The following is a 72,089-nucleotide window of genomic DNA, read 5'->3' as shown; positions in this document are numbered from 1 at the left end:
TAATGATTTTAGATTTTCAAAATGTACAATTACTCACGGCTAACTTCAAAAAGAAAGAGCCCTGGTTTTAAGCTGGATTATATTTGGATTCTTGTATGATCTTTTTTTGAAAGTCTGTTTTGGCATGAAGGAGGTTTTGAAGGAAATTGCCCCCAATGTGTGTCGTCCTGAGTAAATGTAGAGGGGTCTAATCCTCCTCCTTACAGGAATCCACACCTGCCCCTATAAACCCCCGTCCCATCTGCTGAGGGGTGAGCAGGGGGGCAGGACACATGATCGGAGGAGGGGACTCTTAAAGAGCTTCTTCCTGCACGCTGCTGTTTTACAGACGCAGCTGAGTCCTCTCATAATCTCCATATAAGAGACCCGTCCGCAGGGAGTCCACGGACCTCTGATGTGACATCATCTGCCCACTGATATTTTACACTGAAAAAATTATTTACTTTGGAACCGTTTTCATTTAGAAATCACTCTTAAATTTCTTCAAATAATTAGAAAAACGACACATTGATTTTAAATGTGAAATTTTGAAGTAGAAAACTGAAATAGTATTTTTTTTATAAAACATTTTATTTACGACATCACTCACACTGTACCATAATATATCTAATTTTTTTTCTTTTTCTGATGTATAGTTTACAGTTATACAAACTAAGCATTGTTTAATTAGTTTATAATGTTTCATAGATTTATTATGTAATGAATTGTAAAATCATATACATATTTATATTTAGCTTTTATCATGTGTATATCTATATTTCTATTTGCACTTTATACTTTTTTTTAGATTAATGAAGTGAGGCCAGTTTTAGATTAAAACAAAATCTAACCTTAATAATTTTGTTTATTGTTTAAATATAGTTTAATTATAAATTTACATTTTTCTATTTTACAAGGTTTTTTGCCATTAAATGTAGCTGTTATCTGGTATAATGCTAAAATACAAATCATCAAACACCCATATATAGTTTCCTATAGTTTGATGGAAGGACATTTTTTATTTTTAGTGTTTTTTACTTTTATGTTTTTTAAACGTTTTTTTGCTCATGATTTCAAATGTCCTCTTTATTCAAAGGAGTTCTCTGGCATTGTTATTTTCCATTAATGCCAGTGTGATGTACAGTATTAGCCTGTGCTTTTGTTCCTCTGTGCTGGTCTGTGTTCAGGCCGTGTGTCTGTGGCCATATTGGACCCGTGAGCGCACTTAAAATGGCATTTTATCAGTGTCAGGGGAGCCGAGTTTAAGAGAAGCAGGCCTTACTCAATCACCCTGAAAAACACACCAGTCAGTGACATTTACAAAGATTAGTGCCATATCTTTCTTGTTCGTTGTGAATGAAACACCAGAAGATGAATGAAAATGTCACATGTTAAATGTAAATCTTTTATTAAACCTGGTCTGTCTCTGTCCCACAGTGAGAACGAGGCGCTGTGGAGGGAAGTCGCCACTCTGAGACAGAAACACACTCAACAGCAGAAAGTCGTCAATAAGGTAAACTCAGCTGAACTTTTCCCTGCTTTCAGAGTGACACATGCCTGTGTTGCTCAAAGTGTACTTCAGGGGTGTCCAAATGTTTTTTAAAAGGGGGCCAGATTCGATGTTGTGGACACACCCGGGTTCCTTTTCAGTTTTTTTATATACAGGTCTGATTCTATGATTTATGATTTATTTCACTAATTCCATTCAAAAAGTGAAACTTGTATATTATATTCATTCATTACACACAGACTGATATATTTCAAAGGTTTATTTCTTTTAATTTTGATGATTATAACTGACAACAAAGGAAAATTCCAGATTCAGTATCTCAGAAAATTTGAATATTGTGAAAAGGTTCAATATTGAAGACACCTGCTGCCACACTCTAATCAGCTAATTAACTCAAAACTCCTTTAAATGGTCTCTCAGTCTAGTTATGTAGGCTACACAATCATGGGGAAGACTGCTGACTTGACAGTTGTCCAAAAGACGACCATTGACACCTTGCACAAGGAGGGCAAGACACAAAAGGTCATTGCAGATGAGGCCGGCTGTTCACAGAGCTCTGTGTTCAAGCACATTAATAGAGAGGCGAAGGGAAGGTAAGATGTGGTAGAAAAAAGTGTACAAGCAATAGGGATAACTGCACCCTGGAGAGGAAACAACTGTGAAACAAAACCCATTCAAAAATGTGGGGTAGATTCACAAAGAGTGGACTGCAGCTGGAGTCAGTGCTTCAAGAACCACTACGCACAGACATATGCAAGACTGTTGCATTCCTTGTGTCAAGGCTCTCTTGAACAACAGACAGTGTCAGAAGCGTCTCGCCTGGGCTAAAGACCAAAAGGACTGGACTGCTGCTGAGTGGTCCAAAGTTATGTTCTCTGATGAAAGTAAATTTTGCATTTCCTTTGGAAATCAGGGTCCCAGAGTCTGGAGGAAGAGAGGAGAGGCACACAATCCACGTTGCTTGAGGTCCAGTGTAAAGTTTCCACAGTCAGTGATGGTTTGGGGTGCCATGTCATCTGCTGGTGTTGGTCCACTGTATTTTCTGAGGTCCAAGGTCAATGCAGCCATATACCAGGAAGTTTTAGAGCACTTCATGCTTCCTGCTGCTGACCAACTTTATGGAGATGCAGATTTCATTTTCCAACAGGACTTGGCACCTGCACACAGTAACAAAGCAACCAGTACCTGGTTTAAGGACCGTGGTATCCCTGTTCTTAATTGGCCAGCAAACTCACCTGACCTTAACCCCATAGAAAATCTATGGGGTATTGTGAAGAGGAAGATGCGATATGCCAGACCCAACAATGCAGAAGAGCTGAAGGCCACTATCAGAGCAACCTGGGCTTTCATAACACCTGAGCAGTGCCACAGACCGATCTACTCCATGCCACGCCGCATTGCTGCAGTAATTCAGGCAAAAGGAGCCCCAACTAAGTATTGAGTGCTGTACATGCTCATACTTTTCAGTTGGCCAAGATTTCTAAAAATCCTTTCTTTGTATTGGTCTTAATTTTCTGAGATACTGAATTTGGGATTTTCCTTACTTGTCAGTTATAATCATCAAAATGAAAAGAAATAAACATTTGAAATATATCAGTCTGTGTGGAATGAATGAATATAATACACAAGTTTCACTTTTTGAAACGGAATTAGTGAAATAAATAAACTTTTTGATGATATTCTAATTATATGACCAGCACCTGTGTACACTGAACAAAATTATAAACGCAACGCTTTTGTTTTTGCCCCCATTTTCATGAGCTGAACTCAAAGATCTAAGACTTTTCTCAGGGAGTCCAAAAAAAAGTAAATATCTGGTGCGACCACCATTTACCTCACATCTCCTTCGCATGGAGTTGATCAGATTGTTGATTGTGGCCTGTGGAATGTCGGTCCACTCCTCTTCAATGGCTGTGCGAAGTTGCCGGATATTGGCAGGAACTGGAACACTGGTCGTATAAGCCGATCCAGACCATCCCAAACATGCTCAATGTTATGTTTCCCTGGCCTAAAATCTAGTCCTGCATCTTGTGTTGACATTGTGAGACAGCACGATTTATAAATTATGCCTGGCGGCCCTTAATAATGTATTTTAATAGACAAGCTGCAGGCAGTTTGAAATGTATCCCCGGGTTAGGCTTTGGACACCCCTGATGTACTCGAGCCAGGCAGCCTTTAGCAATTAAACATGAAATGACTTAAGAATCCCGTTTTACTTCCATAATAGAGCTGCTAATTTTTTTTTTAGAGATCACAATTCTCTCACTATTCTGAACAGACTACTAAATAAAATAAATTACAAGAGGATCTGACAAAATATTAATTGCTGCAGTCTATTTAAAAATGTTTAATTAAAATTTGGTTTGAGTGAATGATTCAATGACTCCCTCATAAAGACTTCACTTGTTTGACTACTGGATGAATCCGCATTTCTGAACAAATCTCTTGAATGAATGATTCAGTCACATGCATTTTTATCCTGTGTAATCGAAACAGTCGTTATTTGAAGAATTTGTATCCTATAGTCGTTTATGTACAATATGGAAATATGTAATGTCAGTTGAATACATTTCAAGTTGTAATTCTTTCTTTTTCACAGCTCATTCAGTTCCTGATCACACTTGCACGGTCCAACAGAGTCCTGGGAGTGAAACGAAAGATGCAAGTCAACCTCAGATTAATACACTCAGACTGATCCACTTTATATCTGTCACTGTCGTCCTATTTAAAGAGGACCTGTTATGCTTTTTTACATTTTCAACCTTCTTTAGTGTGTAATGTTGCTGTTTGAACATGAAAAGGGTCTGCAAAGTTACTCCAAAGGTAATTATTATTTATATCAGTGCGCACTGTTTTCCCTCAAACACCTCGATTGTAGTCTTAAGTTTTCATCCAGGAACGAATACGTCACAATATTCCTCATTTAAATAATCCCCACCCAAGGCATATGCAATAATGTGGGAGAGGCCTGGTTGAGTTAGTTAATGTTGAAACATAAGGTTATGGCAAGGGGCGTAACATTTCCAAAGTGCGCTCGAGGTGGTGGACCGATCGCAACGCACTGGTCGGGCAGACCAATCAGAACACGCTGAGCTTTATGGAAGGAGGGCTTCATAGAGACCGGAACTAAACCGAGCGTTACTGATAGACTGGGAAGAGAGGAGCTGCAACAATGTACAATATATGAAAAGTAAGGTGAACAATCAAGCATATTCTAGTAGAGACCAAAAATAAAATCAACACTTTCAAAAAGGGCATAATAGGTCCTCTTTATCTGTAGTATTGCAGTGTGTGAAATTGTGTTATCTGTTATTTGTTGTCTGTTTTAAGGTATTCACCTCTTTCCTCTTGCCTTTTTATTTTTTTGGGGGATTTTTCTCTTTCTCTCTTTCTTTCATTCATTCTGTTCGGTCACAGGCCCCTGATGTTGAACGATGGCAGCTCCACACACTCCATGCCCAAATACTCTCGGCAGTACTCGCTCGAGTCGTCTCCTGCCCTCTCTGTGAGTACTGCATGTTTCGATCTCAAACCGAGAGCTGAATTCACCAATGATTACCAGATTTGTTACGTTTAATATATGTTTTCTTGTGTGCAGCCCTCCAGCACAGCTTTCACAGGAACGGGTGTCTACACCTCAGAATCGCCCGTGAAGACGGGGCCAATCATCTCTGACATCACTGAACTGGCACAGTCCAACCCTGTGGCCACGGAGGAGTGGATTGAAGACAGGCAAGTTTGAGATTCTCTTAAAGGGGCATTGAGTTAATCTCGCAAAGATATATTTATTTCTATTTGTGTGTGTGTGTTTATTTATTTATGACAATTAAGCAAATTTTTTTTTTCAGAATCCTCATTACTGCAATTATTAAATGCAATTTTTATTATTGTGATGTGGAAAAGTATTTACATTATTGAAAAAAAATTAATATTCTTCTTTTTTTTAAATCTGTACTGTATCACGGTACTTTAAAAAAAAAAATATTGCTGCTTTTAATTCTCTTTGAGAATATTTGGATAACTGCTTTTAGTACCATGAATACATTTTTTTTAGCATTGCGACTATTTAGGACATGTTCACACTTGACGTCTTTTTTTGACAAGAAAAAGTTGACAAGAGCACCCTTTCAGTAAAAAAAAAACTGGCAGTGTTTGGTTCCAAATAGCAGCCGAGGGTGTCTTTTGCTAACAACAGCCGCAACAAGACTGCTGTGTGGTGCAGAGATACAAAATGTCTTGATGAGAAACCCTGCGTAATTTAAAAATACTACTGTTAATGTGTGACGAAATGGAGTTTTAAGACTTTTTCAGGCGATAATGTACTATAATTCGTCTTGTGTAGATCTAACGGGCGATCTTTGGTGTCATGGATCTATAATTTTTTCCCTGGCAAATCGTTTAGGCTGAGGGAAAGTGAAGTTTCATTACTTAATATTTTTAGGCTATTTAACTTTACGTTATCGTTGTAGCCTACTAGCGCTGTATGTTTGACTGAATTGTATACTTTATTTCTTGTATAGCTTCTTATACCTTTTACTTCTACTTTTGTAGACTAAAATATACATACAGAGATAACCGGCACCTTCTCCACTTTCAGGTATTGCTACTCGCTTGTCATTGGTCAGCTGTCAAAAAGGGGCTTGACGTTTTTATCAGAAAATTTTAACTTTTTTCAACTCGAAAAGACGCACTGAGCTGCAGAAAAAGACGTCAGCGTTGGCATTTAAAAAAGCGCTCATGACTTTTTTGAAAACTCTTTACTCCATAGGATTATAATGTAAAATAGACGCTGACAGTTTAAAAAAAGACGTCAAGTGTGAACACGCCCTTACATGACAATAAACCACATTTCTCTCATTTTTCTATTATTATCTGAAATGTATTTTAAACATTTTATTTAAAAACGTATCACAGTATTTTTTTTTTAAATCACAGTTGTAAGTAATGGTAATTATGATCATTAAAACTTGTTCAAAAATAATGTCAAAATCCATAAATGTTAATGGGCCTGAAATAGACCTTTTCTTTATGCAAACTATAATTTCAGATGACCTTTTTTGCCTCTGTATCTAAGTCTTATATATGTATGTTTTCTGTTAAGATTATAGATTAATTGAAAGCGCTTTGCTTTGAAAGTCTTATTGCTGTTATTGTAACAGATCTCCTCTCTTTTTCATCACAGAACAAGCCCATTGGTCCACATCAAGGAGGAGCCGTCTAGCCCCGCCCACAGTCCTGAGGTGGAGGAGGTGTGTCCTGTTGAAGTGGAAGTGGGGGCAGGAATGGGTGTACCTGTGGACACGCCCCTTTCCCCCACAACCTTCATCAATTCCATCCTTCAGGAGAACGAGCACGTCAGCGCCCCGACCCCGCCTCCCAACGAGTTGAAGTGTTTGAGCGTGGCCTGCTTCGACAAGTGAGCTTTATCAACATGTTTGCATCTACATAGGAGAAACAAACTACAGCCTCCCTGCCCAGTTTGAGTTCATAGACTTCTGAGTACCTGGTTGTGGTCCATCGATCAGCTGGGATTGACCACTCAAAAATGAAAGTTCTGTCATCATTCGCTCACCATCATGCTGCTAGAATTCGTTTTCTGTGGAGCACAGAGAAGTTGCTGTCTTTAAGTGGATGGTGACCACTTTTTGACACGTTCATAATACATGTGAGAATCAAACGTTTGTTGGCAGTTTCTTCTTTCTTTCCTTCCTTCCTTCTGCAGTGTTGGGGGTGTGTGGCGTTTCTGACTGTATGCAAACAAAAATTCTCGCATTTGTGCACAATGTATAATTGCAAATGAGATTTGAAATCAAAGGCATGGTTTTGTTTATGAATTACAATTATTGGTCTGTTCTCACACAAAATGAGCACATGGCTCCAAAAGCCTTGGAATATATTGAATTAATTGTATGGCCTACATTATGACACTTTATGGGGCTTTTTGGTGGTCACCATCCACTTTCATTGTATGGAAAGGGCATCCTGTGCTTTCTGTCTTAAAGGGTTAGTTTACCCAAAAATGAAAATGATCCCATAATTTACTCCCCCTCAAACCATCTTAGGTGTAGTGTTGCCAAAAGTACCGACCTCGATACCAAGTCGGTACTGAAATTAAAAAAATGTGACGCTTTGAGCGCTGTTGAGCTGGAATCGTAAACACTGGCCATTGTGCTCACGCACTCATCGCATGTGTCCGTGATTGGCTACAATGATCAACGCACGGGGACGTTTGAAAGCACACAAAGTGTTTGAAAGTGTTTTGAAAGCGGGAGCGTTTGAAAGCACAAGCATGCGTCGCCCAGCGGACCGGCAGGCTGATGGGCGCCTGCATTCAAACGCTCCCGTGTGTATCTGTGTATGCTCTCTGTGAAAAGCGTCATTGATGTACATTTACAACATGTTTTTTAAGCGCTGGTCATTGTAGCCAATCACAGACATATTTGATGAGCGTGTGAGCACAATGGGCAATCAGAGCTGTTTACGATTCCGCTCAAAGCGCCACATTTTTTACATTTCAGTACCGACTTGGTATCGCGGCCTGTATTTGTGACAACACTACCTAGGTGTATATGACGTTTTTTTTTCAGCCAGACACAGAGTTGTATTAAAAAAGCTTCCAAGCTTGGGCGTTAATGGTACCTTAAGCCTCGTGCACACTGGGACGTTTATCGCACACGCATATCGCCAGCGTTTGAGACGTTTTCCGACGTCTCTTTTTGTGTTCATACCCAAGCGATTTTCACTAGCGATGCGCAGAATGAACTTGCAAATTCACTCCCTGACAGTAGATGGTGCTTTTTTGATTTGATTGCCGATCAAATAGGATTCGATGGAAACTCCCCATGTAACTTCAGCAGCTCCAGGCATGTGAACAAAAGCGCCAATTTCATTAGTCGGACAGTTTTTAACGCGGCCCGTCAAACAAAAACCCGTATCTGAGGTGTTTTTGAAAAAAAAAAAAAAGTACGCTTTTGCATGTTGGGGTGCACACTCACATTGGTGCCCTTTGACTAGTCACAAGGCGTTAAACAATGCCGATAAGCCCGCGCGATAATCGTCCTGGTGTGAACAAGCCTTTTAGATTTTGAAGAATAAAAAAAGCGCATCTATCATAAAAATGACTCCAGGGCATGAATAAAGGCCTTCTATAGCAAAGCCATGTGTTTTTGTAAGAAAAATATCCATATTTATAACTTTAAAAACTAGAATCACTGGCTTCCAGTAGCAGCCATACGTGAGTCTAGTTCCAGCGGAAAAGTGACCGCTGACCCAACGCATGACGTAGGAGAAGCGTAAGCTTAGGTGAGCGTATTCATAGATATATACATAATAAAGGCTAGATGTCTCGCCTTCGCTGCTGGCCAATGGAGGTCGACATCCGCACCTGGCGGCCATCTTGTCACAGTCAGCTTACTCACTCGTAACATTGTGTTTTAATGTTGCATGTACTTTTTAAATAACCATAACTTGCTCAATTTTCTACCGATTTTCAAACTGTTTGGTTTGTTATAAATGTCAGAGATGTAGTTATGACACTGCATACTTATGAATAATTATTCATAATTTGTTCAAGCATCCAGAATTATAGCCACGTTAATAACGTTTGTAAGAAACCAAACCATTTGTAAATCTGTCAAGATTTCAGAGAGATAAGAGTATTTGTGTTTGTGCAGATCACTTGCCTTACATCAGGTACCACAGAGCCTGCCAGAAAGCTTGCCTGTGACAAGATGGCCGCCAGTGATTACGTTAGAGCAGGGTTATTCAAATCTTGCCCTGGAGGGCCAATGCGCTGCAGAGTTTAGCTCCAACCCTGATCAAACTCACCTACCTGTAATTTTCTAATGAACCTGAAGACATTGATTAGCATGTTCAGGTGTGTTTGGTCAGGGTTGGAGCTAAACTCTGCAGCGCATTGGCCCTCCAGGGCCAGATTTGAATAACCCTGCATTAGAGTATCCGCCATAAGACATCTAGCCTTTATTATGTATATCTATGAGCATATACGCCTCTCGTGGTTCAAACGGGTCTGGCAACAAACTCAAGTTCCTCCCACACTTCTCTTTAAAAGTTCTTGCTTTAGACCTCTAATTCTTCACCGGTGCTTTGTTTTGCTCTATCCTCTGGGCTTCCGCGTTCATCAGTACATCATGCGTCAGGTCAGAGGTCACTAGACTCCGGTACGGAAGCCAGTGATTTCAGTTTCTAAAGTTATAAATATGTATATATTCCTTACAGAAGGCCTTTATTAACCCACTGGAGCCAAATGGATTACTTTTATGGTGGATGGATGCACTTTTTGGGTTTCAAAATCCAAATATTTGTTTAATATAACTCCGATTGTGTTTGGAAGAAGAAAGTCATGTACACCTAGGATGGCTTGAGGGTGAGTAAAGTCTGGGATATTTTTTTGTATTTAAATACAAAAATGGCCATTTTAAATGGCACGGGTGAGTATTTAATGACAGTATTTTCACTTCTAGGTAATCTCTCTTTCCACACCAAAAATGTATTTTTTTTAAATGGGCAAAGTTGAAAAACTAATGAGCGGCTGATTTTTTAAAGGGTCCCGCAGAATCATTGCTCTTAACTAACTGTTCAGCTGGACTTATTTGTGGCATTTGGCTGCCCGGTTTAGTCTGGCAGACTGGCATAGTGACTAATACTAATACTTTTCCAGATATTCATGTGAGCCAGCACATTTTCAAAGGTCAATTCATCGTATGACACAAAATTCGAGGGTCCTTATTTCTTTTATAAGTAATTAAAGTGCAAGCTAATGTGTACTTGATTGTTGTTTTGCAGATGAATGAAACCCATAACGTGAAAGCTCTATCTAGCATGAATGAAATGCAAAGGTCATGCTATTGGGTTCCCTTGAAGTCTAAACCTAAAAGGTTCATACGGCTCCACATGAACTGATTCTGATTTGCTTTAATTTTACTGTACAAATCTAATGTAATCAGTCTATTTTAAGTCATTATTTGAAAATTAGGACTAATATGTGCGTAACTGGTTTTGGCAATGGTACTGGTGGTTCACCTTCACACAGATTGGCTTGAAGATCTAAGACGAGCTATTATTTTTTTCAAAAGAATTTGAGCTTTGTCCAAGAACATTCATTGAGGAAATATTTTTAATAATGCAGTTTTACAACCCTAGCCAACCTGTATAATCATTCGGCAGTGTCTGGTGGCTTCGAAACACCTGGACTCATAAAAACCAAATTCAGCACGATCTGTAATTCATCTCCGCCTATATTGGCTCTAGTTCCCGCTCCACCTAAAACGGCCCCCGTGTTTGACTGTGGCAGAGGCCTGTTGATGTGTGTAGCGCCCCCTGCTGTCTCCAGTACCATGTTGTGCTTCTGTCTTTTCAGTTATCCTCAGATGTCTGAGATCTCTCGCCTTTTCTCCAGCTTCTCCACCTCAGCTCTCCACCTCAGGCCTCCTCCCGGGTCAGCATTACAGTCGGCCGAGCCGTCCCCAGAACGTCTGACGCTGTGCTTGATCAGATAGACGCTAACCGCACTTAGCTTGTATTCTGTGCTATCAGAGCTCTGGTTGCCATAAACATTTGCTCATTTCTGCCCCAGTATACCTGAGAAACACTGAATGCTGATTGGTCGGTTGGTGGGCTCAGGTGTGTTGTGAGGTCATAGAGAGCGTGAATAGGGTGGCTCCTGAGCTTAATTCGAAAAAACGTAACGGCATGAAAGTGTGGAGTGTGGCATGGCATTTGAACGTAGACGTAGCATGTTTTGTGCTCCCATTGAAAGTACCCAATCACCCTTTGACCCCTGTTCCCATCCTACCGCTGATTGGATACTAATGTGATGAGGTCAGCAGCCCTGCCTCTCCCTATGTCATCATCATCATCACAGTTTTGATCTTTCTGGGGACCGGCCTGTCTCCTGTTCTCATAGGAGTGTGTTCAATTGCTTCCTGTTATTGCTGAAATGAAATTGCTGATTTTTTTTAATCGGCTGCTTTTTTAAAAAGTAAACATTAAATGAGATTTGGTTTTTGGCGAGTGGAATTGTCTGCTTTGTTTGCAGCATGTGAGAGATGATTTTCTTTGTTTCCTCTCTTTTTCAGGACAGAACTGAGTGATCATCTAGAGACCATTGACTATGGATTAGAGAACCTTCAGCAGATCCTCAATGCTCAGTCCATTAACTTTGACACCTCGCCTCTCTTTGACGTAAATATTGTTTGAATATAATTTTAAGAATTATCTAAAAGTGTGGGTTCAGTTATATTTCTATATTTTGGTGATGCACGATATATCGGTATGTTCGTTTTTAACGTTATCGGCCCGATAAGAAAATTTGGCCAATATATTAAAGGGTTAGTTCACCCAAAAATGATAATTCTGTCATTAATTACTCACCCTCATGTCGTTCGACACACGTAAGACCTCCGTTCATCTTCGGAACACAAATGAAGATATTTTTGTTGAAAGCTGATGGCTGAGAAAGGCTTCAGATAGGCCTCCATTGGCATTCAGTACATTTACACTCCCAAGACCCATAAAAGGCACTAAAAACGTTGTTACAAAGTCCATCTCACCATAGTGACTCTACAATAATTTTACGAAGCGACGACAATAGTTTTTGTGCGCAAAAAAAAATCAAAATAACGACTTTATTCAACCTCGTCTTGTCTTCCGTGTGTACCTCCACGACGCATGCGCGAGAATATGACGTATATTCATTTGTGTTCCGAAGATGAACGTCTTACGGGTGTCGAACGACATGAGGGTGATTAATTACAGAAGTAATTAATGACAGAATTTTCATTTTTGGGTGAACTAACCCTTTAAAGTCGATAAATAATGGATTATTTCCTTCAGCTGAGACGCTTCAGATGCGCACTGTTCACCATGATGGTTATAAAATGCTTGAAATATGATTGGAAATACAGTTAAGAGCGACCTGTGCAGCGCAAGTCTGTCATATAGGCCAGGGGTTCTCAACCCTGGTCCTCGAGGCCCACAGTCCTGCAGAGTTGAGCTCCAACGCTAATTAAGCTCTTCAGGATTACTAGAAAGCTACAGGCAGGTGAGTTTGATCAAGGTTGGAGCTAAACTCCGTAGGAGAGTGAGCCTCGAGGACCAGGGTTGAGAACCCCTGATATAGGCTTCAAAAAATGATAATGAGAACATCATAATTGTGTGCTTGGGACATGGCTTGCAATGGTAAGACTTGCTTACTTTCAAAAAATGTTGACCCTTATGCATCCCTGGGGACGTTTTCATCCACTATGGGGTGTTTTTGAGTGTTAATTTGGCCATAACTTTCTCCGTGTTTCAGCAAGTGGAATGATTTTTGGTGACCCGTCTTATTTTTACACACATTTTGGGAAAATGCTTTGAAAATGTTTGCGACCTCAAAGATACACTGTGGGTAAATTCGAAGGATGCACAAGGGTTATAAAATTTGCATTTAGATTTATCGCAAATATGAAGGGGAAAAGTACCAAAATTTGAATATACTACGGGGTTTCTACTGATACAAAGCCTAATGCTAAATCACTGAAGTTACCCTTTAAGGAATTAGCAATTAAAGGATTAGTTCACTTCAAAATGAACATTTCCTGATATTTTACTCACCCCCATCTCATTCAAGATGTTCATGTCTTTCTTTCTTCAGTCGAAAGTTTTTTTGAGGAAAATATTACAGGATTTTTCTCCACATTATAGACTTCCATGGCAACCGAAATGTTGAAGATCCAAATCAATGCAGTTTCAAAGGAAGGGCTTCAGAGGCTCTGCACGATCCCAGACGAGGAATGGGGTCTTATCTAGCCAAACCATCGGTCATTTTCAAGAAAAAAGAAACATTTATATACATTTTAACCTAAATTGCTCATCTTGCGCTGCTCTACGACGTGCCAAGGATTGGGTAATCACGTCGGAAAGGTCACGTAGATGTAGGTGGAAGTACCGCCCCAAGCAAACGTGCGAAGACTAATACAAACGGCCTTTACCAAAAAACAGTCCATCTTTTACTTAAATATCGTCCAACATCGCTGTTTCACCTTTTTTTCCTAAAGGTTTTTTCCATGTCTTCACATGTGCACTTTGTAAACATGGGGGCGGTACTTCTGCCTACGTCTAGAGTGACCTTCTGCCTACATCACGTCGCAGAGCAGCGCAAGATGGGCAATTTAGGTTAAAAGTATATTCATTTTTAAAAAAAATTTAAATGACCGATTGTTTCGCTAAGACCCTGTTCCTCGTCTGGGATCGTGCAGAGCCTCTGAAGCCCTTCCTTTGAAATTGCATTGATTTGGACCTTCAACATTTTGGTTACCATTGAAAGTCTACGATGTGGAGAAAAATCCTGGAATGTTTTCCTCAAAAAACGTAATTTCTTTTCGTCTGAAGAAAGACAGACATGAACATCTTGGATGAGATGGGGGCGAGTAAATCATCAGGAAATGTTCATTTTGAAGTGAACTAATCCTTGAATTGTATTAGTTATATATTACTCTATGTCAGCACTGTATTCTTGATGTTGTTCTTCAACACAGTTGTTTGTGTTTCACAGATTTTCACATCAGCATCTTCTGCTGATCTGGATCTGGACAGCCTGGCTAGTGTACGTTTGTTTTTTCTTTCTTTGTTTTTCTGATTGTAAGGAGCACAGCTCAGAATGAACAGAATGTAAAGACTGTGAACAAACCTGTCTGATCTGTTTAACAGAAAATATTTGCTGTGGTTTCAAACAGTAGATGTGTATCAGCTAGCAGTAAAAAAAAATGTCCGGGGTCCATGCAGTTTACTTTCACTTTAGAAAAAATGTATGCTTTGTACTTTGAGAATATAGCATATGCTAATTTGCATCTCAGTTGCCTAGAAAGACTGAGCAACAAACAAAAAAAACCTGCCAACTGCCAACCCTTCATTGCAGAAATCTGAATATTTCTAGTCTTTTAATTATGTGTGGTCTCTATACAGATCCAGGATCTTCTGTCGCCTGAACCAGTGAAAGAACCCGAATCTAGTGTGGACGCTGAAAATTCAGGTATTCTGGATGTATTGCGCTTTAAAGGGGTCATGAGACATCAAATTTGTTACCATTAAAACATCCTCCTCATTATAAACGGAGCATTTATTTAATCAAGCTCCAAAATCATGGGCGAATGCATTTGCATATGCCCGCCTCCAGAGCAAAACATTAATGGATCGTTATACATCATCGCACCATAGGCCCCGCCCACCGGCAGTCAGACGCTTAATGGCTTACATTTGCCTACACTGGATGTGAGCGTCATGTCAAAAGCAAATAGAAGCCATTATAGTGACTGACGCTGTGACAGATGTGCGTTCAGTTCCTGACATGCTCCACGCGCTTGAGTCCGCCGACAACAGGACAAATGGTAGAGTGAATAGATGTTCGCTTTGATGCGTCCAGTTTGCATCTCTGTACAGATTCGGAAACAAGTGGATGGTTTATTTTTAATAGCATTTGAGGATTATATGTGCATTTGACTGCAGATTGTTTTGTAGATGAGGCAGTTCCCAAAGATACTTTGGTTGACAGATGAAGCAGTCAGCTGTATTGAATTAGACAGCAGCTGCATCACAAATCATAAGTAAACAATCATTATGCTCTGTCTGTAAATGACTGTTTTTTACGAATGTTTTCAAAACCCTTTCTCATGTGCAATAGCGAGTGGCCGTTGATACTGTTTCCTATGCAGTGGCATTAACTAATCATTACAGTGGCCGTTTACTGACAAGCCCTAACCTTGAATGAATGTTTCGCCAATCATTAGCGACCCGGATCTATATCTAACACAGATGGATCTCTGCCTGTCACAACAATATAAAACTCCTAATATTAGAGTAACAAATACAGAAGAATAAAATCAAGCATATTTTGTTAGCTTTTGGAGCTTGTAAGGGTTCCGTTTGAGCAGATGTTTTATCCCATCATCACTGTCCTCGTCAGAGCTCATTTCCCAGTACATTTAGCATATTCGCCATCTCATATTCTCAAAACAAGATCATTTTCAACATCTTAAAAATCAATATTTTGATCGCTGACCGCTTCTTCAACAGATCCACCATCAAGTGATAGTGACAGTAATATTTGTTCAGTTCAGTTCTTGCTCTGCAGTAAATCGCTGAGCCATTTCAAGTTTTGCTGATGATTCTTCCTATTTTTAGTTTTCTGCCTGCGGAAACTATGAGTGAAACATCACTTCATCATTGTGTATCAGACAGTGCCACCTTGAGGAATAAAGGTGAAATGCACTTATTCAGTCATCAAAGACTCAATTATTGCTGCGCAGAAAAAATATTCTTACACTGTTACACACCTCGGGTCGTTAGCGACCCTATATGATTTTTACAAAACATGAATGGGAAATGAGGCCTTTTTATAATTGTATTTTTTTCTTGTTGTATTGTTGTTCGTCACGAAAGACCCAAGGTATGCGTTTAACTCTCTCCACCAGCGTTTTTTTTTAAAAAAGTTGACAGCCATCATTTTCACAAAAATGTAATGGCCGATAGAATATTTTGTTGTTTCTGATGTATCTGAGCATGCAATATATCAACAAAAAGAGCAGACCCTCTGCTTTTAAACAAAAAACCTGTTTTATTCTAGCTTAATGCATTCCTTTTTATCAACACTTAAATATGGGTAAGTTTCATTAAAAAAAAAGCAACATTTTGAACAAAAGCTGAGAAAATCATGTTTTTGTCAAAGACTCCATCCAGATCAGATTCAGAGCGATGATCAAACACAGATGGAGTAGATGGAGTCCATCACAGGGTCTAAAAAAGTCTAGAATTTCTTAGGCCTTAAAAAGTTTTAAATTGGCTGAAGGATTCTGTTTTAGGTCTTAAATCATTTTAAACAGGTCTTAACTTTCCTATGTCCATGTAACGCTAATTCTAATGCTCACTGAAATGCGGCACTTTTTTTTGTAGTTCTTTCTTTCGCTAGTCCAAATATCATTTGCTGTGTTACGACTACAAATGAGACCAACATGCAGCTTGTATTGCAGCCAACCAGCTTTCGTGTTATTGGAGTCTCTTTCAGATTGTACCACAGACGCATAAAACAGATTTTATTCTTCAGCTAATAGTCCTCCAGTTTTTCGTGTTCCTGCCATTACTAAATACAACGAAAAACGATGCATTTTTTGAGATCCTGCATTATTACTAAACCAAATTAAACAAGATGTATGTGTTTTGTTTGTTCTATTGTAATGTGTGACTGTTGTGCATCTAACATAATACATAATATGTGGTATCCTAATTATGAAAAAAAATGCAAATGCACATTTCTGCAAATTACCACCACAAATTCAGTCATTTTGATCTCAAAAATCAAAACAAAAAAAAGTCACAAAATCCTGGTGGGATTGAGCTATGAGGAAGTGCAAGTTTATCGATTTGTTCAATTTGAATAAATTAATTTGCAAGTAATTTTGTGACTGCATTTCCTTTTACAGATCTTAAATTTAATTCATAATGGTCTTAAAAAGGTCTCAAAAAGTCTTAAATTTGACCCTGCATCAACACCCCGAATGCTTGCACAGTCCTATAGTTCGTCCTGGGTCCACATTTCATTCAGTAACATTAGGCAGTTTTGATTTATATGATGTTTAATGTTGATGATCACGTTATTTTACATATGGAATCATTTTATCAGGAGATTCTGTACTCTTTCAGAAGATGCGTAATAGCGCCCCCTAGCGTATAACAGTGAAAACATGGAAACATATATATATATATATCTCAAGTGACTCTCAAGGTACATATTAAAATAATTGTTAAAAATCCATATCATGGCCCCTTCAAACACAAAGACAGATATTTTATGGTGTGTAATTTGAGCCACTAGCATGACCAAATGAAATTGTGAAATGTGGTTTCAGGCAAACAGCTGGTCCAGTACACCGCTCAGCCCGTGATTCTTCCCGACGCCGTCAGCACCGAGACCTGCGGCACCGACCTGCCCATCCTTCTGGAGCTGGAGGACGACTCGTATTTCGACTCCGAACCATCCGAAGACCCGACCATCTCCCTTCTTAACTTCCAGTCCCCTGTACCCGAAGACCCCAAACTATCATAGAGAGAGATGCTTTTATAAAGGGATTTATGTCCGTGTGGGTTTTTTAAATTAGATTTTTTTGGTCTCTTATTTAACACGTCAGGGCTAGCCATCTGAATATTACTCTGGTATTTCCCTTAACTTTTAGTCCGGGGGAGAGAAAAAAAACAAAGTCTCTAAAAGCAATAGAGAAAATTCAGTATTCCTTCCGTCACGGAGTCGATGTCGATATCAAAACGAGCTTTTATTTGTCGGCTTGGTAGTTTCCTTGTTATTCCAGCAGCGAGAGAACCTCAAACTAAATGTGTAGTGCTAAATAATAATGTATCGAACACACTTCCTACTTTTAATTGTCCAGATTGGATCGGGTTCGCAACAATACGCAGAGATCTATACGAAGCGACTCTCTTCGCAGTCTGTCGCCACTGCGAGACTTCCAAAAACTTGCAGTTTCCTGCTTTTGTTGCAGTGACCTCAGATTGTTATATTCGATGTCTGGGTCTCATCCCGTGCAGGACGCCAAATTCTTCTTTGCATTTCGTGGATATTGAGAATGTCACACTAGTCGCCCGCCTTCTGTAGCCAGAAAATGCGGTCGATCTAATCAGACAAATGTGCAACAAACATAAAAAAAAATGAATGTTATGTGAACGTGTCCAACATCCCACCAACTGCGTTCAAAGCCATAGCTGTCACTCATCATATAATGTCTGATCTCAGTTAGTGATGATGGGTGTGTATTATGACGATGCCAGTTAAAGGTGTGTTTTTAGTGTCGGAAGAGATTTGAATGAGATGGAAAATCGATCATCTTTTGCTGTTGAAAGTTCTAATTAGACAGCCAATGGTGCTGTATATAGGACGTATGTATGAATATATAAATAGTTTGGATTCTGTATTGATAAGGCGTTTGTTCTGATGAATCAAATGCGTCTCAAACACATTCAACAGGACTGAAGTACACGATAGGTGTATTGTATGATGACAGGTCATTACTTTGCATTGATAACATGTCTGCGCACCCAGTGTACATATTACCTGGGTCGGATGATCTGATTTGAAACATTTGTGCAATAATTCTTAACCAGCTTTGACGGCAACACACTGCTTTCTTTTTTTAATCTTTTTTTTGTTTGTTTGTTTGCTTTGCTAAAGGAAGTAGAGAATATTATAAGAGAATCTTGTGAAAATCTTGTCTGGGCTTATTTCACCTCAAAATCGAAAGGAAAACATTTTGATAGGAAAAGTTTTTGCATGACAATTAAGATCATTTTCTTATTAATTCCGAAAAGTAACGGATCACCGTACAATTCCATTTCATACAGTTAAATTTCAAAAGCTGGCATATAACGTACAATTTTAAGTGTACTTTAACATATAAACCATTAATGGTCCTAAGGAGAAAAAAAAAACTAGGCTTCATTTTATTTATGCAAAATATAAATTAAACAATCAATGAAATATTTTTTTTTTCTTGTGATTTTTGTGTGAAATGTTACCCAGAGCATTTTGTGAGATTCACCGGAAACCAAAATACAGATTTGAAATGGTATTTTTTGGTGTGATTGGTACACATGCTTTGCCCTATAGACTTCTATCGTTCACCACTTGTTTATTTTTGGATGGTCCGCGCAGTGGAAGGAACTGGGAGAGGAATATCAATCGTTGGTGATTCTCATCATTTTCAGTCACATTTTAGTCATTGGATGACTGTAATAGCCAGAGAGACATTGATATTAGGCATAAATTATTTTATTACGCATGTGAACAACACTTTGTGTATTGGTATGTTTCAAATAAAATGTTTTTGAAAGTATTTCAAAGTAGTTTGAGTTTCATTTGCCTTGCTAGGTCCTGCTCTAACCAGCTTTTGATTGTAGCTGGTTTTTCATGGTTTCTTCTAGTTGGTACTTTATGGTCTTTAGTTGGTCTAGATAGTCGATCGGCTATCTACTGGTAGACCACCTTGGTTAACCTGGTTTGGTTGGTAGACCACATTGGTTAACCTGGTTTGGTTGGTAGACCTCCTTGGTTAACTTGGTTTGATTAGGTTGGTAGACCACCTTGGAAAACCTGGTTTGGTTGGTAGACCACCGTTTGGTTGGTAGACCACTTTGGTTAACCTGGTTTGGTTGGTAGACCACCTTGGTTAACCTGGTTTGGTTTGGTTTGGTTGGTAGACCTCCTTGGTTAACTTGGTTTGGTTAGTAGGCCTCCTTGGTTAACCTGGTTTGGTTTGGTTGGTAGACCACCTTGGTTAACCTGGTTTGGTTGGTAGACCTCCTTGGTTAACCTGGTTTGGTTTGATTGGTAGACCACTTTGGTTAACCTTGTTTGATCTGGTTGGTAGACCTCCTTGGTTAACCTGGTTTGGTAAGTAGACCTCCTTGGAAAACCTGGTTTGGTAGATGACCCAGTTTAAATACAAAGCTTAATGCTAAATCACTGAAGTTACCCTTTAGCCTGGTTTGGTTAGTAGCCACCTTGGTCAACCTAGTTTGGTTTGGGTAGTAGACCTCCTTGGTTAACCTGGTTTGGTTTGGTTAGTAAACCACCTTGGTCAACCTGGTTTGGTTAGTAGTCCACCTTGGTCAACCTGGTTTGGTTGGTAGACCACATTGGTTAACCTGGTTTGGTTTGGTTGGTAGACCTCCTTGGTTAACCTGGTTTGATTAGGTTGGTAGACCACCTTGGTTAACCTGGTTTGGTTGGTAACCTGGTTTGGTTGGTAGACCACCTTGGTTAACCTGGTTTGGTTGGTAGACCACCTTGGTTAACCTGGTTTGGTTTGGTTGGAAGACCACATTGGTTAACCTGATTTGGTTTGGTTGGTAGACCACATTGGTTAACCTGGTTTGGTTTGGTTGGTAGACCTCCTTGCATAACCTGGTTTGGTTTGGTTAGTAGGCCTCCTTGGTTAACCTGGTTTAGTTAGTAGACCTCCTTGGTTAACCTGGTTTGGTTTGGTTGGTAGACCACCTTGGTTAACCTAGTTTGGTTGGTAGACCACCTTGGTTAACCTGGTTTGGTTGGTAGACCACATTGGTTAACCTGGTTTGGTTTGGTTGGTAGACCTCCTTGGTTAACCTGGTTTGGTTGGTAGGCCTCCTTAGTTAACCTGGTTTGGTTTGGTTAGTAGGCCTCCTTGGTTAACCTGGTTTGGTTTGGTTAGTAGGCCTCCTTGGCTAACCTGGTTTAGTTAGTAGACCTCCTTGGTTAACCTGGTTTGGCTAGTAGCCACCTTGGTCAACCTAGTTTGGTTTGGTTAGTAGACCTCCTTGGTTAACCTGGTTTGGTTAGTAAACCACCTTGGTCAACCTGGTTTGGTTGGTAGACCGCATTGGTTAACCTGGTTTGGTTTGGTTGGTAGACCACCTTGGTTAACCTGGTTTGGTTTGGTTGGTAGACCACCTTGGTTAACCTGGTTTGGTTGGTAGACCACCTTGGTTAACCTGGTTTGGTTGGTAGACCACCTTGGTTAACCTGATTTGGTTTGGTTGGTAGACAACATTGGTTAACCTGGTTTGGTTTGGTTGGTAGACCTCCTTGGTTAATCTGGTTTGGTTGGTAGACCACCTTGGTTAACCTGGTTTGGTTGGTAGACCACCTTGGTTAACCTGGTTTGGTTGGTAGATAACATTGGTTAACCTGGTTTGGTTGGTAGGCAACATTGGTTAACCTGGTTTGGTTTGGTTAGTAGACCTCCTTGCATAACCTGGTTTGGTTGGTAGGCCTCCTTGGTTAACCTGGTTTGGTTTGGTTAGTAGGCCTCCTTGGTTAACCTGGTTTAGTTAGTAGACCTCCTTGGTTAACCTGGTTTGGTTGGGTTGGTAGACCACCTTGGTTAACCTGGTTTGGTTTGGTTGGTAGACCACCTTGGTTAACCTAGTTTGGTTGGTAGACCACCTTGGTTAACCTGGTTTGGTTGGTAGACCACATTGGTTAACCTGGTTTGGTTTGGTTGGTAGACCTCCTTGGTTAACCTGGTTTGGTTGGTAGGCCTCCTTAGTTAACCTGGTTTGGTTTGGTTAGTAGGCCTCCTTGGTTAACCTGGTTTGGTTTGGTTAGTAGGCCTCCTTGGCTAACCTGGTTTAGTTAGTAGACCTCCTTGGTTAACCTGGTTTGGCTAGTAGCCACCTTGGTCAACCTAGTTTGGTTTGGTTAGTAGACCTCCTTGGTTAACCTGGTTTGGTTAGTAAACCACCTTGGTCAACCTGGTTTGGTTGGTAGACCGCATTGGTTAACCTGGTTTGGTTTGGTTGGTAGACCACCTTGGTTAACCTGGTTTGGTTGGTAGACCACCTTGGTTAACCTGATTTGGTTTGGTTGGTAGACAACATTGGTTAACCTGGTTTGGTTTGGTTGGTAGACCTCCTTGGTTAATCTGGTTTGGTTGGTAGACCACCTTGGTTAACCTGGTTTGGTTGGTAGACCACCTTGGTTAACCTGGTTTGGTTGGTAGATAACATTGGTTAACCTGGTTTGGTTGGTAGACAACATTGGTTAACCTGGTTTGGTTTGGTTAGTAGACCTCCTTGCATAACCTGGTTTGGTTGGTAGGCCTCCTTGGTTAACCTGGTTTGGTTTGGTTAGTAGGCCTCCTTGGTTAACCTGGTTTAGTTAGTAGACCTCCTTGGTTAACCTGGTTTGGTTGGGTTGGTAGACCACCTTGGTTAACCTGGTTTGGTTTGGTTGGTAGACCACCTTGGTTAACCTGGTTTGGTTGGTACACGACCTTGGTTAACCTGGTTTGGTTAGTAGACCACCATGTTTAGCCTGGTTTGGTTGGTAGACCACCTTGGTTAACTTGGTTTGGTTTGTAGACCACATTGGTTAACCTGGTTTGGTTAGTAGACCACCGTGGCAAACTTGGTTTGGTTGGTAGACCACCTTAGTTAACCTGGTTTGGTTAGTAGACCACCTTGGTTAGCCTGGTTTGGTTGGTAGACCACCTTAGTTAACCTGGTTTGGTTAGTAGACCACCTTGGTTAGCCTGGTTTGGTTGGTAGACCACCTTGGACCACCAGCTGTTTCAAACTGCTATGTTCCTGGAGTTCCTCATAAAGTTGTGTTTCTCAGGTAAAATGACAAATATTTGAATTTGATGTTCAAAATAGATGTTCAATTTAATGTAAAGATTATCTTCAAATGACATACATTCAGCAATATACAATTGTGACATTTGTAAAGAATATTGCTCAAACATCTAGGCAAGAAAATACAGTAGTGACTTTATAGGGGGGAAACAACCATTGAATTTACACAGCGCATTTACTCAAATACGTTTTAAATCGTGACTTCTCTCGTTCAAAGTTTGATTTTGTTTCAGCACACCAATGAATAAAATACTTACAGGGCACTTTTATAAACAGGCACAATAAAAAGTTAAGTTACAGTATCCTCTGAATGTTTAAATAGTCCAAAATAAAACAAACGTACAACACACACAAAGGAGACCTAAAGTCTAGCGGGCGGGTTCACGGTTCCTCTGCCAGGCGTACTGGTCCGTACACTGAAATCTGTAGCGCAGAAACCTCACTCGCGGCTTCATGTGGAAGTCAGCAGGTATCTTCCAGTTCCACATTTTCTGCACCTTTCAGAAAGCGCAGAGATCAGTTCAGAGGTCAAGCTAGCAGGACAGACATTTACTAGCTGAAAATTGGGCAGCTTTAGTTTTAAAGGGATAGTTCAGCCACATGTTTTTTTTATTATTAATTACTCACCCTCATGTCGTTTCAAACCCGTAAGACTTTCGTTCATCTTTGAAACACAAATGAAGATCTTTTTGATGAAATCTGAGAGCTCTCTAACCCTCCATTGACAGCTACGCAACTACCACTGACGCTTAGGGTTAAGGTTCATAAAGAGATCTAAAACTAATCCATATGAATTGAGCGGTTTAGTCCACATTTTCTTGATCGCTTTATATGATGAACAGATTGAATTTAGTCTATAAGTCTGAATTTAAGTATAAACATTCATCAACTCACACATCAGTTGTGGTAAATGGAAGCTCAAGCATGTTTGCTTGACGTGCGAGAACCAATGAGCTCCATTCTCATGTTACGCAGAACGTTTGAGCTTCCTCAAGAATCAATGAGGTTCATTCTCGTGTTACGCAGAACGTTTGAGCTTCCGCAAGAACCAATGAGGTTCACTCTCGTGTTACGAAGAACGCTTGAGCTTCCGCAAGAACCAATGAGGTTCACTCTCGTGTTACGCAGAACGCTTGAGCTTCCGCAAGAACCAATGAGGTTCACTCTCGTGTTACGCAGAACGCTTGAGCTTCCGCAAGAACCAATGAGGTTCACTCTCGTGTTACGAAGAACGCTTGAGCTTCCGCAAGAACCAATGAGGTTCACTCTCGTGTTACGCAGAACGCTTGAGCTTCCGCAATAACCAATGAGGTTCATTCTCGTGTTACGCAGCACGCTTGAGCTTCCGCAATAACGAATGAGGTTCATTCTCGTGTTACGCAGCACGCTTGAGCTTCCTCAAGAACCAATGAGGTTCACTCTCGTGTTACGCAGAACGCTTGAGCTTCCTCAAGAACCAATGAGGTTCATTCTCGTGTTACGCAGAACGCTTGAGCTTCCTCAAGAACCAATGAGGTTCACTCTCGTGTTACGCAGAACGCTTGAGCTTCCTCAAGAACCAATGAGGTTCACTCTCGTGTTACGCAGAACGCTTGAGCTTCCTCAAGAACCAATGAGGTTCATTCTCGTGTTACGCAGAACGCTTGAGCTTCCTCAAGAACCAATGAGGTTCACTCTCGTGTTACGCAGAACGCTTGAGCTTCCTCAAGAACCAATGAGGTTCACTCTCGTGTTACGCAGAACGCTTGAGCTTCCTCAAGAACCAATGAGGTTCATTCTCGTGTTACGCAGAACGCTTGAGCTTCCTCAAGAACCAATGAGGTTCACTCTCGTGTTACGCAGAACGCTTGAGCTTCCTCAAGAACCAATGAGGTTCACTCTCGTGTTACGCAGAACGCTTGAGCTTCCTCAAGAACCAATGAGGTTCATTCTCGTGTTACGCAGAACGCTTGAGCTTCCTCAAGAACCAATGAGGTTCACTCTCGTGTTACGCAGAACGCTTGAGCTTCCTCAAGAACCAATGAGGTTCACTCTCGTGTTACGCAGAACGCTTGAGCTTCCTCAAGAACCAATGAGGTTCACTCTCGTGTTACGCAGAACGCTTGAGCTTCCGCAAGAACCAATGAGGTTCACTCTCGTGTTACGCAGAACGCTTGAGCTTCCTCAAGAACCAATGAGGTTCACTCTCGTGTTACGCAGAACGCTTGAGCTTCCTCAAGAACCAATGAGGTTCATTCTCGTGTTACGAAGAACGCTTGAGCTTCCTCAAGAACCAATGAGGTTCACTCTCGTGTTACGAAGAACGCTTGAGCTTCTGCAAGAACCAATGAGGTTCACTCTCGTGTTACGCAGAACGCTTGAGCTTCCTCAAGAACCAATGAGGTTCATTCTCGTGTTACGCAGAACGCTTGAGCTTCCTCAAGAACCAATGAGGTTCACTCTCGTGTTACGCAGAACGCTTGAGCTTCCTCAAGAACCAATGAGGTTCATTCTCGTGTTACGCAGAACGCTTGAGCTTCCGCAATAACCAATGAGGTTCACTCTCGTGTTACGCAGAACGTTTGAGCTTCCTCAAGAACCAATGAGGTTCATTCTCGTGTTACGCAGAACGCTTGAGCTTCCGCAATAACCAATGAGGTTCACTCTCGTGTTACGCAGAACGCTTGAGCTTCCTCAAGAACCAATGAGGTTCATTCTCGTGTTACGAAGAACGCTTGAGCTTCCTCAAGAACCAATGAGGTTCACTCTCGTGTTACGAAGAACGCTTGAGCTTCTGCAAGAACCAATGAGGTTCACTCTCGTGTTACGCAGAACGCTTGAGCTTCCTCAAGAACCAATGAGGTTCATTCTCGTGTTACGCAGAACGCTTGAGCTTCCTCAAGAACCAATGAGGTTCACTCTCGTGTTACGCAGAACGCTTGAGCTTCCTCAAGAACCAATGAGGTTCATTCTCGTGTTACGCAGAACGCTTGAGCTTCCGCAATAACCAATGAGGTTCACTCTCGTGTTACGCAGAACTCTTGAGCTTCCTCAAGAACCAATGAGGTTCTTTCTCGTGTTTCGCAGCACGTTTGAGCTTCCTCAAGAACCAATGAGGTTCATTCTCGTGTTACGCAGCACGTTTGAGCTTCAGCAAGAACCAATGAGGTTCATTCTCGTGTTTCACAGCACGTTTGAGCTTCTTCAAGAACCAATGAGGTTCATTCTCGTGTTTCACAGCACGTTTGAGCTTCTTCAAGAACCAATGAGGTTCATTCTCGTGTTACGCAGCACTCTCAGATTTCATCAAAAAGATTAATTTGTGTTCTGAAGATGAACGAAAGTCTTGCGGGTTTGGAACGACATGAGGGTCAATAATTAATGACAGAACTTTAATTTTTGGGTGAATTATCCCTTTTAAGCTTTTGGTGTGGTGTCCAAACTCATTGAGCATTTTTTATGAAACATAAGGAGAACGGATATCTGTGCAAATCCTCTCTAAACCCGTTCTTGCGTATACTGTGTGCTTTCTGTCCATTATACACCAGTGTTCAAAAGTTGGTAAGATTTTTTTTATGTTTTTGAAAGAAGTATCTTCAGCTCACAAAGGCTGCATTTATGTGATCAAACATGCAGTAAAAACAGTATATTGTGAAATATAACGATTTAAACAGCTTTTTTTACTATTTGAAAATATATTCAAATGTAATTTATTCCTGTGATCAAAGCTGAATTTTCAGCATCATTCCTCCAGTCTTCAGTGTCACATGACCCTTCAGAAATCACTCTAATATTATGATTTGCTGCTTTAGAAACATTTCTGATTATTATTAATGTAGTTGTGCTGCTGAAACTGATACATTTTATTTAGTATTCTTTGATGAGTAGCATTACAAAAATAGCATTTCTTTTAGAAATCGTTTATAAATGCATTTACTTTTACTAAATAAAATAATCAACTTCTTTCAAAAACATTTTACTGAGCCCAAACTTTTGAACAGTAGTGTATCTTAAAACTACTGTATCATTTATGATGAAGGTCCAAACATATGTTTGAGATGATTTGGACCGTTTGTTATGCTTCTGCCGAATACGTGAAGTTCATCAATATATGCGTGGAGAGTTTCAGACCCACCTTCAGGACCCTGACCAGATGTGTGGTACTGTTCACCTGCTGATACTGGACAGAACAAGCAAAACAGAGAAAAGAGAAGAGCTGTTGAGCATCTGTTCATCATCGCAGCAGCTCAATCAGACATTAACATGACTTTTTTCACAGGGTTGTGGACGATAGGTTTCCCTGACAGGTTTGACATGGCAGTGGAGATGAGAGCAAGATACGGAGCATCAGAGAGAATCAGAATTCATGCGACTAAAGTGAACTCCCATGAAGCTTACCAGCTGGCTGTGTCTGTTCCGTAGCGCCAGGTTGGCCTGTTAGAGGAGAACAAACCATGTGATGTGAGATGCTCAGATCAAAACAACTGATTTGATGAATTCACCGTTATACAGTTTAGCAGGTTTTAGAAATGTAGTGATATAAAAACACATTTAACATGAAGAATATACTTTGTGTGGCTTTGTTATTGACCTAAGCAAACAATAACAATGAAATATATATATATATATTTATGGTATATACACTATGTTTACCTTGGTATATGTTTATAAGGGCAGCTTACCTGGATATATACACACACCGATCAGGCATAACATTATGACGGGTGAAGTGAATATCACTGATTATCTCTTCATCACGGCTCCTGTTAGTGGGTGGGATATATTAGACAGCAAGTGAACATTTTGTCCTCAAAGTTGATGTGTTAGAAGCAGGAAAAATGGGCAAGCGTAAGGATTTGAGCGAGTTTGACAAGGGCTAGATTGTGATGGCTAGACGACTGGGTCAGAGCATCTCCAAAACTGCAGCTCTTGTGGGGTGTTCCCGGTCTGCAGTGGTCAGTCTCTATCAAAAGTGCTCCAATGGAGGAACAGTGGAGAACCGGCGACAGGGTCATGGGCGGCCAAGGCTCATTGATGCACGTGGGGAGCGAAGGCTGGCCCGTGTGGTCCGATAGAAAGTTGTCAGAATACACAGAGCATCTCAGTTTGTTGCGTATGGGGCGGCATAGCCGCAGACCAGTCAGGGTGCCCATGCTGACCCCTGGCCACCCCCGAAAGTGCCAACAGTGGCACATGAGCATCAGAACTGGACCACGGAGCAATGGAAGAAGGTGGCCTGGTCTGATGAATCCCATTTCTTTTACATAGAGTGGATGGCTCTTTCAGCAGATAACAAATTCAGGAAAAAAAAAAGTTCAGGAATGGTTTGAGGAACACGAGTTTGAGGTGTTGACTTGGCCTCCAAATTGCCCAGATCTCAATCCAATCGAGCATCTGTGGGATGTGCTGAACAAAAAAGTCCGATCCATGGAGGTCCCACCTCACAACTTACAGGACTTAAATGATCTGCTGCTAACATCTTGGTGTCAGATACCACAGCACACCTTCAGGGGTCTAGTGGAGTCCATGCCTCGACGGGTCAGGGCTGTCTTGGCAGCAGAAGGGGGACCAACACAATATTAGGACATAATGTTATGCCTGATCTGTGTATATTTATATATATCAACAATACAGTAAAAACAGCAATATTGTTTTATTTAATACTGTGATCAAAGCTGAAGTTTCAGCATCATTACTCCAGTCTTCAGTGTCACATGATCCTTCAGAAATCATTCTTTGATTTGCTGCTTGATTATTATTGATTCTCAATTATTAATAATGGTTTTTATTGTTATCATTGTTGAAAACATTTTTGATGCTTAATATTTCTGTGGCAAATTTTTTTTCAGGAATCTTTTATGAATAGAAAGTTCAAACCAACAGCATTAATTTGAAATAAAAATCCTTTGCAACATTCTAAATGTCTTTACTGATTTAAAGCAGCACTTGGTAGGTTTTGCTCTCGGGTCCCCCTACAGTTGGGAAACAGTATTGTCCTCGACTACTGTCGTAAACTCTTGTCATCTTACATCAGTCAGACTGATCTCATGAAATGGCGTATGTATGACACGCCAATTCGTATGCCATTTTGGCGTGCTATCAAGACGCATAATTGGTTTTTAGCGTGTTTATCAACGCCGTTTCATTCTATCCCCCTACACTGCCCCTACCCCTAAACCTACCCATCACACACACACGCACACATACACACACACACTGCCCATTCCCCTAAACCTACCCATCACAAGAAACATTCTGCATTTTTACATTTTCAAAAAAACATAATTTAGTATGTTTATAAATCCTTTTACATTCACGCGGAATCACACGGCGTTGACATACACGCGGATAGCTCAAAATAAGTACAGATAACACGCCATTTGGCTTTAGAAAGTGGCATGTATGTTTACGCAAAGTCATGATGTCATGTTGCATCAGTGGATGCATCGCATGTACATTTGTTGACATGACAACCATGATAGCCCTGAACACTGCAGGAGTTCACATGCAGGTGTTCTGCTTGCGTCGCGTGTGAAATTTCTTCATCCCAGGAACAGTGGCATATGTTTCAGCATGTCATATGAATATAATTTCATTGGTTTTATTTTTTTCAAACGCCAAATGATCGCGATGCTCACGTTTACAAGCCAGCGCCATTATAGTAGCCTAGTCTATTGGTTAACGTTTTACAGAATCTATATGATACTTCAATTCAATGTTTGAGTGGTAGGTAATAACCATATATCGTCAATATTACAATATCAAGCTACCATAGATGAATCTGCAAATTTGAAAAATTGATTTGCATTATAGCTTAAGGCAAGACAAATAAACAAATATCACAGATATGTTAGGTATCCAAAAATATGATTTTGTACGTCTTATGTATTTACTTGCAAGAATGTAGCCCCTCCTCCTTCAGCTCACGCCAACGAGCAAACGCTGACCCAATGTTGATCCTCATCCTGCCTTTAATCCGATCACTTTCTCGTTTACTCTTTTTGCTTTCCTCCGACAAAACCTTTGCTTTCTTATTTTTCTGTGCTGCTTCGGCCATGACTATAACATCCGGCAAACAAACGATAGTTGGGCTCGCACGTCCGAATTTAAGGAAGGGGGGGTGGTGGTGGAAGTGACGTATATGCCGTAAAGCAGTCGCATTTTGTAGTTCTTTTTGTTCTCGGGTTACTACCCGAAACCCGAAGTTTAAAAGTACGATTAAAAACGATACAGACCCCGTCAGGCTATGGCAGACGTGTCATTCAACCTATTGTAAGTCGATGTATCATCACGACAAGAGTCTTGAAAATATATTATGAAGGTTGAAAACCTAGTGCTGCTTTAATGCGCCCTTGTTGAATAAAAAAAGTATAGGCTATTATGAGTGTATATAATATTTAGTTTGCAGATATTATAAACTTCCTTGGACTCCCAAGAGTCCCTTGTGGTTCAGATGTAGCTTAAAAATAAACTGCAAATATATTTGTCCTTATAGTTTGTGTTTTAGTTGTGCGTCACTCACCTGTGCCCATGGCGTCTGTCTGTGAGGAAACCCCTGTGAATGGATCCCCTGTGACTGGAGTTGAGTTTAAGAAAGGCTTGGTTTATTTTGAACTTTTAATAACATTTTTAAAAAATGTCTGCTTTGTAAGCGAACCCTTGCAAAAACCGACCTTGGTAATCATAGTTTCCACCAAAATACCATTGCTATTGTACTGCAAAATCATATGGAATCTCATTCAAACTGGCCTTCAGTGTCTTTCTGTCATTCTCTGCAGAAACTATGTTTACCATGGTATATTTTTTATAAGGGCAGCTTACCTGGATAGTCAGTCCACCTGATGAGACAGATGTTTTCAAACGTAATTTACCTGGTAAGTCTGTCTGAACCATGCTACTATGTGTCTCTGAGGCATCTGAAAATTTGACAAGAACATTAATATGCCAAAAAAATCATACAGAGATTGTTAAATCAGCTCTTTATTACATATAGGCCTGGTTTCACAGACAAGGCTTAGGTTAAGCATAGTTCAATTTAAGTAGCTTATGTATACGTATCTTAGAAAAAACATTACTGGTGTGCATCATGAGACAAAACTATGACACTGACATATTTTAAAGAGCAGTCAGTGTAAGTTGCTTGCAGTTAAAACAGCTCAAACATGGATTTTAGGGCTAGCTTAAGCCTTGTCTTTGAAACTGGGGGAAACACTTTTTAACACACCCTTGTATATATGTAAGGGATAATCCATGGCTAGCTGTGCATTAAATGATTTTAAGGCACAATGTGGAGGCAAAGAACCACCGACGCCAATGGTTTAATGCACAGCTAGCCATGGAGTATCCCTCTTATACCATCATCATTTACCAGCATTGACAAGTTAAAACTGTTATTGATGTTGTTTGCGGCGCAATATTTGACTGGAAGTATGGTTATTTTCGTCAGTTATGGCTCGTCAGATCTCAGACAGCAAAATGTAATTTATTTGAAGGAATAACAGCATTCGTCTGAATTAAATATCCAGTGAGAGATAGGTGTGTGTGTGTGTGTGTGTGTGAAATACCTGCGTCTGTGCAGCGTCTCTCTACTTAAAGTCCCCATGAAATCAAAATGTTTTTTGTCTTTTAGGATGAATATGTTAGCCTTACTGTTATGTATAAGTGAGTTTGCAACAAAACAATGACAAAATTAGCATTTAGAAGATATAAGTATTCAAAACTTCCAGTCTCTCACTTCCGCCAATATGGATAAATGATTTCGATGACATCACTCATCAGATTTTCTGTCCAATCAAATGCTCTCTAGAATCGGAAGCCCCGCCCCCTACATTATAAACAGATGCTGAAGCTGTGGCTGAAATCAGTCACTTGTTCACACATTTACAATTTTATACATGGCACATAGTGCACTATATAGGGGATAGGGAATGATTCAGACAGTGTGAATATGTTTTCCATTGGGGGCAAATTAAGTCTTGTTTCACATTAGTGTCACGTGAACTGCCACAGCTCCAGTCCAGAGACACGACAGCACAGAGCGGATCATGTGATCGAGTCGGTCCAGAGTCACGACAGCACAGAGCAGATCATGTGATCGAGTCGGTCCAGAGTCACGACAGCACAGAGCGGATCATGTGATCGAGTCGGTCCAGAGTCACGACAGCACAGAGCGGATCATGTGATCGAGTCGGTCCAGTGACACGACAGCACAGAGCAGATCATGTGATCGAGTCGGTCCAGAGTCACGACAGCACAGAGCTGATCATGTGATCGAGTCGGTCCAGAGTCACGACAGCACAGAGCGGATCATGTGATCGAGTCGGTCCAGTGACACGACAGCACAGAGCAGATCATGTGATCGAGTCGGTCCAGAGTCACGACAGCACAGAGCGGATCATGTGATCGAGTCGGTCCAGTGACACGACAGCACAGACCGGATCATGTGATCGAGTCGGTCCATTGACACGACAGCACAGAGCGGATCATGTGATCGAGTCGGTCCATTGACACGACAGCACAGAGCAGATCATGTGATCGAGTCGGTCCAGTGACACGACAGCACAGAGCAGATCATGTGATCGAGTCGGTCCAGTGACACGACAGCACAGAGCGGATCATGTGATCGAGTCGGTCCAGTGAGACGACAGCACAGAGCGGATCATGTGATCGAGTCGGTCCAGAGACACGACAGCACAGAGCGGATCATGTGATCGAGTCAGTCCAGAGACATGATAGCACAGAGCGGATCATGTGATCGAGTCGGTCCAGAGACACGACAGCACAGAGCGGATCATGTGATCGAGTCGGTCCAGTGACACGACAGCACAGAGCGGATCATGTGATCGAGTCGGTCCAGAGACACGACAGCACAGAGCGGATCATGTGATCGAGTCGGTCCAGAGTCACGACAGCACAGAGCGGATCATGTGATCGAGTCAGTCCAGAGACACAAGAGCACAGAGCGGATCATGTGATCGAGTCGGTCCAGTGACACGACAGCACAGAGCGGATCATGTGATCGAGTCGGTCCAGAGACACAACAGCACAGAGCGGATCATGTGATCGAGTCGGTCCAGTGACACGACAGCACAGAGCGGATCATGTGATCGAGTCAGTCCAGAGACACGACAGCACAGAGCGGATCATGTGATCGAGTCGGTCCAGTGACACGACAGCACAGAGCTGATCATGTGATCGAGTCGGTCCAGAGACACAAGAGCACAGAGCGGATCATGTGATCGAGTCGGTCCAGTGACACGACAGCACAGAGCGGATCATGTGATCGAGTCGGTCCAGAGACACAACAGCACAGAGCGGATCATGTGATCGAGTCGGTCCAGAGACACAACAGCACAGAGCGGATCATGTGATCGAGTCGGTCCAGTGACACGACAGCACAGAGCTGATCATGTGATCGAGTCGGTCCAGAGACACGACAGCACAGAGCAGATCATGTGATCGAGTCGGTCCAGAGACACGACAGCACAGAGCGGATCATGTGATCGAGTCGGTCCAGTGACACGACAGCACAGAGCTGATCATGTGATCGAGTCGGTCCAGAGACACGACAGCACAGAGCTGATCATGTGATCGAGTCGGTCCAGAGACACGACAGCACAGAGCTGATCATGTGATCGAGTCGGTCCAGAGACACGACAGCACAGAGCGGATCATGTGATCGAGTCGGTCCAGAGTCACGACAGCACAGAGCTGATCATGTGATCGAGTCGGTCCAGAGACACGACAGCACAGAGCGGATCATGTGATCGAGTCGGTCCAGAGTCACGACAGCACAGAGCGGATCATGTGATCGAGTCAGTCCAGAGACACGACAGCACAGAGCGAATCATGTGATCGAGTCAGTCCAGAGACACGACAGCACAGAGCGGATCATGTGATCGAGTCAGTCCAGAGACATGATAGCACAGAGCGGATCATGTGATCGAGTCGGTCCAGAGTCACAACAGCACAGAGCGGATCATGTGATCGAGTCGGTCCAGTGACGCGACAGCAAAGAGCGGATCATGTGATCGAGTCGGTCCAGTGACACGACAGCACAGAGCGGATCATGTGATCGAGTCGGTCCAGTGACACGACAGCACAGAGCGGATCATGTGATCGAGTCGGTCCAGAGACACGAAAGCACAGAGCGGATCATGTGATCGAGTCGGTCCAGTGACACGACAGCACAGAGCTGATCATGTGATCAAGTCGGTCCAGAGACACGACAGCACAGAGCGGATCATGTGATCGAGTCGGTCCAGAGACACGACAGCACAGAGCGGATCATGTGATCGAGTCGGTCCAGTGACACGACAGCACAGAGCGGATCATGTGATCGAGTCGGTCCAGAGACACGACAGCACAGAGCGGATCATGTGATCGAGTCGGTCCAGTGACACGACAGCACAGAGCGGATCATGTGATCGAGTCGGTCCAGAGACACGACAGCACAGAGCGGATCATGTGATCGAGTCGGTCCAGAGACACGACAGCACAGAGCGAATCATGTGATCGAGTCGGTCCAGTGACACGACAGCACAGAGCGGATCATGTGATCGAGTCGGTCCAGAGTCACGACAGCACAGAGCGGATCATGTGATCGAGTCGGTCCAGTGACACGACAGCACAGAGCGGATCATGTGATCGAGTCGGTCCAGTGACACGGCAGCACAGAGCGGATCATGTGATCGAGTCGGTCCAGAGACACGACAGCGCAGAGCGGATCATGTGATCGAGTCGGTCCAGAGACACGACAGCACAGAGCGGATCATGTGATCGAGTCGGTCCAGAGACACGACAGCACAGAGCGGATCATGTGATCGAGTCAGTCCAGAGACACGACAGCACAGAGCGGATCATGTGATCGAGTCGGTCCAGAGACACGACAGCACAGAGCGGATCATGTGATCGAGTCGGTCCAGAGACACGACAGCACAGAGCGGATCATGTGATCGAGTCGGTCCAGAGTCACGACAGCACAGAGCAGATCATGTGATCGAGTCGGTCCAGAGACACAAGAGCACAGAGCGGATCATGTGATCGAGTCGGTCCAGTGACACGACAGCACAGAGCGGATCATGTGATCGAGTCGGTCCAGAGACACGACAGCACAGAGCGGATCATGTGATCGAGTCGGTCCAGAGACACGACAGCACAGAGCGGATCATGTGATCGAGTCGGTCCAGAGACACAACAGCACAGAGCGGATCATGTGATCGAGTCGGTCCAGTGACACGACAGCACAGAGCTGATCATGTGATCGAGTCGGTCCAGTGACACGACAGCACAGAGCTGATCATGTGATCGAGTCGGTCCAGAGACACAACAGCACAGAGCGGATCATGTGATCGAGTCGGTCCAGTGACACAACAGCACAGAGCTGATCATGTGATCGAGTCGGTCCAGAGACACGACAGCACAGAGCTGATCATGTGATCGAGTCGGTCCAGAGACACGACAGCACAGAGCAGATCATGTGATCGAGTCGGTCCAGAGACACGACAGCACAGAGCGGATCATGTGATCGAGTCGGTCCAGTGACACGACAGCACAGAGCTGATCATGTGATCGAGTCGGTCCAGAGACACGACAGCACAGAGCTGATCATGTGATCGAGTCGGTCCAGAGACACGACAGCACAGAGCGGATCATGTGATCGAGTCGGTCCAGAGTCACGGCAGCACAGAGCGGATCATGTGATCGAGTCAGTCCAGAGACACGACAGCACAGAGCGGATCATGTGATCGAGTCAGTCCAGAGACACGACAGCACAGAGCGGATCATGTGATCGAGTCAGTCCAGAGACACGACAGCACAGAGCGGATCATGTGATCGAGTCGGTCCAGAGACACGACAGCAGAGCTGATCATGTGATCGAGTCAGTCCAGTGACACGACAGCACAGAGCGGATCATGTGATCGAGTCAGTCCAGAGACATGATAGCACAGAGCGGATCATGTGATCGAGTCGGTCCAGAGTCACAACAGCACAGAGCGGATCATGTGATCGAGTCGGTCCAGTGACGCGACAGCACAGAGCGGATCATGTGATCGAGTCGGTCCAGTGACACGACAGCACAGAGCGGATCATGTGATCGAGTCGGTCCAGTGACGCGACAGCACAGAGCGGATCATGTGATCGAGTCGGTCCAGAGACACGACAGCAGAGCTGATCATGTGATCGAGTCAGTCCAGTGACACGACAGCACAGAGCGGATCATGTGATCGAGTCAGTCCAGAGACATGATAGCACAGAGCGGATCATGTGATCGAGTCGGTCCAGAGTCACAACAGCACAGAGCGGATCATGTGATCGAGTCGGTCCAGTGACGCGACAGCACAGAGCGGATCATGTGATCGAGTCGGTCCAGTGACACGACAGCACAGAGCGGATCATGTGATCGAGTCGGTCCAGTGACGCGACAGCACAGAGCGGATCATGTGATCGAGTCGGTCCAGTGACACGACAGCACAGAGCGGATCATGTGATCGAGTCGGTCCAGTGACACGACAGCACAGAGCGGATCATGTGATCGAGTCGGTCCAGAGACACGACAGCACAGAGCGGATCATGTGATCGAGTCGGTCCAGTGACACGACAGCACAGAGCTGATCATGTGATCAAGTCGGTCCAGAGACACGACAGCACAGAGCGGATCATGTGATCGAGTCGGTCCAGAGACACGACAGCACAGAGCGGATCATGTGATCGAGTCGGTCCAGTGACACGACAGCACAGAGCGGATCATGTGATCGAGTCGGTCCAGAGACACGACAGCACAGAGCGGATCATGTGATCGAGTCGGTCCAGTGACACGACAGCACAGAGCGGATCATGTGATCGAGTCGGTCCAGAGACACGACAGCACAGAGCGGATCATGTGATCGAGTCGGTCCAGAGACACGACAGCACAGAGCGAATCATGTGATCGAGTCAGTCCAGTGACACGACAGCACAGAGCGGATCATGTGATCGAGTCGGTCCAGAGTCACGACAGCACAGAGCGGATCATGTGATCGAGACGGTCCAGTGACACGACAGCACAGAGCGGATCATGTGATCGAGTCGGTCCAGTGACACGACAGCACAGAGCGGATCATGTGATCGAGTCGGTCCAGAGTCACGACAGCACAGAGCGGATCATGTGATCGAGACGGTCCAGTGACACGACAGCACAGAGCGGATCATGTGATCGAGTCGGTCCAGTGACACGACAGCACAGAGCGGATCATGTGATCAAGTCGGTCCAGAGACACGACAGCACAGAGCGGATCATGTGATCGAGTCGGTCCAGAGACACGACAGCACAGAGCGGATCATGTGATCGAGTCAGTCCAGAGACACGACAGCACAGAGCGGATCATGTGATCGAGTCGGTCCAGAGACACGACAGCAAAGAGCGGATCATGTGATCGAGTCAGTCCAGAGACACGACAGCACAGAGCGGATCATGTGATCGAGTCGGTCCAGAGACACGACAGCACAGAGCGGATCATGTGATCGAGTCGGTCCAGAGACACGACAGCACAGAGCGGATCATGTGATCGAGTCAGTCCAGAGACACGACAGCACAGAGCGGATCATGTGATCGAGTCGGTCCAGAGACACGACAGCACAGAGCGGATCATGTGATGGAGTCGGCGCAGACCAGAAAACGTATTGGACCCATTTGAACTATGCACAGAATGATATTTTAAAGCGATATGGAGGAGATTAGGGGGAGAAACAGTTAGATATTAGGAGGAAACAAGCTCAATGGCTCGGGTCGAGCTGTGATATAAACTAAATGCTATTGGCTATTTTTAAAAGGGGGAGGAGCAGCTTAATATGCCCTGTCCACTCTTCTTGTTTCAGTGGAAATTACGTCAACATATTGAATAATGCTGTGCATTTCGAGGCAATTCAAATGAAGCTGTAAGTTTAATTACTTCAAAAACAGCGACGTTACCCCCCTTGTTGTGCATGTCTGTGTGTGTGCTTCAGTGCATTAAACTGACTGGAACTACCTGTGCATTAAACGGTATTCAGACAGACCATGGTGTGTGTGTGTGTGTGTGTGTGTTAAACTAAAGGTAACTCACCTGTGAATCCAGTCCCAGTCGCATGAACAGAATCTGCTTTTCAGAAACACACACTACACATGAAACCCTGCCCTGAGTGATAGACTGACACGTGTCTCGATGTGCTGAGGAAGCGTGGTTACCTGTGTAATTTGGCATGCCGTCAGTCACAGCTAAGTGTCCCTGCCCTGAACAACAGGAAATAGCATGTTTTAAATATTTACTTCTTAAAGTACTGATTTATGTGATGTGCTGTACTCACCCGTCATGTCTGTTTGAGTCTGTCCTTCAGTCACCGGATCACCCGCCGCACCTGATCACAGAGACAGCACAGACCAATGCTGCTTACAATCACTCATGGTGGATTTCTGGAATATGTTTTGTAAAATTTCAAAGATAATACCTGCCATATCTGTCTGCGCGCTTCCACCGGTGACACCGTCACGTCCTTTGAGATGGCAAGACAACGTTTATTTATATAACATATTTCATACACAATGGTAATTCAAAGTGCTTTACATAAAAATACTTCTAAAAATAATCGTGTGGAAGCCCATTTGTGCCACATAAGATTTTTTTTTTTTTAAATATAATTATGAATAAATCATATAAGATTAAAGTAGTAATTCTGACTTAAATGTCATAATCTGACATCCTAAATTGAAATTCTGACTTAAAAACGAATTATTATGATTAGTCAACTTTTTATATCAAAATTTAATATTTCATTTTGTATGTCATAATTATGCCTTAGTAGTCATAATTTCTATTCATGTCATAATTTTGATATTTTTAATCTCATAATTTATGATTTATTATGTCATAATTTTGATGTCATAATTTTAATTTTTTTTATCTCATAATTATTTAATATGTCAATTTCCATTTGTCATCCTTTAGATGTTTTAATATCATAATGACTGTCATTGAATTTATATCTCATAATTATAGTGTCATAATTTTTACTAAGTCACTCATATAAGAATAAAGTCAAAATTATGACTTTATCCCCCGGTTTCACAGACAATGCTTAAGCTAATCCTAGACTAAAATGCATGTTTGAGCTATTTTAACTGAAAGAATCTTGCACTGACAAATCTTAAAATATGTCAGTGGCATTGTTTTGTCACAAGATGCACACCAGTAATGTTTTTTTCTTGGGCACGTTTATAAAAGTTACTTAAATGTCCTAATTGAACTAAGGCCTAATCCTGGCTTAGTCTAAACCCTGTCTGTGAAACCGGGCCTTTATGTCATAATTTAAACTTTAATCTCATATGATTTATTCATAATTGACTTTTTATGTCATAATGTTGACCTATTCTCAAAATGTATATTTTTTAATCTCATAATTTATGACTTAGTATGTTATTATTTTGATCTGTATATTTTTTAATATCATAATTATTCGTTTTTTTTAATCTCATAATTACATATTTCAATTTAGTCTTTTTTATGTCATAATTTCACATTTTAATCTCATAACACTTGCCATAATTTTCACTTTTATTATGATTTACAAAAGCATGATTTTCTTTCTTTTACGTTGCGGAAATGGGCTTCCATAACATTCATTAGATGCATAAGCAAAACAAATATGGAGAAACAAATGGAGAGACGCGTTAAAATGAAGAAATCAAGTTTAATATTATTTTTCTATATATTTATCATTATTATTTAACCTATTAAACCTAACTGTAACCTATTGTTACGAAGTTTGTTTTCTTACCAGTCGTGTCAGGGTAAGGGCTGAGAGTGTGATCAACTAGATCAAGCGCGCCAACTGAAAATAAGAAAATAGCATTTCTAAAGGTGCTAAATAGATTAATATTTGCAATATATAAGGTGATTATGTGATGCTACTGACCTGCATCTGGATGTGAGCTGACGGCATGAGGGTCTCCTGTGCAGACAAGTAAGTAATTACATTATCTCTGTTAAAAAAAAAAACTAGAGAGCTGCCGACTAGGCTAAATATATTTCGTAAGACGTAAGAAGTTTGGTGTTAGCATGATGCTAAGCTAATGACACAAGCCTAATGACTATAAAACACATAAACATTAGTATGTTTTAATCACATTAAACTATTTTATGAATCAGTATTAATTGAAATAAAGGTATATTTATGGTAAACATATATTTCAACTCCACCATTTTGGAATTATCTTCTCCACAAATACCTTAGAACAATAATTTTAGTAAAAGCATAAAATAATGCTGACTACTTTTTGGAACAGCTCACTAGGTTTAGGAACAATTACTTTAAGGGAAAACACCCGAGGTGAGTATGGTAAACATTTAACTAATAGAGACCACCTTTCCCAGTAGGCTACAATCATATTTAAGACAATTAAGTTTTGTTTTCTGAAATGCTGTGTTTAAATATGCAAATGAGGCTTTATCTAATTAAATATGCACTTATTTCCATACATTTCTAGAAAATAAATCTGAACATGGGATAAAGCCAGTTTTAAAATTCTTGTTTCATTTTGTTGACATATCAACAAAGGCGTATCTAGTTGAAGATTTGTACAGAGAATCTCTCTTTGCATCCCTCCATAAATCAGAAAATACTGTAAACAGGCATACAAATGTCACCATATTCTAGGGATAAAATTTTAATAATAATAATAAAAAAAAATGTCATCAAAGCAAAATCTAAATATTGACCAGTGCATGAAAAACCCCCAATGATTTTTGGTATTTACTTAATTTTTTCAATAACAAAGTGCTATTTGCAGCTTAGTTGTCTATGAAAATATGAAATAGTTTGTTATAAAAATGGTTGCTATTAAATATTGGCTACGTTAAAGACACCATAAAGTGTCGTAGCATATTTTTTTTCTTTTTTAACAGCTAACATGCTTTATTTACATTAGATGATCCATCGTTTTTAAATTTTTGATGTGTATATTTACTAATTTTGTCATATTTTAGGATTAAACTAGCATATAGAGTGTTAAACACTAAAAGCCACAGAAGTTCGATTGGGATTTCATGGCGGCTTTAAACCTGCCTTGAGAAATATTTTCCGTGTTGCGCACAGGCATTTGGTAAACCCGCACAACCCCACTGGTTATAGACAGACTAGCCAAGAGAAGACGCATAAAACATGAATTATGGCTAACAAATCAATTGAGTTTCAGTGAAGTCATGGAGCCGGCTGATATAGTACCAGCTGTGTGATGCATCTCTGTTGCGGCGTCCTGATGGCCTGTTCCGCCTGTTGGGAAAGACGTTTGGGAATATTCACATTGATTCCAGGATATTAATCTGTCAATAACATGATGTTATGATTGTGTGTTGATTAGTTGTGTGTGTTTTATTGCTAGACACATACTGATGTCGAGATGAACGGCTGGAAGGTCACCTGTGAACGAATCCAGACACACGCTGCAGTCCTCTCTCGTGTTTTATATGCTTTAATAGAGATATGAACGTACCTTTTTGTATGTCTACCACAGGTTTGTGTCGACCGTTTCCGTTTCCTGTAATGCAGTAATGAATGACGTGTCAATGAAATATCATGTGATGATATTCCTGCTGGAAAAGCCATCTAAACCAGCTTGAAAAGAAGCATTCATTTTCCAGAAGGGAAAGGTGAGTTGACATGAGCTTACCGTTCGTATCGGGTGAATCTGCACCATTATGATCTGCTCCACCTTCTGAGGAGAACAAGACGACAGATCAATATCATATCTCATATCTAAAGGCTGTAGAAGTATTTCTCATTGGTAGTTTAAGTTTGTTTGCTAATACTTTTTTAAAATCAAACTCAAAGTTGTATCTATTAACATTAGTTAACTAACATGAACCATTGCTTTTTTTAGTAACAAACATTGATAAATGCTGTAATATATTGCTTTTAGCTTGTTTATAGTATGTTAGTTCATGAGACCTTATTGTAAAGTGTTACAAAAGTCGGTGTAGTACCTGAATAGTCTATGTAGGAATGACCCGGATGTGGCATTGTGTCAAAGACTACTGTTGAATCTGTAAAAATCAATCTGAATTAAGATTCAACACACTTTCTGTTTCAGTGTTTCAAGCCGCTCTTCCTCCAGACCATGCTGGATTGTTGGCGAGTGTGTCAGTTTACCTGTTGTGTCGGCCGGTGATTTTGACTGGGCTCCATTATCAGACATGCCTGAAGACACAAGTGATTATTTAAACACATATTATTGAACAGACTCTGTTAACAGGGCCGTCGCTAGCAGGGGAAAAAGTGGTGATGTTTCTAGGGGCCCCAGCTTATTTCAGGCTATTTTAAGGGGCCCGCATACCCCAGCTACGGCCCTGTCTGTTAACATACTCTTTATCTAATGCTAGTTAACAGACAAATGCTTTACTTACTGATTGAGTGTGTATAATCACCATTCCCATTGTCAGCAGACAGGTAATCTGGAGCCAGAGAGTCTGATATACAGAACAAGAGATGGTTAGCGAGATTGGTGATTGGTTTACTAGTAGACATGTTGACTATTTAAGTATAAAGTTGCCTTTATTCACACTATATTGTTTAATGGCATTTTCTGTTAAGTCAAATTATGCAGCTGTCTGTCCACATCCATACACCCACCCATCCATCCATACACCCACCCACCCACCCACCCATCCATCCATCCATACACCCACCCACCCATCCATCCATCCATACACCCACCCACCCATCCATCCATACATACACCCACCCACCCATCCATCCATACATACACCCACCCACCCACTCATCCATACATCCACCCACTTATCCACACAACCACCCACCCACCCATCCATCCACCCATCCATCCATACACCATCCATCCATCCATTCTTCCATACACCCACCCATCCATCCATACACCCACCCACCCACCCATCCATCCATCCATACACCCACCCACCCATCCATCCATACATACACCCACCCACCCATCCATCCATACACCCACCCACCCACCCACCCATCCATCCATCCATACACCCACCCACCCATCCATCCATACATACACCCACCCACCCACCCATCCATCCATACACCCACCCACCCATCCATCCATACATACACCCACCCACCCACCCATCCATCCATCCATACACCCACCCACCCATCCATCCATACATACACCCACCCACCCACTCATCCATACATCCACCCACTTATCCACACAAACACCCACCCACCCATCCATCCACCCATCCATCCATACACCATCCATCCATCCATTCTTCCATACACCCACCCATCCATATACCCATCCATCCATACACCCACCCATCCATCCATCCATTCACCCACCCATCCATTCACCCATCCATCCATCCATTCACCCATCCATCTATTCATCCATCCATACATCCATCCATACACCCACCCATTCATCCATACATTCACCCACCCATCCATCCATCCATTCACCCACCCATCCATTCACCCATCCATCCATCCATACACCCATCCATCTTTTCATCCATCCATACACCCACCCACCCACTCATCCATACACCCACCCACCCACTCATCCATACACCCACCCACCCACTCATCCATACACCCACCCACTCATCCATCCATACACCCACCCATCCATCCATGCACCCATCCATCCATACACCCACCCACCCACCCATTCATCCATACACTCACCCACCCACTCATCCATACACTCACCCACCCACTCATCCATGCACCCACCCACTCATCCATCTATTTATCTATCCATCCATCTATCTATCTATCCTCTGTCTGTATGTCTATCCATCCGTCTATCTATCTATCTATCTATCTATCTATCTATCTATCTATCTATCTATCTATCTATCTATCTATCTATCTATCTATCTATCTATCTATCTATCTATCTATCTATCTATCTATCTATCTATCTATCTATCTATCTATCTATCTATCTATCTATCTATCTATCTATCTATCTATCTATCTATCTATCTATCTATCTATCTATCTATCTATCTATCTATGTAAGTGAGGATAGCTAAATAAAGTAAACTGTGACATATTATACCCAAATATGCACAGTGGTACAGTGGACTACCAGTAAAATTGATAAAAAATGTGTGACCAAAATTATTCAGATACTTTGACCTGACCATGTTTTGCTTAAGTGTTTTTTCTGTAATTGCTAATGCGAACTTTTACACAACAAACTGGACAAAATTAAGCATTGCATGGTAATTGGTTGATTGTAATCCATTACATACCTTTATATCAAGATAAATTTGTTCTGACACAGTTTAGTTCTTGTCATATTTATTACCATTTTCTAAACTATAGAAATAATGTGAGAAAATGTTGAAGGTGTCTCAATACATTTTGGTTTGACTGTATCTAACTATCTGTCTATCAGTCTGCATATCTGTCTGTCTGTCTGTCTGTCTGTCTCTGCCTGCCTGTCTGTCTGTCTGTTTCTGCCTGCCTGCCTGTCTGTCTGTCTACTCTCCTACACTCATTCAGTAAGTTGATTTATGATTTCTGTGATTAGTCTGTGTAATCCATACAGATGCATAAAACCCCAGTGACCTCTCGTGACTCTAAAAATGTCTCTGAAAGTTGTCATTACACCCCCCTTGGAGCCCATGTCAAGACTGTAAGTCTGACAGAGTTTATTAGACGTGTGCTGGGATAATCCCATGGCTATTGGGGTAAAAGCACTCTGAATTTACAGGACCTAAAGGAGAACAGAGCGGCAGCCAGCAGCCATTACCTGGAGGAGCGTCTAGAACCGGGCCGCCACTGGACGGGTGCCCTGGACTCAGGCCAGCGGCTGGAAAGGAGAAGCAGTGAGAGAAAAAAGACAGCTTTGATTCACACCAGTCATCTTTCAATAAATTATGAGGTAGAGAACAGAAACTGGCTGGTTTATTCTGTCAGTGCAGCCCATAATTAGTACAGCGTGACAGCTGGACGGATTGGAGGAAGGCTCTCCGTGCCGTATGTGAGCCGTTTCACAGCATGGGCATAAATGTAAATCAAGTCAATTTAACTAGTGCGGGACGTCCTGTTTGTTACAAGGCCAATGAGATCAGCAGAAAGCAATTCTGGTGTCCGCAGCCCAAAAGCCATAAACATCAAGCCTCTCTGGTTAAGTGAAAAATGGACAACGCGAAGTGGACGCTTACCTGCCGAATCCACCTGATATGCGAGTCCCATGTGATCTGTTGAGACAGCGTCAGTTACTAGGCATGTGGGCGGAACGTCTGGAGGAGTGTCTAAGAGGTCTAAAAGCGTACCTAGACCGTCTGTTTGGGTGTCTGGACCAAAGCTCTCTCCTATTCCACCTAAAGAGGGAGACATTCTGAGTCCAAACTGAGAAAGAGCATTCAATTTTCCTTCCACTAATGAAAGAGAATAAGGTAATGCTCACCCATTAAGCCAACAAGGAAGTCATGGCTTGATTGGTCTATTATGCCTACAATGAAAATTTGCTCACATTATTCACTAACCGATAGATTCATGATAAAATATAATTTGTTTTTGTAGAGCAGAAGAGTTGAACTGATGTTTACCTGTAATTTCCAGATGGGGGCTTGTGCCAAATGAATCAAAACCACCTGACATGGTCACAAAACAAAAGACGCACATGTGAGAACTGAGATCACAACTGAAAACTGAGTAAGTACCTTGGGATGGTTCTTCCATGTTCAAGTTTTAAATCATGTTTTTATACCTGTTCCTTGTATCTGAGATGTGCCTGGCATGAAATGATCCAAACCTGCATCAAAAACAGCAAAGATATTATGATGTTTATTATGTTATGTTTGTTATGTTGTATGAAATGTTTCCTCACCTGTGAATCCTGTTTCTCCTCCGTTCATTAGCTGTTTGTGCCCATTACCTGCGAAAGGAACCCGATTAACGCAACTAAATCACGCATTCTGATTAATATGATGCGCAATATTGTTTGTTTTGCATTAACACAACACAGTACTCACCGTTGGATTCTATCTCTGGGATTTCTGAATTTATAAGACAAAAATGACACAGTATGACATCAATTACTATTTAACAGAAAACACTTGGTTTCCTCTGGTAAACGCTGTATGTAAACTGTGACGTTTATCACCTGGAGACTCGATTTGAGATCCATCATGAGCCGTTTCTCCTGATGCAAGAAGACAAGATCTGTTCTCGTATAAGTGTGTACAGCATTTAAGAAGAAAGAAATGACCTCCATGATATACAATAGAGAGATCCTGTTATTCACATACCATTTTCATATTGTGGAGCGAATCCCTCTGACCCTGAACACATGCACAGAACATTATTATAACAGTTGCATACATCATTTTTAAGAGGCCATATTATGCCCTTTTACAAAGTTTACTAGAATAGGTGTTCATGCTTGAATGTTCAAAAAACACCTTTTTCACACATTTGACATTTTTGCAGCTCCTCTCTTTCGAGGCTGAATCCGGAATCGCCCCCTATACCCTTAAATTTGGCACTATTTGAGGGGACAGCCATAAGGATTATTAGGAACGCCTGTTCAATTTCTCATTAATGCAATTATCTAATCAACCAATCACATGGCAGTTGCTTCAATGCATTTAGGGGTGTGGTCCTGGTCAAGACAATCTCATGAACTCCAAACTGAATGTCAGAATGGGAAAGAAAGGAGAGTTAAGCAATTTTGAGCGTGGCATGGTTGTTGGTGCCAGACGGGCCGGTCTGAGTATTTCACAATCTGCTCAGTTACTGGGATTTTCACGCACAACCATTTCTAGGGTTTACAAAGAATGGTGTGAAAAGGGAAAAATATCCAGTGTGCGGCAGTCCTGTGGGTGAAAATGCCTTGTTGATGCTAGAGGTCAGAGGAGAATGGGCCGACCGATTCAAGCTGATAGAAGAGCAACTTTGACTGAAATAACCACTCGTTACAACCGAGGTATGCAGCAAAGCATTTGTGAAGCCACAACACACACAACCTTGAGGCGGATGGGCTAGAACAGCAGAAGAGCCCACCGGGTACCACTCATCTCCACTACAAATAGGAAAAAGAGGCTACAATTTGCACGAGCTCACCAAAATTGGACAGTTGAAGACTGGAAAAATGTTGCCTGGTCTGATGAGTCTCGATTTCTGTTGAGACATTCAGATGGTAGAGTCAGAATTTGGCGTAAACAGAATGAGAACATGGATCCATCATGCCTTGTTACCATTGTGCAGGCTGGTGGTGGTGGTGTAATGGTGTGGGGGATGTTTTCTTGGCATACTTTAGGCCCCTTAGTGCCAATTGGGCATTGTTTAAATGCCACGGCCTACCTAAGCATTGTTTCTGACCATGTCCATCCCTTTATGACCACCATGTACCCATCCTCTGATGGCTACTTCCAGCAGGATAATGCACCATGTCACAAAGCTCGAATCATTTCAAATTGGTTTCTTGAACATGACAATGAGTTCACTGTACTAAAATGGCCCCCACAGTCACCAGATCTCAACCCAATAGAGCATCTTTGGGATGTGGTGGAACGGGAGCTTCGTGCCCTGGATGTGTATCCCACAAATCTCCATCAACTGCAAGATGCTATCCCATCAATATGGGCCAACATTTCTAAAGAATGCTTTCAGCTGTTGAATCAATGCCACGTAGAATTAAGGCAGTTCTGAAGGCGAAAGGGGGTCAAACACAGTATTAGTATAGTGTTCCTAATAATCCTTTAGGTGGGTGAATATTGGGCGTTATTGAGTGCACTCATTCTATGCACCGCAATAAAATTGCACAGTGGCTGTCTGAATTCACTCACTCATTTTCATTCACTCCTTCAAGTGAACTGTATTAGTGGACTACAGTAGGGAATAGTGATTGAGGGTTTAGGGGGCGATATCGGATTCAGCCCCAGTCTGTCAGTAACGCTCTGTTTAGTTCCTGTCTCTATGAAGCCCCTCCTTCTGAAAAGAGCAATGTGCTCTGATTGGTCGACTGGACCAGTGTGTTGTAAATGGTTAACTGCTTTGAGCTTTTTTGGTGAAATGTCCCGCCCCTTCCCATAACTGCGAGTTTCAACACTAACTAAAGCCCTGTTTCCACTGAAATTACCCGAAACAATTTGTACCAGGAACTTTTTTTCCCCCAGACCTGCTACTGTCTGCGGTTCCACTGCGGTCTAAAGTACCGTGAAGATTAGGCAAATTAATCGAGAGACGTGGGACTACGCGCGACTGTTCCTCCCAGTCACCGACGGACAGTAATCATTTTTGAGCGACACTGTCTGCAACAATAACAAGTATGGAGGAGATGCAAGCAGCGCAGCTTTTGCTGGTTATTTATTGATTTACTAAAGAGGTAATTAACAAAACTGCGGAAAAGAGACGAGCACTGATACTAAAGCGTATTCTGAAAGCTCGTAAAGCTAGATTTAAAATAAGACAACGTATGTTATCATCTATTACGGACATTAACCGTGAGATTGCTAAGACGAACGCGCGCCATCGGAAAGAGCAAGACTGATATTTACTGAATGCAGAACGAACCTCGCAAAAGACTTTTAAAAATGCCGGTTGAAATAAAATGCTCCGTGGAGTCAGCATGTTCAGCGCCCAAGTCCCACCCCCGAAAGTACTACCTCGCGAGCAGGGCCGGTTGAAGGGGGAAATATTTACCCGGAACTTCATTTAGACCCTGGTTCCTGCGGTCGAAACACACCGAGTACCACCCCAAAGTTCCTAGTTCCTGGGGAAAGTTCCTGCGATGGAAACGCGGCTTAACTCAACCAGGCCTCGTCCCTTTATTTTGATTATGCCTTGGAATTATTTAAATGAGGAATATTGTGACGTGTTCGTTCCCGGAAGAAAATCCAGACTACAATGGAGGCATTTCAGGGAGTTCAGAAACAGTGACACTGATATAGAGAATTACTGGAGTGACTTTGCAGACCTTTTTCATGCTCGAACAGCAACATAACACTCTAAAGAAAGCTGAAAATTTAAAAAAAGCATAACAGGTCCTCTTTAAGGAGGAGGTCACCATGTAAGTCTTACATTTGATCTTTTTGGTTTAAATACCTGCAGGCTGTGATTGGACCTCGGAGGAAACTACACCCACACCACCTGACGCCTGCCCTGCTGACGGTCGGCCAAACGTGTGGCTGGATGACATTGTTGACCCATGACCTGCTGCTAAGTGGCCTGATGACCCTTGACCTGATGACACTGTGAGATATCACATTATGTGGTGCATGCAAGATTAACCACCACTTTTATATGCACTAGAACATTCAGTAACACTTTACTTGAGGACTTGATGTATAATATATTATAAAAGTATGCATAATGTACATTTTAATGCATTAAATCTTTTCATAAGTAATTGTAACCTAAGTTCAAATGCATTATAATATCTGCATATTCCTTGTTACATCTGAAATTGGTTGATTGTCATGTGTTTTAATGACAGTTACACTTTCTAAAGGTGTAACAATGAATACATAGGTTTTGTAATGTAGGCTGTTATTACTGTGGTTACAATCATGAGATCATACAGCGCATTATAATTACAATACAAACCATAATTAATGCATATATTACACTATTATCAGGCCTTTGGATATATTATGATTTTGGTGTGCATAATATAAACACAATTTAAAATATAATATAAACCCTGATTGCTTTAACTTAAACAGAACAATCTCTTACCAACAGAAATGGACACTGAATGGACTCCCCCGTCTGTGCCTGAAACACATTCAGTTTATTAGGCTTCTCTACAGCTGTAAGTTTCTAAATTCTTTGAAATATTTCTAACAATAATTTACAGGTTTCTGAATGTCATTACCAGGGACTTTTGATCCTGAACCTCCAGTAGCACCCGCTCCTCCAGCTCCTACACCTGAGAACAGTTTCCTTGGTCACTCGTCATGTTATACACTACTGTTCAAAAGCTTGGGGTCAGTGCGATTATTTTATTTAATACTTTATTTTAGAAAGGATGACCAAAGTAAAGACGGATCATGAAGGATCATTTGACACTGAAGACTGGAGTAATGATGCTGAAAATTCAGGTTTGATCACAGGAATAAATTACATTTTTAAATGTATTCAAATAGCAAACAGCTATTGTAAATTGTAATAATATTTCACAACATTACTGTTTTTACTGTATTTCTAATCCAATAAATGCAGCCTTGATGAGCATAAAAGTCTTCTTTCAAAACTTATTTTAACCATGACCTCTAACTTTTGAGCGGTAGTGTATATTAACCATGTGTAATTTAATATTATATACATTTTATCTTCTAAAATATAGTATTTGTATTAAATATAGTGCATAATAAGCTATTTAGTATTGCTAGTATTTATGCAATGCCATATGAATGTGTTTTTTTAGGCCAAAATCAGTGACCGGGTACCTGAAGGAACTGTGTCTGATTTGGACCCCTCTTGTCCATCGTAACTTGCACCTGTAAGTGAAATAAATACGGTGATTAGGAAAACGTGTTAGGGTAAAAAGAGAAGCATGTTTACTGCAGGTGAATACAGTACCATGAGAACTTGATCCAGGTGGGCGAGAGTACCCATCTCTACCGTTACTTCCTGTAACACACACAGACGCATTACTGAGAGGCCATTCTTTCTACAGTAATAAAACACTGTTGCACGTCTTAAAAATGCTCCAGTAATCCAATGACAAGCAGTGGGTGGCTTAAAGGGACAACAAAACATTATTATATGGCAGCGGCTAAGTGCAAATAGCGAAAGATGATATTTACTAAGTGTAAATAGTGATATATTCTATTTACACCATGTAAAAGTAGCAGTTCTTTGCAATATGTGTAAATAGTAATTACATGCTATTTATACGTTATTTTAGCAGATACATACTATTTGCACCTCAGTACTGTTGTACATCAACACAGGGCCTTTAGGTGGGTGAATAAGTCCCCCCAATAATTATAAATGGCCAAATTGCCCCCCCCCCATATTTTAAATTCTTGCACTGCTCTGCTGCACTTCATTATGCACCGCTCTGTATGTTGTTGTTAGGATGACAAAAGGTTTAAAAGTTACATTTTAGTTTGGTTTGCCTCAGCGCTCATCAATGTCAAAATAATTGAGATGGCCAATCAAATCAAAGTAGGCAGGGTTTTCGTTCTCTTTTGGCTCGTGCACAGTCTTCACTCACAGACGAGCATGTCAATCTAGCGTATCGTATCGCCGTTGCGGAGAGAGACTCTATTCTTTCTGGTGAAATCACAAAACAAAATGCACACAAACGTGTCCCTTCTCTTAATATACAATCATTGATGAACATCTTTGATTTGAATGAAGAAGAAAGAAAAAAACCTAAATGAGAGCGGATTAGAACCCAGAATCTTTGATACGGTTTACAAAAATTTTACCAACAGACCACTAGAGAATTTGAATGTCAACAGCAGATCTGTGTATTTATTCACTAATGTGAAGAATCTTGAGACTAATAATATATTTGACGCAAATTAATGCAAATATTGTTTTCAAGTTGTACCCCAAAAAGATTATTTCCCAACTAGAATTAGACTTAGAATTTTGTTCACTGTTCTGTTTCTTTATGCTTTTTAAAAATAAAAAAATTGTCCCCCCCCAATGTTCAAGACATGGTTACGGCCTTGCATTAACAGGATGCAATAATACATGTAAAGGATTATATTTATTAAAATTATTAAATGGATGCTGTCTTAATGGGACAATAAAAGCCCCCCCTACACCGACCCCTAACCCTACCTAATAAATACGTTTATTATTATAAAAAATTTCGTTAGGCACGTTATTTCAACTTTTATAAAATGTTCTTATTTTTATTGAAAGTAAATGCCTTTCCGATGTGATATGTGATGGGAAAAGGGAGAAGAGCGAGCTCTGCAAAAGGCGGATTCAAACCTAGATTCCATGAACCTTACGCTCTGCTGACTACTCCACTGAAGACATTGAAACACGTCTTTTTTTTTAAAATCTTGTTTGGGCCAACCAGGCATTGTTAGGCGGAGCTACTGCGAATAGCCCTTGCCAACAAGGCACGCTATTTGCACTTGGTGTGAATAGACACTCCGTTATTATTATCTGATTGAAATGCTGGTTACCATTTGCTCCATCTGAAGCTGTTGATGTGCTGCTTGATGCTGTAATGACAAAAACACTATTTTACTTTCTCATATTGGACATGAGAGAGAAGATATCAAAGTCAACTTTATTGTCATTTTTAGCACATTGCATGGCAATGGATATAAAAAAAACAAAGAGCATGAGCACGGAAAAGACCACAGTAAATATGGACAATAAATACTGACAATTTCTCTGAAGTTTGACTAACATTCTGGTAGGCCTGTCACGATAACTACTTTTTGTTTTGCGATATATCGTCCCAGAAATAATTGCAATAAACTATATTATTGTCATTTTGAGACTTTTTTTATGTCACTGAATATATAATCCTAATATAACAGCATAATAATGCAAGTAGACCTACACACTTTCAAATGACAACCTTTTAATCTTTAGATCATGGAAATTAAGGGTAAAAAATATATTATGCTAAATAAATAAAAAAATCATATGTGCACCGGAATAGGGGATTGCGGCTTTGAAATCGAGTCCATTTGGGCTTATTCTTCCAAACTGTCAGTAGTCAGGAAAACACTATAACTCCTCAAATGGCGCCTTTTTTCACCTGTCGATAACCGCTCTATGTATGAAGGAACTGCCCGAGAACCACTTTCGCCTCCGTCATGGAAAACATACAAGATGACGGCACAATCGAGTAAAAGGTTGGTGACAATCATTATCATGTAAACATAATGGGCGATATATTGCATCACAAAAAATGATTGAATTCACAAAACTGACACATTTTAAGTAATCTGAATTGGTTAATTGCTAAGAGTTTTATGAACTTGTTTCTTTTAATTTAGACAAACTTAAATATAACTGAAACCGGGCTGGGATTTCTATTCCCCAGCAAGATTTGTTTGTGCAAGATTAATGTTAAATAGGATATTTAGTAGTGTTTATTATTTTGCTATGCTGATTTAGAAGAGTTTCTGATATGTTGGTTTTTTTGTGGGTTTCCATCATGTGACGTGTGGAGCATGAGCTTAGTTTGAGAACAGATATATGTTAAATGTTTTATACTGTCATACTCATTCAGTAATTACTATGTTATGATCGCTAGATATGGCTATCAAAGCATTGTGTTACCAATTAGCAAGTTAGCATTTACTGAATGAGGTAGTTAAAGCTAGCCAAGTTTCCACTACTGAAAATATTTAAATTGAGATTACATGATAATTTTAAGTTAAATATATGAACTATCAAGTTAAGAGTAATTAAAATGTATGAGTACAAAATCTGCCAGTTCTGCTTACTAAAACATGTAACTGATTACCTCAAATATTTAGAGTTTTGCCAAATTATTTGGGTTTACAGTGCAGTCATTTACGCCATTTCTATCTGTATTTAAACTCATTTAAGCCTTGCCAATTTAAATATTCAAGTGCAAGAAGATGTAAAAGAGAATTTGTACGCGTGCTGGGAAAAGATTTGCGTGTGCACTCATCTGAAGTGTGCACATTCTCGTCTAAAACAACGCACAAATATTGAGTTCTCTCTTAAAGTCTTCCATTTTAACGGACAAATTTACACAAAAATGATGTCAACATGCCCGTATTATTGAGTATCCTAACAAACATAGTGGGTTATGTCTTAAGTGAACGTAAACAGCCGAGACAGACAACGCATGTGTACAGAATCAGTGTACTGGATCCGTGCATTCACTCTTAAAGCGATAGCAGCCTAATATTTCTTTTTTTAATGTTAATCAAACAACAAACGACAAGGAAATCAATAGCTTTTGTAACTTTGACTCTTTCCCCCTCAGTGTTTTTTTTAAAAAGTTGCCAGCCAGGGTTTTTGATCATTTTCACAAAAATGTAATGGCCCATATTGGAATGGAATATTTTGTTGTATGAAGATCTGAGCATGCAATATATCAAAAGAAAGAACAGACCCTCTGCTTTAAAACAAAAAGAAAACCGTTTTATTCTAGCTTCAGGAATTCCTTTTATTAACAAATTTTATAAAAAAAATCATAAAAAAAGCAAAATTTTGAACAAAAAGCTGAGAAATCACGTTTTTGTCAAGGACTCCATCCAGATCAGATTCAGAGCGATGATCAAACACAGATGGAGTAGATCAAGACACCCCTAATGCTTGCACAGTCCTATAGCTCGTCCTGGGTCGACATTTCAAGCAGTAACATTAGATAGTTTTGATTATATGTTTAATGTTGAGGATCAAGTTATTTTACATATGCATCTGCTTGCATACGATCGCTTGTTTTTTTTTACTTCTTCGCCTGTGTTTTGATCAGGATATTCAGGAGATGCGTAATAGCGCCCCCTAGCGTATAACAGTGAAAACACGGAAACACGAACATTCTGTGTTTGGCAGGGAAGCGCGGCAACCTCCCCCAGTTTCTCTTGAAGCCAATACGGAAGTGACATAAACTGCAATTCATCGAGTGGCCACTAGGGCTCACACAGGCTTCAGAAGGGAGCAGAATCTCATTGAGCCCCATGTTAAAATGCCCAACTTTACAGCAGAGAAAAACATGTTTACAGCCTGGTACAAATTGTGGTATTGGTCTATATATCAAATTTTGCCCTTCATGACAACTGTGAGGGGGGTGAATTTTTTTTATAACTCATTTGTTTACATTATATAAAGCCTTAAAGTTCTGCATAATTAAGGGCGTGGCCACTTTGCCGTTTGTCTGCTGTCTGTTAGTCATCACGTCACCTCAGCCCCACCCACGTCCCGCCTCTTTGCCCATTTTCTGTTATCCGGGAGTGATGTGCGATGACGCGCTGCCAAGACAGTAACAGCCAGCTCAACCCTACTTTACGCTCCAAAACTGCTCTTCAGAATCCTATGGGTGACGTCACGAACACTACGTCCATATTTTTTTTCAGTCTATGGTTTTCTCACGAATAATGGAAAATTCCGTGTTTGGCGGGGAAAGAGTTAATAATGATGAATCTTTGTAAAATTTATACAGTGAAGATTATATGCAATGGTATTTTACATTTGATTACTTTATTCAATTTCTGTAGCTGAAAACTACTGTTAGAAACCTTAATAACCTGAAAAGCACTGTTTGTTTTATTTGTATCGCTGCGTTGTTGTATTTATTTGCGCTGTTGCTTTAATTTTCTTAATTTTTATTTGACAGTAGTACTTTTCTCCCCACTGAACATAGCACATACTGAAAGCGTATATTGAACCGTTCCACCCCTAGTTGGATGTTGGATGTTCATCAAACATGTTAAAATGTAACTAGTGTTCAGAGAACATTCAAAAGTAACATTCCCATCAAGTTTGCAAAATGGAATGTTCCCATAACGTTCGCATAACCAAGAAAAAAAAATGTTAGCTCGGGTATTTTCTAGACACAGGGTCAGTCGGGTGTTGCTTTTCTAAAGCAGGACTTGTGTGAAAGTTTTGCCCCTGATAGATCAGGTTCACACTTACAGACTTGGCCAGTTTGAGTGCCACCATTGAGTTTCTGACCTGGGAAACAAGAGCAAAGGTTTTGTCAAAAGATGTATTGGGCTTCAAAAGCGAGGCCTGAAAAGTGGCCATTGAACTTTCAACAAATTCACCTTTCACCAGAGGCCATGAGAGGCTAATGCACTCTGAACAGGAGGTTTTAAAGAACTTGTTTTTGCCTTATCGAGTAGACTTTCCTTACCGTTTGGGGATTCGCCCGCAGCGCCGCTGCCAGGAGTCATACCTTGGAGAAAAACAGCCCTTCAGTCTAAACAAGGTCCCGAAACATCGGTCCCCACAAACATGCCCTCTCACTGCGCTAGGCCTCATTTTCCACGGGCTTGTGCACCTGACGCGGCTGCTGATGTTTCGTCTTTCCACATTTATTAATAAATCGAGCAAGGCCGTTCAGCCACTGTGGCAAAATCCCCACATACCTGATCCCTAAACCAGATTATGTACTGATTGACTTTGCTTACTGAGTAGGGTGCACCCAGTGAACTATTTTCCAGTGCTGAGAGGTTCAGTGTTCTCTGCCTCCAGCTCTAAAGAGGATTAGCTTCACCTTACCCAAGCCTTTGGGTGCTGCAGTGGCTTGCTGCGATCCGGCTCCTTTGGGAAAGAGGGAGAGGAACAAGAAACATATTCTTAAGATTCGCAGATATCATTTCTCACAGGTCAATCAATCTGTTTCGGCCAGGTGTATGGCCCTCTGGAAGGACAAACGCTCTTTTTACATGCGCTTAAGGGGCTTTGCCCCAGTTATAAGTTGCTTTTATAGGCTTTTATGAACATTTTAGATATGGTTTTAGTTCTTTTTGTTGCTTCCAAAACCTCCAAATCTTTGTCACAGGTTGTATATTATGTACAATATCAGTTTTCAGTCTTGATTCACATTTGTAATTTATACTACTGGAACATTTGGGGTCAGTAAGATTTTTTTAAACGGATTAAATGTGACCGTAAAGACATTTATAATGTTACAAAATATTTCTATTTCAAACGTTTCTCAAATGTTTTCAACATTGATAATAGTCAGAAATGTTTCTTGAGCAGCAAATCATATTAGAATGATTTCTGAAGGATCATGTGACCCTGAAGACTGGAGTAATGATGCTGAAAATTCAGCTGTGATCACAGGAATAAATTATATTTTAACATATATTCACATAGAAAACAGTTCTTTGAACAGTTCTATTATTGTAATAATATTTCAGAATTTTTACTGTATTTTTGATCAAATAAATGGAGCTTTGGTGAGCAGAAGAGACTCTTGTCTTTAAAAATAAATAAATAAATAAAAAATCTTACAGACCCCAAACTTTGAATGTTAGAGTATCTTACACTCTAAAAAATGCTGGGTTAAAAATAACCCAACTTGGGTTTGAAAATGGACTAACCCAGCAATTGTGTTGTTTTAACCTTGCAATTGGGTTGTTTTAACCCAGCAATTGGGTTGTTTTAAGCAAACATTTAACCCAACCGCTGGGTTAAAACAACCCAATTGCTGGGTTAGTCCATTTTTAACCCAGCATTTTTGTGTAATTACAAAATTGTAATTAACTTACAAAAAGTACCATGGTTGTATCAGATGGTAACTATGGTATTCCAATGAAATCCAATGGAACAACTTTGTAAATACTATGTAAATATGACATATTTTGGTATGAAGAGTATATGTATATATTATATACTATATCTCAATAGATATATTTATATATCTCAAAGTACCGTACTATTACCATCACAGTACTATGTTTATTTTTGTCATGGTATTAACATGATTCCACAAAGAATATCATACACTCTAAAAATGCTGGGTTGTTTTAACCCAACAGTTGGGTTTGTCCATATTTGACACAAATTTGGGTTAAAACAACCCAGCATTTTTTAGAGTGTACTCTCCAACGCGATCATGTCCAAAAAAAACATATGGTAGCATGCTACTTTGATATATACCATGAAACTATATGACAACCATATTTATACAACATGGTACTTTAAAAAAAAAAGTACATTATACAGGAAATAATACTATTGTACTTTTTTGTACGTGTAATTTTTATATGATTATGGCAGAACCCCAAATGTATATAGCTCAGCCTCGTTAAGAAAGCAAACATTTAAAGCAAATTATGACTCATTATGTGATTATTAAAGATGACTGAGGTTTGGTGGTAAGTTGTGAACTTGTCACCCACCCTTCATATGCTGACCTTTGGAGTCATCATCATCTGTAAAGAAAAGGGAAAATCGATACAGTTTATAACAACCGCTCCTTTGTTTTGCCCTTCTCCTCTTTCTGTCCTGAATCCCTCACAGATCTGCTGACTGTTATCAGAATATAACACGAGTCCACTGAGTTTAGGATTCACATTAATAAGGCTCTTTTATTTCCCCTTAGACACTTGTGATTATGTTGCTTTACTCACTTTAATTGGGTTTATGAAGCTTAACGGATTTAAAAAAGCAATTCAAGCTCACTTTTAAAACTGTTTATCATGAACGTTACAGTGTTAACTTCTTATTTTGTCCTTTCGCAGGTTAACATGTCATGTCAAATTGAGCTTCTGTGGTACGATCAGCTCTCATCGGGACGCAGAAGAAGTAACATCTAAAAGACCTTCATCCCCTACCCTCTTCCTCCTCTGACAGTTCTTCTTCACCCTCTTCAGCTTCGAAGTCATTTTCCTCGGGCTCCTTATCTGTCCGGAGAAATGATTCAGCAGTGGGCGATTGTGTAAATACGTGCGGGCGCTGTATGTTAAACACAAGAACGTGTCATTAAATACAGTCCTCTGGGAGAAGAGCTCGTACCTTCAACAGGAGCCGTTGATACGGTGGACACCAGAAACACAACAGCCACTGAAGCAATTACAAGATTTCTGTGAAAGCAGAACGATAAGAGTCCAGAGTGAGCAAACGTGAAGCAAAATGACCCCCCGAAAACAAAGGTAGATGCTTTTTAGGGGGTATATCACACTTACTAGACAAGAAGGGAGCAATTTGTCATGCATATTCACAAAAACAGCTCTGAAAATGGCCCAAAAAATGCATGCTTATGATATTATTCTAACTTAGAAAGTAAATTAAATGGTCAAGTCTAAAAACGATACATAGCAAAATATACATATTGTGATATTTAGAAAGCACAGCTGTAATCGGCACTAAATGAGACTCCCAACATCAAAACATCAGAGTAGCGCAGATTTTAAACTATAACCAGATATAAGTCATATGCAAATTGCATTGAATTGCAAGATTATTCATTGCAAATCCTACACAAAACATGCATTTTTTGAGCACTGCGGTGCTTGCAACACCAAGGTCATGGGTTTGATTCCCAGGGAATGTGATAAAATCCTCATACAAGCACCTTAATAAAACAATCCACTGCTCCTTGCTGATTAATTATCTATCAATTGTTCCGCTATAATCAATGAAGTCAGACTGGATCTTATAAATCAAGCGTCATTGACTTACCGTGACAGCATCTTTAGCACAGGTCTATGTGGGAAACTGTGCAGCAGACATAAAGCAACCAGCAAACGTGCTTTTGACTTCCTTATGCTTGACTGGGCACCAAAATACATTTTATACCCTTCCAGCCCCCCATCTTGTTAAGGGGCAGGACTTGACGTCTAACCCCAGCCCCTGCCATTCAAACTACTCCCTCTGAAGAATCAAACCACAGGTGAGTACTGTGACATTTTATGATTCATAATTCATATTCTGATCAGATGTGCAGTGTCCTCAAGCGTCAAAATGCAGAAACGCTGATGGATATCTACTGTACGTTGGATGTTGAGTGATGATGATGCCAGAGATTAAGATAAAAAAGTTGTAATGTATGGCATGTCCCATCATCCTTTTGGGCCAACAGGCAGCGGTGGGATCAGTAAGGCAGCTCAGCCAGTGGAGGGCACAGCCAGCCTACAGAACATCACAGCAACCACAGGAACTCAGGCAGGAAGTTACAGGTTTTTTCTCATCTGTGCACATGGACCTGCATGGCTTGTTTAAGATCAGAGGTTTCCAGAGGGATCTCTCATGCTTATTTTGTGATTTAGCGCTTACATAAAATATTAGCCCACACTCTAAAAGAAAAAGGTTCTATATGGCACCAAAAATGGTTCTTGGCTCGTAATCATAGGGGAACCTTTTTAAGTGCTATATAGCACCAATTTTGGTGCTTCAGAGGTTCTTCGCCGGTTCTTTGACTAAGGTTCTATATAGCACCGCTACCATATACAGAACATGTTAAGATATGGTGCTATATAGCACCAAAAGTGATTACGACGAAGAACCCTTTGTGGTGCCATATAGAACCTTTTTTTTAGAGTGCATATACATTCAAAGAGTGTGTGCACTCAGTCAAACGTTTGGAATAATTGCAAATGTTTTTGAAAGGTCTCTTCTGCTCACCATGGCTGTATTTATTTGAGTAAAAATACAGTAAAAACTAATATTCTGAAATATTTCAAAAGGGGGTTAATTCAAAATAACTGCTATGTATCTGAATATATAGTAAAATTTAATTTATTTCTGTGATCAAAGCTGAATTTTCAGCATCATTACTCCAGTCTCCAGTGTCACATGACCCTTCAGAAATCACTCTAATGTGGTGATTTTCTGCTCAAGAAATATTTCTGATTATTATCAATTTTGGAAACTGTTGTGCTGCTTCATATTATTGTGGGAATTGTATACCGAGAAATGGGCACACTATATTGATTATACACTCACCTAAAGGATTATTAGGAACACCATACTAATACTGTGTTTGACCCCCTTTCACCTTCAGAACTGCCTTAATTCTACGTGGCATTGATTCAACAAGGTGCTCAAAGCATTCTTTAGAAATGTTGGCCCATATTGATAGGATAGCATCTTGCAGTTGATGGAGATTTATGGGATGCACATCCAGGGCACGAAGCTCCCGTTCCACCACATCCCAAAGATGCTCTATTGGGTTGAGATCTGGTGACTGTGGGGGCCATTTTAGTACAGTGAATTCATTGTCATGTTCAAGAAACCAATTTGAAATGATTCGAGCTTTGTGACATGGTCCATTATCCTGCTGGAAGTAGCCATCAGAGGATGGGTACATGGTGGTCATAAAGGGATGGACATGGTCAGAAACAATCATCGGGTAGGTTGTGGCATTTAAACGATGCCCAATTGGCACTAAGGGGCCTAAAGTGTGCCAAGAAAACATCCCCCACACCATTACACCACCACCACCAGTCTGCACAGTGGTAACAAGGCATGATGGATCCATGTTCTCATTCTGTTTACGCCAAATTCTGACTCTACCATCTGATTGTCTCAACAGAAATCGAGACTCATCAGACCAGGCAACATTTTTCCAGTCTTCAATTGTCCAATTTTGGTGAGCTCGTGCAAATTGTAGCCTCTTTTTCCTATTTGTAGTGGAGATGAGTGGTACCCGGTGGGGTCTTCTGCTGTTGTAGCCCATCCGCCTCAAGGTTGCGCGTTTGTGGCTTCACAAATGCTTTGCTGCATACCTCGGTTGTAACGAGTGGTTATTTCAGTCAAAGTTGCTCTTCTATCAGCTTGAATCGGTCGGCCCATTCTCCTCTGACCTCTAGCATCAACAAGGCATTTTGCCCACAGGACTGTCGCACACTGGATATTTTTCCCTTTTCACACCATTCTTTGTTAACCCTAGAAATGGTTGTTCGTGAAAATCCCAGTAACTGAGCAGATTGTGAAATACTCAGACTGGCCCGTCTGGCACCAACAACCATGCCACGCTCAAAATTGCTTAAATCCCCTTTCTCTCCCATTCTGACATTCAGTTTGGAGTTCAGGAGATTGTCTTGACCAGGACCACACCCCTAAATGCATTGAAGCAACTGCCATGTGATTGGTTGATTAGATAATTGCATTAATGAGAAATCAAACAGGTGTTCCTAATAATCCTTTAGGTGAGTGTAAGTGACAGTAAAGCCATTTAAATTGTTACGAGAGATTTCTATTGAAAATAAATGCTTTTATTTTGAACTTTTGGTTCATCAAAGAATCCTGGAAAAAATGTTTCACCAATTTCCAACAGTTTTCAACATTGATGATAATAATAAGAAATGTTTCTTGAGCAGCAAATCAGCATATTAGAAGAATTGTGCTTCAGTCTGTTCAAAAGCATGGTAATACCATGGTACTTTTTTATAAGGATGCACAGCCTTTTGGTTGGAAAAAGGCTGGATTTTTTTGCCCTTTGATTGAATGCAATCCAAAACCAAGATAATATCACAGTACTCTTTGTAAGGGAAAGTGCTTACTTTTTTCCTGCTGAAAATGTGGTTTGCTGGTTATCTGGTCAGTTATTTGATCTCCCAGCTTGACCAAACCCTCTCAAAAAAACAAAACAATCAAACCTGACTGCTTTATAGCCAGCTAAGACTAGCAAACCACTTTCGGCTGGTTTTATTTATGCATTTACCCATACATTTGAGTAAATGAAACCAGTGGTTGCCATATCATTCAGGAAAGAAAAGAACAGGAAAGCCAGGAAAATAAGGAATGGCTTGTGATGTGTTAATGGATTAGCATGGCCCGTTCAGGTACTGTTGCATCCGTATGTTGCATAAGCTAATGCTCCTGTCCCACAGCAGTAACTGAATCGCTGGCAGCTCACAGGAAGATTGCATTCCTGTAGAGCGTGCCAGTTCACATCAAGCCCGGTTTACAATGTAACGAACACCAGCAGGCCTTGAAATGCATTTCTGTGATAAACTCGTCCTGATGAGCTAAATGGACGTGTGTCGTAGCAAAGCTAATGAGCTCTTCAGCTAAACAAGCTTTCTTTGTTGTATTGTGAAATGTGATCTGTGTGTGTGTGTGTTTTGATTGATCTGTACTGTTACAATGATACTGCGTGTTTGGTGACCGCTAAACCAAAATGTCTTTAGCATACTATTATTTTCTCACTAGAAATGACTTCAAAAATGGAAAATGTTGATCAAAAATGTACATTTGCGCACAAACTGATGACTAATTAGCACCTATTATATTATTTTTTAGCTCTACTGTCACAGAATGGAACACCATGTGATTGTGGGATATCAAAGCCAGTGAAGGATACATATATGCTGCCTTCAAAAATCCTTCAGATGAAGGTATCTCAGGAAACAGGGAGTGAAGCTAACGTTGGATTCGGACGTGCCTTGATGCCTTCCTACCTTGGAATACGTCCTCAGAGTCCGAAGGCAGCAGTTTTCAGCTTTCGAACGCAGCCATACAAATATCTAATCAGCCAATCACATGACTCAATGCATTTAGGCATGTTGACATGGTCAAGACGATCTGCAGAAGTTCAAATTGAGCATCAGGTGATTTAAAGGATTAGTTCACTTTTAAATAAACTTTTTCTGATAATTTACTCACCCCCATGTCATCCAATATGTCCATGTCTTTCTTTCTGCAGTCGAAAAGAAATTAAGGTTTTGGATGAAAACAGTCCAGGGTTTTTCTCCATATAATGGACTTCAATGGGCTCCAAAAGGTTCAAGGTCCAAATGACAGTTTCAGTGCAGCTTCAAAGGGCTTTAAATGATACCAGACGATGAATAAGGGTCTTATCTAGCGAAACGATTAGTTTCTGCGAGAAACCGAGCAGTATTTATGCTATTATTTTACCTCTTAACAGATGAACGCAATCGTCTCTGAGCTCTGCCATAACTTCCGGAAAGTAAGGTCAAATTAGATCGTGGTCATAGTTATATTGATAGTAGATGCCTCATTCTACTGATCCGTGCAGTCGCTAATGAGGCATCTATGTATACATCTATGACCACGATCTAATTTGACCTTACTTGCCGGAAGTTATGGCGGAGCTCAGAGACGATTGCCCACTGAAGTCCATTATATGGAGAAACACCCTGGACTGTTTTCATCCAAAACCTTAATTTCTTTTCGACTGCAGAAAGAAAGACATGGACATATTGGATGACATGGGGGTGAGTAAATTATCAGCAAAAGTTTATTTAAAAGTGAACTAATCCTTTAAGTGACTTTGGCTGGTCTGAGTATTTCAGAAACTGCTGATCTACTGGGATTTTCACGCAAAACCATCTCTAGGGTTTATAGAGAATGGGCAGCAAAAGAGCATATATCCAAAAAATATCCAGTGAGCGGAATTTCTGTGGGCGAAAAAACCTTGTTGATGCCAGAGGTCAGAGGAGAACGTCCAGACTGGTTCAGCTGATAGAAAGGCAACAGTAACTCAAATAAGAACTTGTTACAACCGAGGTCTGCCGAAGAGCATCTCTGAACGCACAATATGTCCAACCTTGAAGCAGATGGACCAGCAGAAGACACACCGGTGCCACTCCTGTCAGCTGAGAACAGCAAACGAGTCTCCAATTCCCATGGGATCACCAAACCTGGACAATATATTGTTGCCTGGTTGGTGAGTCTCAATTTCTTCTGCAACATTCAGTTGGTAGGGTCAGAATTTGGTGTAAACAGCATGGATCCATCCTGCCTTGTATCAGTGGTTCAGGCTGCTGCTGGTGTAATGGTGTGATGGGACATATTCCTGCCACAGTTTGGGCCACTTAGTACCAATCGAGCATCATTCAAACGCCACAGCCGACCTGAGTATTGTTTCTGACCATGTCCTTCCCTTTATGACCACAGTGGACCATCTTCTGACGGCTACTTCCAGCCGGAAAACACACCATGTCACAAAGCTCAAATCATCTCAAACTGGTTTGCTGAACATGACAGTGAGTTCACTAAACTCAAATGCCTCCACAGTCACCAGATCTCAATCCAACAGAGCAGCTTTGGGATTTGCTGGAACAGCAAACAAATCTGCAGAAACTGTGATGTTATCATGTCAATATGGACCAATATCTCTGAGGAATGTTTCCAGCACCTTGTTGAATCGGCAGTTCTGAAGGCGAAAGGTAAAGTGGCTGGTGAGTGTGCATTTCCAGTGCTAAACTTGCATATTGTTGGGCCAGTGCAGCAGAATATGCTCATCGCATGATATGAGCACCACTGTAAATGTTAACAATTGCTAGTAGAAATGCCCACCTGCTGGTACAGTGTCTATCAAAGTAGCAGTGCGGAATGAAAAGACATATTGAAAGCAGTATTATTACACATCAGCTGTTCTTGTGGCCAGATTTCTCTTCACCAGTTTCATGTCCTGTGGCTTCCTTCATTCCTGCAGGCCTGTCTGCTCTCAGACAAAAGCCTTCTGTTTGGTGCTTGAAACCATAGCGCTCCTGGAGCCAACCTTGGGTGACGAGATTAGAAGTGCCAGTCCTGGATCTGTCCAGCTTGGCCGATGGGGTCAGGCGGTCCAGCGGCTGCCGTCCACGGTGAGTGCGCTCGGACCATATGGAAATACACGGACCACCACAGTGGTATATATATCCTATATGGCAAAAAAAAATGTATTTCTTACCAAAGTATGTTCAAAACATATTGTAAATATTGTTGTAAATAGCATGGTTGAAAGAAATCTATTTTCAAAACTGACAATATATTAGAAAATGTATTTCAGGATCAAGAAATCATCATCAGTGTATTTTGACTGTTTGTGAATATAATTGTGTATAATTTATTTTATATTATTTTATTTTGATTTTGAAATATTAAAAAGAAAAATACTTCAGAAAAAATCAGCAAGATGTGTTATATATATATATATATATATATATATATATATATATATATATATATATATATATATATATATATTTATATATATATATATATATATATATATATATATATATATATATATATATATATATATATATACTTAAAATAAATAGATTTATTTATATTTTATATAATTATATATATATACTGTATATACACATTTTTATATAATATATATAAAATATTTGTACATAATTTTTTTTATTAAAATATAAAATTTTGACACGTCAAATTTAAATTACTGAGTATAATTTTTTGTAAAGATATATAGTACATATTTATATAAATATATATTTAAATAAGTATATTTTAAAATAAATATAATATAAATATATTTTCCCTCTATCTTTTTGAATAAAATATAAAAAATATTATCCTAAATAATTTTTAAATACATTTCAATAAGATTTCTTTTTAAATCATTAAAAACTATTAACTTTAGAGAAACACAAAGCTCCTCAGAGACCGCGGCAGACCACAGGAGAGCATGTAGGAAGCAAGAGGTGAGTTCCTCTGTGGTCCAGCACAAACACACAGATTAAACCACACACACACACACATGCACATACAGACCTGCGTGTTTTCTCATACAGATTCCTGTTCTGTTCTCAAGTTTCCGCTTGATCCAGAGCTCTGTTAGGAGTTTTTGTCTCACTGGTCACGAGCCACCTCTGATCGTCCTGAAGGAGCCATTCTGTTTAGAAACCCGATCCGTCTGAAATTACTGCGGCACTGGAGTTTTGGGTCCCTGGACCGCTCTGTAATTAATCACCGTGGGCCAAATCTAATATGTCGTACAGCAGGACAGAGGAATAGTGTGGACAGGTGGATGTTAAACTTAATCAGAGGGTCAGACTAGTTCTCATTTCCTGCCAGGGGTCTCGAATGAATGTTCGCTACCGATATTAAACAACTACACAATGATTTTTGCATTACCAAACGTGATGCGATTTAATTTACTTTCTAGTTGTTTTCAGTTGACACCTGCTCTATATTTCATAAGTGAGCTATATGAAAGCTTTGTGTGTGGAACAGACCCACATTTACGTCTTAAAGGGTTATTAGTTCACCCAAAAATTAAAATTAGCCCATGATTCCCTCACCCTCAAGCCATCCTAGGTGTATATGACATTCTTCTTTCAGACGAATACAATCAGAGTTATATTAAAAATGTCCTGGCTCTTCAAAGCATTATAATGGCATTGACTTGATAATGATGGGTCTTTTTTGAAATCCATAAAAGTGCATCTATCCATCATATAACTGCTCCATACGGCTTCAGGGGGTTAATAAAGCGTTGTGGCGCATTTGTATAAGAAAAATATTCATATTTTAAACTTTATAGACTAAAATAACTAGCTTCTGGCGGTCAGCGCTAAAAGAGTAACCCCTGACGCGATGTACAGGAGTATCACAGGCTTTGACGCCTCTCACGGATAGGGCGGGGCAACAAACGCAGGCCCCTCTTCTCTTATATATCAAAATTCTCCACCATTTCTCTTGAAAAATTCTCGTTTTAGACTCTAACCGGTGTTTTATTTTGCTCTATCCTCTGCACTTCTGAGTTCGTCAATACGCAAGGGTCAAGGGTTACTCTTTCGCCGTAAATCGATGCGTACCGCTGACCGCCGGAAGCTAATTATTTGAGTCTATAAAGTTTTAAATATGGATATTTTTCTTATACAAACGCACCACTTCACTTCAGAAGGCTTTTATTAACCCCCGAAGCCGCGTGGAGCAGTTATATGATGGATAGATGCACTTTTATTGACTTCAAAAACGACCCATCAAGTCAATGCTTATAAAGCTTTGAAGAGCCAGGACATTTTTAATATAACTGATTGTATTCGTCTGAAAGAAGAATGTCATATACACCTAGGATGGCTTGAGGGTGAGTAAATCATGGGTTAATTTAAATTTTTGGGTGAACTATCCCTTTAATGGAAGATCTTCAAAAGGTACTTTCATTATCGTGCTTAGACGCCACCAAGTCATGTTTTACTGTAACTTCAGTAGCTCCAGGCACGTGAACAAAAGCGGCGATCTCATTGGACGTTTAATTTTTAAAGCGCTGCGTCAAAACAAAAAAAAACGAACCCAAGGCGTTTTTTTTAAAACAACGCTTTTACGTCTGCCGTTTTGCGCGTCTGTGTGCACACTCACATTGGCGGCCATTGTTTAGTCACGAGGCGTTAAACGTTGGCGATAAATGCATGCGGAATTCGTCCTGGTGTGAACAGGCCTTTAGATGAATATGTAAATATTCGCACTTTCCTCTCAGTAAAGGCCTGTTCACACCGGGACGAATTTCGCACGCGTTTAACGCCGACGTTTAGCACCTCGTGACTAAACAAAGGGCGCCAATGTGAGTGTGCACACCGGCACGCAAAATGGCAGACGTAAAAGCGCCATTTAAAAAAAAACAAAACGCTTGGGTTCTTTTTTTGGTTTTGACACGGCGCGTTAAAAACTGGCCGACCAATGAGATCTGCGCTTTTGTTCACGTGCCTGGAGCTGCTGAAGTGACAGTAAAACACGACTTGGTGATGCTCAAGCACAAAACGCACACATTGATACGACGAAGAGGAAGTAGAAAAAGAAGAAGATGAGCTGCTAATGCTGCTTGCCAGTTAGCAAAAAGTGTGTGAATGGTTTTGGCAAGCACGTAAATACTGTCTCTCTTCTTCTTCTGTGTGACAAGCATCAAGTGTCAGTAGCGTAAAGTGCCGCAGCACCTTGTGTACCGGGAGCGCCATCTACTCAATTTGCACGTTCACTCAGCGCATCGCCAGTGAAAATCGTTTGGGTGTGAACACTCAAGACAGGCCCGAAAAACGCTGGCGCTAAGCGCGCGCGATATTCGTCCGGTGTGTACAGGCCTTAACATAATGAACAATAAAATTGACAGCGGCGAGAAAACAGTGAATATTTTTACACAAACTCTGCAATTCACCGGCATCATGTCTACAGATGAGGTAGGCCTAATTAAAATGACACCATTATAGTTTTATTAAAGTATATTTGACACTATATAGTTCTGGCTATGTGAGACTATAGTCTGAATTAATCCATTTTCTTTGCGGGACATTACAGTACAGAATGGCTCTTTCGCCAGTATCTTGAACATTTTATATCATTAGTTTCATGGAAGAGAGGCACTCGGGAGCGTGCGTAACCGTCACATCCTTTTGATTTTCCCAGCAAAAACATCCCGAGTCCTTCGATTTCACAGACAACCTAGGATATCAGCTTTAGGTAAGCTGTTCACACATTGGCATACATACATAGGCTATTACATAAGCGAATAAATTCTTACTTAGGCTATAGACAATTGTTTTGTAAAGTTTTCTGAACTAGGATTTGTATTATCTGAACGATATATTACTGTTTAAATATTCAAATGCCCCATTATCTAATTAGACATGCCCTCATTTGCATAACATTCCAGAACAGAAATCTAAGCATTGCAATAAAGCCAGTTGCGAAATTCCTGTTTTATTCTGTTGTGATATTCACTCTTAAAAATGTTTTAACATCCATGGAATTTTTCCATTCCATTAAATGTTCTTCACACTAATAAAAAATGGTTTTAAGAACTGTTCATTGAAAGGGTTTTTTAAGGGAACCAAAAAGGTTTTTTTCTATGGCATAGATTTGACCCCCCCCCCCCCCCTTTTTTTTTTTAAGAGTGTAGGCCTATATAGGGTTTACTGAGGGTTTTTGGATTTCTTTTTTATCTGCTTATCCGTCTTATCCTGGATTTATTTTTCTGTTTCTTGCCTTAAGGTGATTTTGAAGCGTTATCGTATAAAATGTTTGCGTTCCATATAGTCAATAATTGGATGTGGTGGTGTGGACCGACAGAATTTTCATTTGTGGCTGAACTGTTCTTCTAAGAATGTTTCAAAACTATTTGAATGACTGACAAAGAAATGAACTGAATAAATGAAAAGAAAAGAGTGTGTGGACAGAACTTATCACACACGAGTCTTGACCTCAGTGAAGCCAAACACAGTGTTGAAATCTTGAATTGGATTGTCAGCAGATGCTGATAAATGAGTTCTCGGATAGCGAACGCTCTTATGAATATGTCTTTTTGGAGTTTGAAAGGGTTTTCATAGCTGCTAGTGGATATTAGACAAACAGTAATGCGCTTGATTCTTATATTACATGCGAAAACATCAGCCGAGTGTGTTCGCTGTTCAGCAGGGCCTGTTTTTCAGTAAAAGGTAGGTCTTTTCTCACAGATATCAGCCACTAGATCAGAGTGGATGTTTAAACCCTCTTACGCCTTAAATTAAAGTATAATATTTCTAAAGGCTTCTCGCGTCCTTCCGCCCCCCTTCGAAGCTGTTGGGAAATGGGCCGCGGGGGAAACTAATGCACTGCGAGGGTCAAGCTTCACTGGCCGTCTCCATTTTGAAAGCCAGCCTTTGGTTTCATCGGCCTCCCGTAAGTTTGAGAAGGCCCGTACGGGGGTGACTAGAACATTTGCACACAGAGACCCGTGAGTCACGCTCGGCCGCGAGCGCTTTGTTCAGAGCTGTTTGGTGGCTTTTGTCCGGGGTACACCTTCCTCTTCCTCCTCATCCTCGCGTTTGTTCACCCTCTGGCCAGGTTTAGACCACCGAGAGGTAATGCGAGATTGTGTCGTGCTCCAAAGAGCCCGTGGAGACACACGTGGAAACTTAACTCTTTCTTTGGGTAAGGGTCAAGGAATCTAGTCTGCAGGTTAAATCTTTAAAAAATTAAGACATCAGAGCTTAGATAAGACTTTCTTTCTTTGACTAAACCCTCTGAAATATGACACATTCATAGGGCCATTCACACGATCTGATAATGTTTAACTCTGTGTGCAGCCGTGCAAACTCTGTTGCGTTCTTAAACATTTCAGCAAAGCAAGTAAAGAAATTTCTGATTACATCTATATTTTATTGGTTAACTGATGTTCAGCAGTTTTTTTGTATTATTCTCGGATCATCAGACAGTAAACAGTGGTCACAGATATTGATTTTGACGTGACATTAAGTGGTGATATCTAAGGGTACGTTTACATGACAACAATGTACTAAAATTTCTACTGTACGGCGCTTTTCACGTACAGACGACAACATTGTCTAAACAAGGGTTGCCCAACCCTGTTCCTGGAGATCTACCTTCCTGCAGAGTTTAGCTCCAGCCCTGTTCAACACACCTGTATGTCAGTGGCGGCTGGTGATGATAATGTTTGGGGGGGGGGGGGGGAATCTTTTTACACATTCATTTACCACATATAATTGAATGAGGAAAGGAAAAACAAACAAAAAAACAGCAACAACAGACTAGCATGTTGACTATTTGAACATAAATGTTGCTCTCCTTTCTTTCTGGCCAGCAAATTTCTCAATGACTCTCTAATTAAAGTCAGTCATCTCAGTAGTGTCAGGACGTTTGCATTGTTCAGTCAGATATTTGAGGTCTCTTACCCCCGTTGTTGTCCACAAAACTTCAGTACCGACACTTTGAAATAAAAGACAGGGAAAGCAATAAAGGGCATTGCTAACAACACATCCAGCCAGCCACCTACGTTTCTCATAACAAGCGCGTGAAGCTCCGAGTGCAGCTTCATCCTCTGTCACTGGCCTGCTGCTGGATTTGTAAATCGCGTTGGTCCGGGATCCTTTATCTTTTTGTTTTCTTCCAGCGAACGCCTTGTGAAAGAATTTGGTTTAACTGCTGCCATCTCTACGAAAGTGATCATCATAACAAGGTTTTGGTAGAGTCGGAGTGACTGTGTCGCCCGCGCACTTTCGCTTTAGTGGCCAAGAGCATAAAGTTGAATGACAGGTGACGAGAACCAATCAGATTGGATAAAATAACACCCATCCAATTCTGATTCGCCAGGGACGCAGCGACCTGCGTCCGGAGGAGGATCTTTAAAAAACAATTAGAGACCAGCTTCAGGTCACATGCTGCCCGTAGATTTTTGGACTCAGATAGACATCCATTTGTCCGGCGTCCCTCGCGCATGAAACCGCATGAAACATATTGAAGAACATATTAGTTAACCGATCAAAGCCAGTTTTTATTAAATGCTGAGGCTCTTACTAACAGCTGGCACGTCGTATGAGTAAACAATTTTATTTTTATATAATTTTTGTATACATTTCTATTTCTGGAATTTTGATAGGGGCGGCACCCCAGCTGCTGTCTGTAATGATCAAGTGCTCCTGAAAATCTTAATGAGCTGCTTTAGGTGTGTTTTATCAGGGTTGGAGTTAAACTTTGCAGGTAGGTAGATCTCCAGGAACCGGGTTGGGCACCCCTGAACGATCACCGTTCACACGGATCTGCAAAAACGACTAAAAACGCTGTATTCATGCCAGGCCAGTAGATAGGGATGTCACTTTGTAAAGAAACACTACGCGGCTATAGACTAAAGTCATATACACATGCGCATGGTGTCACAATTTTCACAAATTATCGTTAACGGTATCATTTTCAAAAACATGCAAACTTTTAAACACGTTTTCAAAAGTTCGCATTTTCAGGCCCCCAAAACGCTAGCCTGGATGCCAGCGGAACTTAGCCACCCCCACAACATTTGAGGTCAAGAAGTGTTCGGAGCAATCAAATTGTCAGGGCGGGCTTTATACGATGATGGACAGATGATCAACAGTAACGTCATCATCTACGTCACCAAAGAGCGCTTGGGTTGAATTAGTTCAAATCCTAAACAGAGAACTTGTTCATATATGCATTCTATTTCGGCCCATTTCCCAACAGCTTCGAAGGGGGGTGGAAGGACGTGAGAAGCCTTTATGCTGCGTTCACACCGAACGCGAATAGAACGTCTGGCGCGAGTGATTTCCACGTTAAGTGAATGGAAAGGCGCGTTGACGTGCGTCTGGAAGTCCTGCGGCGCGTTAGACGCGTTTCGCTCGGCGCAATGGACGCGATTTCTGCCTCATTCGCACGTCCAGTTCGCAGTTATGCGCAAGTGGTGCTTTTTGTGCATTCACGCTTTTGAAGCGAATTCGCGTCTGACGTCGAGTTGAAAAATCTGAACTTTGGCGTCAATTCGTGCAGCGTTAACCAATCAGGAGCCTGCTTGCTGCTGTCACGTGGTAAAGTGACATGATGAGAAACCCTGCATAATTTAAAAATACTACTATTGTGTTAC

General features: G+C 41.0%; 2 protein-coding genes across 3 annotated transcripts in view; one reads left to right on the top strand and one right to left on the bottom strand.

The window, feature by feature from the left end:
* The window catches only part of hsf1 (heat shock transcription factor 1), a 34,922-nt gene extending 15,543 nt beyond the window's left edge, over positions 1 to 19,379 (top strand). Inside the window, exons 5-14 of one of the 2 annotated variants that reach the window (XM_079829881.1) lie at positions 1,417 to 1,492; positions 4,089 to 4,150; positions 4,907 to 4,994; positions 5,088 to 5,221; positions 6,672 to 6,905; positions 10,869 to 10,946; positions 11,587 to 11,692; positions 14,043 to 14,093; positions 14,453 to 14,519; positions 17,389 to 19,379. In XM_079829881.1, coding sequence (XP_079686007.1) covers positions 1,417 to 1,492; positions 4,089 to 4,150; positions 4,907 to 4,994; positions 5,088 to 5,221; positions 6,672 to 6,905; positions 10,869 to 10,946; positions 11,587 to 11,692; positions 14,043 to 14,093; positions 14,453 to 14,519; positions 17,389 to 17,585 — 1,093 coding nt within the window. In that variant the 3' untranslated portion in view covers positions 17,586 to 19,379. The remainder of the gene's footprint in view (positions 1 to 1,416; positions 1,493 to 4,088; positions 4,151 to 4,906; positions 4,995 to 5,087; positions 5,222 to 6,671; positions 6,906 to 10,868; positions 10,947 to 11,586; positions 11,693 to 14,042; positions 14,094 to 14,452; positions 14,520 to 17,388) is intronic. The other variant, XM_079829882.1, reaches the window with a different exon arrangement.
* A 3,743-nt stretch (positions 19,380 to 23,122) lies between these two features.
* LOC307133500 (uncharacterized protein) lies at positions 23,123 to 58,719 on the bottom strand (the record flags this gene model as incomplete). The annotated part of the gene is made up of 39 exons (XM_079828584.1): positions 23,123 to 23,157; positions 26,775 to 26,819; positions 27,038 to 27,073; positions 30,162 to 30,215; positions 30,511 to 30,555; positions 37,723 to 37,755; positions 37,845 to 37,889; positions 37,964 to 38,014; positions 38,105 to 38,149; positions 39,431 to 39,484; positions 39,569 to 39,604; positions 41,145 to 41,189; positions 41,322 to 41,366; positions 41,635 to 41,694; positions 41,801 to 41,848; positions 42,055 to 42,117; positions 44,409 to 44,468; positions 44,824 to 44,859; positions 44,935 to 44,982; positions 45,069 to 45,113; positions 45,211 to 45,255; positions 45,372 to 45,416; positions 45,492 to 45,539; positions 45,637 to 45,660; positions 45,768 to 45,806; positions 45,913 to 45,945; positions 48,710 to 48,856; positions 49,343 to 49,381; positions 49,482 to 49,535; positions 50,056 to 50,106; positions 50,189 to 50,239; positions 51,763 to 51,801; positions 55,208 to 55,246; positions 55,428 to 55,469; positions 55,796 to 55,837; positions 57,427 to 57,459; positions 57,862 to 57,930; positions 58,043 to 58,110; positions 58,709 to 58,719. The coding sequence occupies 39 exons, from the start codon at positions 58,717 to 58,719 to the stop codon at positions 23,123 to 23,125; spliced, it is 1,848 nt and encodes a 615-aa protein (XP_079684710.1).
* Positions 58,720 to 72,089: the final 13,370 nt, after the last annotated feature.

The sequence above is a fragment of the Gobio gobio genome (genome assembly GCF_949357685.1).
Source record: "Gobio gobio genome assembly, chromosome: 11".
NCBI classification, from domain to species: domain Eukaryota; kingdom Metazoa; phylum Chordata; class Actinopteri; order Cypriniformes; family Gobionidae; genus Gobio; species Gobio gobio.
This window is presented reverse-complemented; position numbering and strand designations above follow the sequence as displayed.